The sequence below is a fragment of the Miscanthus floridulus genome, chromosome 12 (genome assembly GCF_019320115.1).
Source record: "Miscanthus floridulus cultivar M001 chromosome 12, ASM1932011v1, whole genome shotgun sequence".
Classification (NCBI taxonomy): Eukaryota; Viridiplantae; Streptophyta; class Magnoliopsida; order Poales; family Poaceae; genus Miscanthus; species Miscanthus floridulus.
In genome coordinates, this window is record NC_089591.1 from 67,542,201 (window position 1) to 67,612,335 (window position 70,135).

Consider the following 70,135-nt stretch of genomic DNA (forward strand, 5'->3'; position numbering starts at 1 on the left):
TAGAAGGGGCCAGCACCAACTCACTCACAATAGATGACCTCCTAGCTCAACATTGCGCTCTAGATTCATGAATGGATCTATGAGTTTCTCCTCCCCTCGCTCTCCTACCCTCTCTCACTTAGGAACCACTGCAGGCATGAATGCTCGTGGCAAGAAGGAAGAAGGAGGAGAGGCGGTAGTTGGGGAATAGGCAAAGGAAAGAGACGAAAGCCCTCTCCCTTCCCCTATTTAATGAGGAGGAGCAGGAGTTAGGGAATGGTGAAGGATTAGGGTGCAAAACCCTCTGCATTCCCCCATTCAATGTGGATGGGATGCAACGGGACGCGCCCTGACTAATGGGATGCACCCTACCCGATGAGACGGCGCCAGGTGTGATGGGACATGGCCTGGGCATGACCCATGACTACCACACACCGAGCAGTGGGAATCAAGGCACAACCGCACACAGACGGCCCTCCGCCTTCCCAAGCAAGACTTGGAAGGGCTCAACAATGGGATCTCCACCAAGGAGAGACCAACTGGGCCTCCTAGGCCAATCGGATAGCTCAGGCGAATGCCGAGAGGCAGGTAAGGAGTAGAGGGATGCCCCATGTGATCCATGCCAACTCCATCATGAACGATGGGCACGGATCCCTAGTCAGACATATCTGATAACTACTCCTCAAAGCCTGTCACTTGAGTCATCAAGGTAACTCTACCAATCCCTCTTACTTTATTTTACTTTTTGAATGCATAAACATTCATTCATCCATTCGCATACATGCATTTGCACATTCATCCATGCATGCATTCATTCATCCCATACATTTGGAGCATCGTATATGTAGTTGATGCATCACAACGCTCTGTGTTGCGTTACGATGCGGTAGTTGCCTCGTTCAACATGAGCAACTGACCGATCGGGGTTCAAAGGCTGGCCCACGAAGGGCTCAAGGCCACCTTGCGTCAAACAGAGCCAGGGGAGAAAACTGCAGATGAGCCCCGAGCGACCATCGCCCAGTCCATCCCAAAGCAGACAGGGTCATCTCAACCTTCCTTGTTCGATCCTAACCTCGAGCCATGCCCATAGAATCTCCATCGATGGGAGGCCAGTGGGCCATCTAGGTCGGTCTCATGGAATGACCCGAGCATCTGCTGGGGCGCTAGTTAAGGAGCAGTGGAATGCCACATGAGGGCTATGCTGACCCCGTCATGAACGATGGACCTAGATTCCACTTGGGCATGCTCGTTAGCGAGCTCACCGAGCGCGTCGCTCGAGCCATCGAGGCAAGCAACATTAGCTCAGCCCCTCCGGTTGCGAAAACCATGGATAGGGTAATGCACGAAACTAGACCAACCCCTACCAAAGCCCAACTAGGGCTCGGGGGCTTAGGTCGCCTAACACCGACTCAGGAAATCAACCGACTGCGTAGGTCACGAGCAGAACAAACATGGGCTAACACCTTGAACGATAGTTTGTGGCCCCAGAAAAAAGAGTACCAAGTTGCTCAGCCTCCAACCGACTCACCAGTCGGACGTAGGCTCAGGGGCTACACCCGCGGGTGTGCTCACGCGCACCCACTATCAAAATGAAGAATTCCCCCGCTAGCAAGATGAACCCCCAGACGATTCCACCTGAATCGCCTGGGGGCTTAGGGGCTACACCCACAGGTGCGCTCGCGCGCACCCACTTGTCAAAAGCAAAAAATTCCCCTGTTGGCAAGACAAAGAACCCCCTAAACAATTCCACCCGAATCACCCGGGGGCTTAGGGGCTACATCTACGGGTGCGCTCGCGTGCACCCGATGTCAAGACAAAAAAATCCCCTAGACGATTCTACCCTGATTCATCTAGGGGCTCAGGGGCTCCTGTTGGGTTCATAAATCTGGGGTCCCTCATGGACCTACTTCCTAGCAAAAGACTTAGCCCAACAAACAAACGTTACGAATGACTGCGCAACTCCTAGGCTGGCCCAAAAACCTAACGACAGGCTAGAAGGGCGATCCAGTCTCAAACTAGGAAGGCCTGGCCAAAGGATAACAGCGCTCACTTCTGACTTTAGCCTGCCTCTATGACTAGAAGGCCTAGCCAAGGAGGACCGACGCTCACCTTTGACTCTGGCCACCTCTTCGACTAGAAGGCCTAGCCGGCTCACCTCCAACTCTGGCGCTCACTTCCGACTCTGGCCTGCCTCTCCGATCGGAAGGCCTAGCCAAGGAGGAACGGACTCCGGCCCGCCTCTCCGACTAGGAAGGCCTGGCCAAGGAGGAACAGGACTCCAGCCCACCTCCCCGACCTAGAAGGCCTAGCTAGAGAAGAAACGACGCTCGCCTCCAACTCCGACTCGCTTCTTCGACTGAAAGTACATCGAACCTATGCTTACAAGCTCTTCTCCGACTAGGAGGTCGGAGCCGAATGGGGAACAACCGATCGGGACGCTCGCTCAGTGAAGACCCAGGAAATAGATAGAGCAAGTAAGGCAGGGCGCTCCAGTCAACCGCAATATCAGGGACTGTACCCTACAAACCTGTAGGACAGTACTGTCAGGCCATATTAGAAGGATGCACCGCAACCTTCCAAACATGTTAGAACACCAACATTGTTATGGGCGCTGGCATTTATCCTATAGTATGGTAGGCACCGACATCAGTCCGTACCAGAAGATCACGATGGAGCCTATCACATGCATTCGGACATCAATGGTGTTATGGGCGTCGACAAACTACCTTGTACTTGATGGTGTGGGCAACTAAGACTATGAAACACACACACTCTCTTCCTCTCGCACTCTCTCTCTTGTAAAGCCATCCCCTTCATCTATAAAAGGGGTTGCAGCTCTCTCCAATAACAGGATGATTCACACACGATCGGACAGACGATTCGACCACCAGGATCAGACAAATGATTCCAACAGAGCACACGCTCAAATACTTAGCGAACATAGGAGCTCCCATCTCTCTCAGCCCTTCGGTCCAGAGTCCAACCGGGCCTCTTGCACCCCCATCTTACTCCCTCTCATTTGTAACCCCACAACAAACTTTGAGCACTTGGGTTGAGGAATAAAGTTTCCGACCAACTTAGACTGGACATAGGCATGTTGTCCTGAACCAGTATAAACTCTGTGTCATTGAGTGTTAGGCCACATCCGATCACAACAGTATGGCAAAACTACAAATATTTATGTGTTGGTCACTTTCTGCACCAACAGTCTGTTTTTGTATTCTCACAAATAGAATGCCCAATTCCCATGACCCATATAACATGGCAAATTTTCCATGGCAGGGTGGTTACCCAAAATTTACCTTAGAATTAGAAACATGGCTGAACCAACAAGATGTTGTATTATAAATAGATGCAGCTTGGAGATCAGTCAGCTAGAAATGACAAGATCATGCTCTAAAGGCTACAAGGCGTAAAATAACTTCATACTTCAGAATAATACTTAACATAAGAAAATTGGGCGTTACTACCACCCGTGTGTGCAGGCATGGATAAATCTGCTCGCTCACCTCCTTCCTCCCGCACTGCACGCGTCTTCTTCTTCCTCCTCCACCTTCTTCCACGAGTACAGGAAGTTTAACGGAGGCGGGTGTTTTTGGTTTATGGAGGCGGGCATTGCAACTGCCTCCATTCGAAGGCCTCCGTTAATGGAGACCTACGAAGGTGGTTCCTTTGCCCACCTCGGTTAATCGATTAACGAAGGTAGGTGCCTTAGAATGTCCGCCTCGGTTAATCGATTAAAAAAACAAAAAAAATCCATGAGCCCGTCGGTGAGCCCGTTCCCAGCCCAGTAGCTGGATCTAGCCCTGCCGTCACCCGCCGTGCCACCGCCATCACTGGATCCTAGCAGGGATGGCCACCTCCTTGCTGGATTCGCATCGGTGGTGGCCAGATCTGCGTCGGGGGAGCTCGATCCACACCGGGGAAGGTCGATCCGCGTTGGGGGAGGTCGATCCACCCTGGAGGAGCAAGAGAGAGAGAAAGGGAGGAGCTCGATCCACGCCATAGGAGCTCGAAGGAGAGGGGTGCCGCTGTCGCCAGAAACACGCGTGAGGCCGCTGCCGCTGAGCCCACGCGTGAGGCCACCACTGCTGGCACGTCTGGAGAGAGAGGGAGGAGCCGGCGTGGCCCTAGGAAAGAGAGGGAGGAGCCGACGTGGCCCTAGGAGAGAGAGGGAAGGAGCCGACATGGCCCTGAGAGGGAGGAGTCGGGCGCGCCAAAGGGAGGGATGGTTGGGAGCTAAGAGAGAGAGATGGGATAAATGAGAATGAAACCCTAACCCTAACTCTCCGTATATATACAATGAACGCGATATTGGGCCAAGATGGGCTACCTACTGGGCCACTATTTTTGGAGGCGGGCCTTATAGTGTAACCGCCTCCGAAAATGGATTTACGGAGGCGGACGTCTTTAGACGTCCGCCTCCTGAAAATAGACTATTCTTGGAGGAGACAACTGCCTCCATAAATCCATTTATGGAGGCGGATTTTTTACTGCCTTTGTAAAGATTTTTTTTAAATAATAGTATTTTAGTTATTAATTACAAATATAGCATTTGGATAAAAAGGATTATAAGCATAGTAGTCTGGCCACTGGATAGCCGATAGGTGCCCTATAAGCAAATGGAGAGCCGACAGGGCCCTATCGGCCTCCCAGGAGCCGACTAGTCTCTGCACAGCGCGCACCGATAGGCTTATCGGCCCGTTGACGGCCGATAGGGCCCTATCATCCTTCAGCTGGCCGAGAGGCCTTGGACCCACAGTCTTATCGGCCCATAGAGGTCCGATAGGGCCTTGTCGGCCCATGGCTGGCCGATAGGTCTAAAATATCTATGGCCTTCTTCCTCTCTCGCGCGCACTCTCTCTCTCGTGCAGTCTCTCTTTATCTCGCGCGCGACTCCGCCGTCGCCGCCGCTGCGCCTGCTAGTCCTAGCTGTCGCGTCGCTGCTGCTCGCCAGGCAACGTCGGATCTGGCGCCGCCGCTGCCCCTCCCGCCCCCAACGCACGGGCCCACTACCATCCTGCTCGCACTGTAGGTGCTCGCCCTCGGCCTGGCCAAGTGCCGATAGGAATGGGATTTTTTAATTTAGATTTCCTTTTTAAGTAACTTTAGTTAGATTTTATTAGTTTTGGTTGTAGATTAGTTAGATTTGGTTAGGGTTAGATTAAATCGTATATTTAGTTTGTAGTTGTAGATTAGGGTTAGTTTACTTTTATTTAGTTTTTTAGTTAGTTTAGTTGGATTATGTTGTATATTTAGTTAGATTAGTTTTTAGGGTTAACCTGTGGCCATAATTTTAGGGTTAGTTTTAGTTGTAGATTAGTTTTAGGTAGGTTAGGGTTAGTTTTAGTTGTAGATTACTCTTTTTAGTTAGATTTTTAGGGTTATGGTTCGATTTATTTAGGGTTATGGTTTAGTTTCGGATAATTATTTTGGATTATGCCTAGTTTAGTTAGTAGTTTGCTGGTAGGGTTAGTTTTTTAGTTTATTTTGTTTAGTTAGAGTAGGTTCGCATGATACTTCTTTTAACTGACTGGATGCTTTGCACAATGCGACCAGGAATGTCGACCGATTTAGTCCCTTTCATAATATACCATGGCAACGGTGAAATCAGATATGGGGATAGCGGGGTAGACCTTAGCAAGTTTCAGGTGTTTGACACAGAACTGAATTCGCTGCTAGATTATAGCCTGGAAACAAGTTTTAGCCTAGCTACATGAATACTTGAGTGTTCCGCCCTCCTAGCATCGTTTCAGGATTAGTATGTTGGTGCCTAAATTGCGGGGAAATGGATGGAGGTGTGAGTTGTATGAGGTCAGTAACACGAAGAAGTGGCATTTTCTTGTGTCCAAGGCGTTGGAGCGTCGTTATTGCAACATCATGCTTGTTGAGTTCCTGGATGGTGGCATGCAGGGTGAGAGTAGCAACACAGGTGCAGCAAAGGACAATTTAGAGGCCACAAATGATGAGCATACCTATGTTTGCGATGATCAGACGGTTCAGAACTCGACAGAGGATGGATAAGCGGAAGAGTATGGTCCTTATATGGAAGCTGATCAGGGTGAGGAGGATGAAATAATCGTGGAACAAATAGAGTCTGACGATGCAGAGCACCATGCCTTTTGTGGATGAATTTGTGGGTCAGAGCTTTGACGACGAGGACCGATATCCCTGAGGATTGGGCTCACATAGCACTAGATTGCATGACGGTCGATGATGCTCATCATTCATTGTGGGCGTATTCAAGGATTGAGGTCAGACAAGGCCAGATGTTTCATGACAAGGTTCATCTGCAACACACAGTTCGACGGTGGGCTTTTTTTAAAAGAAGCAGTTCAAGGTGGTTATTTCTAACCCCACTGATATGGGACGTTAAATGTCTGACCGAAGGTTGTACTTGGCGTGTTCATGGTCATATGCCACGTACGGAGACCAACTTCATTACCACTATTGTTCAACCACACTAGTTGCTTGCTGCAGACAATGTTGATGAAGCATAAGAACATGACAGCGGAATTTGTGGCCAATGTAATGTATGGCGAGATAGTTGAAAAAGTTGGCATGTCTCCATTTTGGGTAATGCTTGCGATTCAGAACAGATATGGCTATGAGATGTCTTATGACATGGCTTGGAGAGCAAAACAGCTGGCCTTGGAGAAGAGGTTCGGTAATTACAAGGACTCATATCACCATCTGCCAACTCTTTTAGCAACCATTCAAGCCAGAAACCCTAGGACTGTAATTGATATTGATGATCGTGGACACCGTACGAGCAGTTCACGTACGAGCAGCAGGAGGAAGCAACGAAGAGGTTCGACAGCGAGAAGGCCGTGGACACCGTCGACGGCACTGGTCCACTGCCGGCGTGCTCGACGACGGCTCCCTGGTCGCGGTGCAGAGGATCGGCTACGAGACGCAGGGGAAGCTGAGGCTGAGTCCTGGACCGGATCGAGCTCCTATCCAAGATCTCTCACCCAAACATCGCCCGCGTCGTGGGCTTCTGCCTCGACTCCAGCAACCCACTGCTGCTGGTGCACGAGCACTTCGCCGGGGGCACGCTGGAGGAGCACCTGCGCCAGATGAAGTGCCGCGTCCTCAGCTGGTACCACCGGGTCAACATCACCATCGAGCTCGCCAGCGCCCTCACTGTACCTGCAGGCGCACGAGACTAGCCCGGACCTTCCTATACGACCTCAGCTCCAGCAAGATCTTCCTGGACACCGACTTCGCTGCCAAGATCGCCGGCTACAAGCTCACGAGGCTGGCGACGTACTACTCCGCGTCGTACGACCTAGGATGTCGTGTGCAACTTTCGGCCACCTCCTGATCGAGCTACTGACGGGGCTGAGGCAGTAGATCCCGCTCGACTCGGTTCGCGTCCCAAGGTGAGGGAAGGGAGGCTCCACGAGGTCATCGACCCGATGCTTCTAGTCGGGAAAGCAGCTCCCGGCCTCGCACGATGAGGTGAGGAAGGTGTTCAAGCTCGCCGTCCGGTGCCTGTCTAGCGCCGAGAACGGGCTCTGCATGCTCGCCGTCGCCAGAGAACTGATGCACATTCTAAGGGACAACAACGGGAGCAGCAGCAAGATCGAGATCTCCCTATGATAGACTTAGCGGATCACTAGACATAGATCTAGCGGGTACTATACAACCTTATATACGGGATGAAAACTTCCTAGAACATGATAGAGAGAGAGGAAGGGAGATGAGATGTCACCGACCATCCGTGTGCTTGGAGGACGAGCTCGATGTAGCCATGACGAAGGTGATACGGTCTGGGTCGGTGGAGTCACTGGTTACGGCGTTGAGGTCGGTCGCAGTGTAGTCATGGCGTAGAGGCGGCGGTGAAGACGTCAGTGGAGCTTCCCATCGCTTCAGCGCCTCCCTATTAGATCGGATTAGGGTTATGACTGTAGGTGGAAGAAAGATGGCTCAGGTGAACCTCGTGACGCAAGCCCCGGCCTCCCACCTCCTTTATGTTGCGCTGCGCGACGGGGGCCCACCAAACATGGAACGGTTGGACGCCCCCGATCAACGCGCGGATCAGGCCCTGACTCGGTCGTTGGACCGAGCCGGGAGAAGATCAACCTAACATTTTCCCCCTTGATCTCACCTTATGACTTAAACTTAAAATCTTTTTCTCTTTTTTTTCCATTCCATCACAGATTAGTGCATAGAGCGTGCCTCGTCACAACACTCAGTACAATTGGATTAACAGCTACAACACACCTCTCTGTTTCGAAACAGATTCTCAACTAGGCCCTTATTGTCCAGGAATCATAAGCTTTCCCTTAAACCCATACCGGCTAAGTGTTCTCTGAACACTGTTGGGTGGTAAGCCTCTTGTAAACGAATCTGCGAGCATCTTTTCTGTACTTATGTGCTTAAGACTAATTAGATGATCCCGGATTTTGTCTTTCACAACATAATACTCTATGTCAATATGTTTGGCAACACCACTTGATTTATTGTTGTGAGCATAACATATTGCTCGATTATTATCGCAGCACAACTTGAGTGGCTTATATATGTCATCTACCACTTTCAATCCGGACATAAATTTCTTCAGTCAATTTACCTGCCCCGTGGCATCATAACACGCTATAAACTTGACATACATCGTAGACAATGTAGTGACAGTCTGCTTCAAACTTTTTCACGATATAGCTCCTCCTGCGAGAGTAAATATATATCCTGACGTGGACTTTCTATCATCTCCCGCATAATCTGAATCTGTATAGCCCTCTATGTGTAGGGAATCAAATGTTCTGTATGTTAGCATGAGGCCTTTTGTGCCTTGCAAGTAACGCAAAACTTTTTTTATCAGTCTCTAGTGTTCTATTCCTAGATTACTTTGATATCTGCCAAGTAACCCGGATAACAAATGCTAAGTTAGGGCATGTACACACTTGATCATACTGTAAACTTTCGATAGCTGAAGCATATGGAACCACTTTCATTTGATCGATCTCATATTGGTTTCTGGGACATTGAAATTCCCCAAATCTATCGCCCTTTACTATGGGAGCAGGTGAAATCTTACAATTTTGCATACTATATTTCTTTAGAACCTTTTAAGTATGTCTTTTGTGATAATCTTAAAACCCCCTTTCTTCTATCTCGGTGAATTTCTATTCCTAGAACGAACGAAGTTTCACCGAGATCCTTCATATCAAAATTCGAGGACAATAACTTCTTTGTTTCTAGTAGTAGATTAACATCACTACTAGCGAGTAAGATGCCATCCACATACAAGATTAGGAAAATGTATTTTCCATTCTTGAACTTTGCATTAACACAATTGTTCTCTATATTTTCTTGAAACCCAAACTTAATTATTATACTATCAAACTTTAAATACCACTGTCTTGATGCTTGTTTTAATCCGTAAATGGATTTCTTAAGATGGCATCCCATACGTTCTTTTCCTTCCACAACAAAACCTTTTGGTTGTGCCATGTAAATATTTTTCTCCAAATCCCCATTTAGGAACTGTCGTCTTTATATCCATCTGATGTAATTCTAAATCGTAATGTGCTACAAGCGTCATTATAATTCTAAAAGAATCCTTACATAAGACTAGAGAAAATATCTCATTGTAATCTATGTCTTCTCTTTGCGTGAAGCCATTCGCCATAAGTCATGCTTTAAATCTTTCTACATTCCCTTTGGAGTCATATTTAGTTTTATAGACCCATTTACAGCTTACCGTCTTGGCTACTTTAGGAATTGTTTCAAAGTCCCAAACACCGTTGGTATTCATTGATCTCATTTCATCTTGCATGGCTTCAAGACACTTTGATGAGTGAGCGCTTCTCATGGCTTCTTCAAATGAGGTGGTATCAACCTCTATTTAAAATTCTTCACATTCATAGACTTTGTAGTCATCAGGAATAATTGGTTTTCTAACTCTTTTAGACCTTCTAGTGGCCTCATTAGTTGACGCTTGTTCTATATGAGGCTGTTGTTGCTCTTCCTCATGTGTGACAACGGGTTCTATAGGATCCTAAAGGATAGGTTTGTCATGTTCATTCATTGTCGCCACGGGAGAACTAACAATAGGTGCTGTTACTACAGTGTCTTGCACTATTGGTGCAGCAACAACAGGTAGCGTGAAGAATGGCTCCTAAACCATCAGAGTAGGCACATGTACCTACTTCTCCTCTAGGTTAATTTCTCGCGCTACCATGCTCTCCTTGATCAACTCTTCCTCTAAGAACACAACATGTCTTGTTTTTACCAACTTCGTATATCTGTCAGGACAATAGAAGCGATAACCTTTTGGCTTTTCTGGATAGTCAATGAAATGGCAACTAACTGTCTTAGAGTCTAGCTTTCCTATGTTTGGGTTAAAGACTTTAGCCTCAGCTAGGACAACCCCACACACATAAATAGTTAAGTGATGGTTTCTTTCCTATCCACAACTCATATGGTGTTTTGGGCACCGACTTGCTTGGCACTCGATTAAGAATATGAATGGTGGTTTTTAACTGCCTCCATCCATAAACTTATCGATAAAGTAGAGTAACTTATCATACTTCTCACCATATCCATTAAGGTACGGTTGTATCTTTTAGCTACTTCCATTCTGCTGAGGCTCGCCCGGTGCAGAGTATTGGGCAACTATGCCATTTTTCTGTAAGAATCTTGCAAAAGGTCCAGGAACTTGGGCATATGGGGTGTGTCGACCGTAGTACTCCCCCCATGGTCGGATCTTACTATCTTAATACTTAAATTGTGCTGATTTTCTACTTTAGTCTTAAATATCTTAAATTTATCCAATGCTTCTGATCTTTTCTTAATTGGATAAATATAGCCATAATGAGAATAATCATATATGAATGTTATAAATAAATCATAACCATCCACACTCTTCATAGGAAAAGGACCACAGATGTCTATGTGAATTATTTCTAAAATTCATACGCTTCGTTTGGTATCTTTCTTTATTTTCTTAACATACTTTTCTTTTATACAATCAATGCACTGTTCTAAATCTGAAAATTCTAATGGCGGAAGAATTGATTTCTTAATCAATCACTCTATTCTTCCCCTCGAAATATGGCCAAAACGACAGTGTCATAATTTCGATGATACATCTTGAACTCTCTTCTGCTTATTTCTTGTATTCATAGACGATGAGGCATTCTCATTCTCAGTGCTCACAACATTCACATTCTCAGAAAGTGATAACAAATAAAGCTTGTTTTGTCAGAAGGCAAGACCAACACACTTATTATTAAACATAATCTAACATTTGCCATTACCAAAATGGCAATCATATCCATGATCGTTTAGATGTGAAACACTTATCAAATTTCTACGCAAAGAGGGTACATAAAAGGACATCTGAAAGCTGAAGCACAAAACCATTATCTAATTCTAGAGAGAGATCTCCAATGGCTTCAACTTCAGCTTCAACTCCATTTGCTACTTTAATTCTTCTTTCTCCTCTTTATAGGGTCCTCCTCGTATAAAATCCCTATAATGAATTTACAACATGAATAGTTGCATATGAGTCAATCCACCAAGTAGATTTTGAATAACTTAAATACAAGGACTCATCTATGAATGTAATAATGTCCTCACCTCTCTTCAAAAAGCTCTTCAAGGAAATCTAGATAGTCCTTCTGATAATGTCCATACTTCTTGCACCATTTACATTGATCCTTGTCAACTTGGACATTGTTGTTCTTCTAATGGTGAACATTCTGAGGGGCTTTCCCTTGAGCTTTGGCATTCTTGTTAAAGTTCTTTTTATAGTCCTTCACATGGTTAGCAGAGTCACCTTGTGAGCTTTTAAGCCTCTCCTCTTCTTGCACACACAAGGCAATGAGCTTCCCAATGTCCCATTTATTGGGCTGCATGTTGTAATTAACAACAAAAGTTTCATACTCTTTAGACAAAGAAACAAAAACCAAATGAATCAGGAACTCATCTTTGAGCCCCAAATCTATTGGCTTGAGCTTGGATGTCGTGTTGCTCATCTTTAATATGTGCTCTCTTATCCCTCCACCAAAGTATTTCTTATTGAATAACTTCTTGATCAGGGCGCTTGCATAAGCCTTTGAAGAGCCAGTAAACTGACTCTCTACTTTCTTGAGATACTCGCTGGTGGTGTCACAATCTGGGATTGATTCCCTTATTGCATCAGAAATAGTGGACTTAGCCACCATCAAGCACTTGTGGTTTGAAATGTCCCACTTCTTATGATCAAGATCGTATTTCATTCTCACTTCTGCATGATCTTGTTGCCGAGCAGTGAAATCAGCATCAGTTTCATTCTCTGCCTCATCAGGATCCACTGGCTTAGTAGGACACGGTGAGGTAAGTGCTAGGTCATTCTCGGACAGCGCAAGTGCCAACTCATACTTCTCTTGCCATACGCGATAGTTGCCCCCTTCAAGAGGCAGAATGTGCGAGATGAATGCCATAGGGTTGAGTCCTGAAAACATCATTAGAGAAAGTGAGAAAACATGACATAATAATTGCAAGGCTTAATTTAACTGTTGGTCAAAATTAAAACATACAATGTGCTTCTACATTAACTCTACATCAACGTTGGGTAGAAATAGAACTAATGCATAGAACTCACAAATAAAAATTTATAATATTGCTATCATCAACTTTGGTCAGAAAATAGCAATATCATAAATAAAACATTCTTGTACATTAATTTTATATCACCAGTTGGACAAAAATGGAATTAATGCATGGAAAACAACTCATGAATAAACTTATAATCATAATATGACTACCCCTCCAATTAAAATTTTCCTTTTGTCCAATTTAATGTGGCAGAACCACCTAGAATAGCACTGCTTCCAGAGGCGCTCGTCTTCCATCAGACCCTAAGCACCCTGAAAAGCTGGCTACATCGGACGGTTCCGTCGAGCACACCCTAAGGGAGAACTCGAAGAATCCACATTTTTCCTCCAGGATCCAATAATGAGAACGAATTTACAATACTTAGTCCATTTCATATGACAAGAGTTCTCAGAAATATATTATTACAATACCAAGTTCAGAGTGCGAAATTTAAATAGCAAAATTAAAATAAACATCTAATGATAAGATATAAGGATCCATCTGTGCCCACCAGAAGAATCCTCCACACAACAGCTACTGCTCAAGCTGCACCTACAATAGGGTAGAACAAACCCTGAGTACACAATGTACTCGCAAGACTTACCCGACTAGTGAGAATAATTTCTCGACTCCAAAGGATATGCTAGGTTTTATGGTTTGCTGGGTTTCCTTTTTTGCAAAAAGCATTACTAGTAGTGAATCCTTATGTATGTTTTATTAGCAGTCATGATTAGTTCATTAGCTAACCATTCTATGTAAGCACTTGTTCTACTTTCAAGGAAGAGTTGAGCAATCAGATCCATTTCATCATCTTTCATCTTCCAGTTCTTACTACGGTGCTAGATCATAGACAAGTCGTACGTATTTCATGGCGATTCACGAATCAATGTAGCCTAGCTGGGTCCCCCAAAATACATGTCTTGGTTGTACCCTAGGCACAAGCAGGACCAACCCACCACTCTCCTATCAAGGGGTCTAGGTCCCCATCTGTTTACACCAAAAATTGGGAAGAAAAACACGAGAACTCGAAGCTTCCAAGATTATGTCATCAAGGAATCGATTGCATAAGGATCGATATCAGCTAATTCAGATGCGGAACTAGAATCGGCTCTCTTCGGATGACATCAGTAGATAACGTCAATGAGCTACGGTTGGCGTCTGGTGTAACACCCTCAGTGTTACATTATACGGTTTTGTTAAAACATTGTATGAGCATCACACTTATGTGCATATGTGTATAACATGAATTATAAATCAATGTTCGGCACTTGAAACATTTATGCAAAACAAGAAATCAATGTTACATTTCATGTCACATAATATGGTTTAGTAGTCTAACCGAATTTTTATCGAACAAAAATGTTAAAGAACATTTATGCGAACTTTGATAGAGTTGGTAGTACATGCTTCGTAGGCAGCAATGAAATAGGTGCGGTCGAGGACAAGGATAGCTAGCTAGTACATCCAGAAGGTCGGAATTGGGATTCGACGCGAAATCGTTCGAATCGACGTTATTCCGCGTAAGTTTTGAAAGGGGTCGACGAAGCCGCTTTTGGCAATTTTTGTAGAGCGATCGACTTAGGAACTAGCTCGATGTCACAACTTCAGTTGGTAGCTTGACGTACCCTCTTGCGAATCAAACAACTGGTTTGGCGTTTGGAGCATCAAGAACAAGTTTTTAAGCTGCTTTAAAATGCGTGCATGGCACGTGGGTTAGCTCTGGGCGCGGTCACCACCCTCTGCTTGGCCTAGCACAGCTGCTGGCTTGCCAGCATGTGCTGTCGCGCTGGCCACATCCCACTACCGCGCCAGTGCACGCGCATGGCCCTTGCGCTGCATGCCAAGGCCGCCTGCCACCGCGCGCTGACCGCGGCCACCATCGCTGCTCGGCTTGGCGCTACTGCTGGCTCGCCCAGCGCGCGCGCCGAAGCGCCGACCGCATCCTCACTGCCGCCATGATTGCACCTCACGCATGGAGTCCTAGCGCTGCTGCCTCGGCTGTTGGCTACCACTCGCTGACGTGCGTGGGTCACAGCACCGTGGCCGACGCGTTGCATCTGGGACGCCGACCAAGCCCTGCCGACCATGCCCTGCCCTGCTTTGGTTGGGAGTGCACCGGGTCCCGCACTACACGCCACACGTCGCCACGCCAACCCTGCTTCTGTTGACTCACCGTGGCGGCACGGGTGTGAGGCAACCACCTGCTCCCATCACCTCGGTGTCACTTTGCACTGTGTTTCCCTTGCCTAGGCGCTGCCCGCTGCGACGCCAGTGCCGAGCCTCGTCGGCTTGCAGCCGTGGCCATGCGGACAGCCGCCTAGACCATGTCCCGCTGTCCCCCATTGTTGTGTATGCTTGTTTGTTGCATTGACATCCGCAGCCGAGCCGAACCAAGCCGTGCCAAAGCTCCCCTACCTTAGCTGTCGCCATAGGCCGGTGGGACCCCCTTTCCTTCAATTCACCGTGACCTCAGTGCTATGCTCCAATTCAGTCACACCCTCGGCTCCGCTAGGTAGCTGGCTGTGCAACCATCCCCACCTTGCCAAGTGTACTGTTGCATAGAGCCGCAATTTGTAATCGCCGCCCTGTCGGGTCCATAAGACCGGACGGACGCTGCACCGTCGGCAAGTCAGCCATTCCGAGCACCCAGTAGCGATTCATTGCACCATCAGCCTAGTCGTACCCTCCTGAGCACCCCGTGCACCTTAGCCGTAGCTTCACAGCAGGCCAGCCATCACCGACATGGTCGTACCATCACCGGGCGTCGTCGCATCGTCGGTGCGCACGCGGCCAACTCAGCTCGGGCCTTCTCCAGCCAGACCGACACCTCAAGGGTCTCTGTGGGTAGTGCCTCTAGCTCGCTAGCTATTTGGTTTGCTCCGTTTTTGTTGTGGCTCACGGGAACACACCCGCCATCATAGGTCAAGGACCACCGCAGGGGAGGGAGCCCAGGACGACGCCCCTGTTTGCCGTATCGCTTCTAGCCGCTGCACGTTGTCGTGGAGATAATCATCGGTCCCTTAGCTAGGCCTTGGAGACTCGGGTGACGCCGGCGTGGCCACCCGATGCCTGCGCCATCGCGCCAGTGTGTGCACGGGTGCTGGGGGACGTCGCCACGGTAAAGAAGAAGAAGGGGGAGGGCGTATCTGTAAAAACATAGACTAGAGAAATAGTGCCTTAGAGCTCGCTGTAAATACCGAGTAGATTGGGGGCATTTTTGCTTGTTTACGTCGCACGCGCGTCTCTTCTGTCATGGGCCGTTGTCCGGCTAGGCCGCGCCCCCACGTGGGCCACGCTTCGCTGGCGCGCGCGCCGCGCCGTGGTGGGCCACGAGCTAGGATTCAGTTTCTTAATTTCCAGAAGAATAGAAATGCTTATTCAAATTAGTTTTCAAGCTGAACTTTAAGAATTTGTAGTAAATTGTGTAGTGATCCTAAAATAGTGAGACTAATTTTGTTAGGTTCACAAAAATACCGTCTATTCGTTAGTATAGTTTGATTGCAGTTACTTGTGGCAAGTATTGGGCCATAAATTCCAAACTAGTGGGCTAATATTAGGTAGATTAATAGTTGTAGGAATATTTGTCGAAGATTGGTGATAGTTATGGATATAAAAATTTTATAGTAGGCTCACTAGATTATTATGTACTTGCTATAAATTTTGTAGCCTTACAATGCGTTGTTAAATAAAGTAGCCATTACCCTTGCTTTATCGTATATAACGTAAATCAGCATTAGGAGTAAGAATATCTGTAGTTGCTATAATAATAATGAATGTCATATTTCAAACCTGTTATCAGATAGCTTAGCACCGTGGTCGGTAGCACTAGCTTAGTAGTTAAATCGATGTACTATTATTTTAAGAGTTGCTGTTGTTATATTTCTAAGCATTGCACCATCATTTCATGCATGTAGATCACAAGCTGGTAGACTTCGTGCTCGTCGGCGAACCGGAGTATGATGAGGTGATCGAGGAGTACGAGGAGGAGATCCTCATGTAGGAGGGAGCCCAGGAGCCTATTGGTGCTGACCTTACTGACCCATCGCCTGCCCAAGGCAAGCCCCGGTGCATAACTCCTATTTTTAATGATCACTGAATATATATATATATGATGTGCATTTATGTTACAGGCATTGCATGGAAACTACATGCATAAATATATCTACCCATAAGTCCTACTTGTATAGGTCGAGTAGCTGCTATGCTCAGGATATTGGTAGCAGTGAGTAACCTGCCATTACTCGCAAATAAGTAATAAAATATGATCACTCATGATAAAATAGTGAAAAGGAAAATGGTGACCGGGCAGGGATATGGATTGGGTACTGGTGGGTGTAAGGGGTTATGTCCTACGGCCAACAGGGCATAACTTGGTTACACTTTTTCCCTGTCCGTGTCGATTAAGGATCGGTCGTTGCATATGACTCTAGGCAAGTCATAGATTTATTGTCCTGAGCGCATACTTGGGTATGGGCGCAGGAAAGGCTTGTTGCTCTCTTGTCGTGGATCCAACTCTTTCTGGACTGACTGATTGGAGGCGGAGATGGTGGAGGTCCTTGCACCACAGTGAGTCCTGGGGCTCAGGAAGTGGGGGCTTGGAGTCTAAGTTTGGACGAGGACCTAGACACCTGGGACAGGAGAGTGATAGGTTAGTCCTGCTTGTGCCTAAGGTATAAGCGGGGCGTGTGTTTTTGGGGCACCCAGCTGGGCACATTGATTCGCGAATCACTGAGAAATCCAGTACGGCTTGTCTGCGGTTTAGCACCATAGTAAGAACTGAAAGTTGAAAGGAGAAGAAATAGAACTAATTACTCAATTCTTGCTGGAAAGTAGAACAGGTGCTTATATAGACTGGCTAGATGATAATATAATACGACTGATAATAATATATAAATAAGGACTCACTATTAGTATTGCTTTCTGCCAAAAGAAACCAGCAAACCATAAAGCTTATCATATTCCTTGGAGTCGGGAAATTATTCCCACTAGTCGGATAAGTCTTGCGAGTACATTGTGTACTCAGGGTTTATTTACCCCTATTGCGGGTGATGCTTGAAGAGTACCTTTGTGTGGAGGATCCTTCTGGTGGGCTCAGACGGAATCCTCGCCCCTTACTGCTAGATGTTATTTTTAAATTTCGCTGTTTGTCATTCCGCGCTCTGGTATTTGGTATAGTAATAATGCACTTTTTAAGAAACCCTGTTGTATGAAATGGACTGGTATTGTAACTCGTTCTCATTATTGGATCCTTGGGAAAAATGTGGACCTTTCGGGTTCTCCCTCTAGGTGTGCCCGACGGATACCGCCCGCTGTAGCTTGCTTTCGAGGTGCTTAGTGTCTGGTGGAAGACGAGCGCCTTCGTAAGTGTGCTATTTTGGGCGGTTCTGCCACATCAAAAAAACATGTCGGACTCTACAAAAAGGGAAAGATTAGGGTCCAAGTTATCTTAAGTTACGAATGTTTTCTCTTAGGCCAAAGATTGTAATGAGTCATACTTGAGTAGAATTCGTGCTTAGGTTCCGGGTATAAATATTGGACCTCGGCTATTGAAAAAGACATCCAATCAATCAATACCAATTACTTTTTTTGGCTTTACGCCACCCCTTAAGAGTAGGAGTATTGTAGATCTCGGCGAGTTCTTCAACAAGCAAGGCCGCATCGGTCCACCGACCTCCGGCTTGTCTGTAAGTACCATCATGGTGTATACTTCTATTTGTAAGGCTGCATCAGTCCGGCCGACCTCTTACAAGCTCTAGTGTAAGCTAGTTATCGACTCTTGTCTAGTTCAAGTATGGCTGCATCGGTTAAGTTCGACCTTCACTGCTCGAATTAGACCAAGGTTAAGTTATCGGCTTTACCTAAGGGTGGCATCCTTCGGATAGATTCATTAAGTTACCGATCTTGCTGATGTTCTTATTGTCATTAGTTTCAACAATATCAACCTGCCCGATCGAGATCGATCTAGATCGGCCTCACATCCTTTTAGTCCCTCGTTTATTTTGTTACATCACGATGGTTCTTACTTTAAACGACATATTGTGTTTCATCAGCTGTTCTACTTTGATCTTGGTCATGCATAGTACACGGTCAAGGCATGTCTAATCTTGAGAAGGTTTACTAGCTAGTTGAATCTGGTCTATAGCTTGCTATTATGGATGTAATGATCCGATCGATCCCCACTGTTAGTACTTTAGATTGGAGGATGCTAGCCAGTAGATTTGATTTCGACCAGGCGTGACCTTGACTGTTTGTTATGCCTGCATCGGTTAAATGGCCGATCGCCTGTACTTTAACGCTTACAGTGTGTCTTTATGATTCTATTAAATGTGAATAGGTCTGTTTATTTTAAAGGTTTGATATGTTGTCTTTATCACGGCTGCCATCGATCCGGTCGAACCCCACTGTTAAAGATAACAGGTTAGGTCTAATGAGTTTATAGATCTATCTATATTGAATAGTCAATTGTTCTCATGCTGTAATCCCTTTTCTACCTGAATCGGCTATTTCAGTCGATTCGCATGTGCTTTCACACATATAGCATGTCTTTCAGAAAACTATCGACGTATAGGTGGTTTTATGGATTCTTTGGCTTTAGTCTGTTGTTATCATCATAGCTACATTGATCTGGTCGAATCTCACTATTGATAGTAATAGATTAGATTCAGAGCATTTATAGATCCATTTGTACTAGATAGTCGATTTGTTCGCATGTTATATCCTTTCTCGCTAACTTATCGGCTCAATGCTTTACACCAGTTATATTTACCTAGCTGATGATTTTACTTATATCTCGGTGCATTGTATTCATTAGTGTAAAATCAATCATGACCCGCGAGCTTTACAATCCTTAACAGCCGATTTCTTCTCATATCGGCACACTTGGAACTGTCTGGGCAAAACCGATATGTTCCACCTTAAATTACTGATAAACTTTCTCTCCTTGACAATTGTAGGTCAAATTAACTAGCACGCCCTTGGGAGGAATTCGCAGGGTCGACTGGTCCTGCATTGAAGCCAAGTGGATCTCCAGTCTTGCTCCATCAAACAGACTCTTCTGGCTTGCTGCGTGTCGACACATTTTTGTGCCGACATGTGTTCTGACACGCCCGGTGGGACCCCACAATCGTTGTGGCAACTTACAACAACAGTGACATCCTTATGGTGCCTTATGAAGACCTACCTGATGAGGATAAAGATGTCATCAGTAAAGCTATAGAAGAATTTTAGAACAAGTATTTGTTGTCCTACACCAAGACACGTGACAATAAAGTTGTTCAGAAATTTCCACTACCAAGAGTTTTGATGCATGGATAGTCAGATATAGATGAAGCTGATGATAGGTGTTTCTTCATAGATGCCATAAACAAGTCTGTTCATGATGCCATGTTGAACCATAATGTAGCTTTCTTAAACACATTCCATAATACCATGAAAGAGGTGTTTCATGGATATCCAATTGATTAGGTTGGACCGACTTATTACAACATTCCACATCCATCGACTCAGGAGACTAATCAAGCCGGTACTAGCCATAAAGAAGCAGCACTAACTGATAATAATGATGTCCAGGCAATTCAGGGCTCATCTAAACAAGTTCAAGGTACCACTACTAATCAAATGCAAAATAACCCTAGATTATCAGTGTAGTATGTGCAACAGTTGCCGGGGCAAGTTTAGAATCAAATGGTTAATTTTGGCACATCAGGCCAAATACCATCAGTCGGCTCAAAAAATAGCGCCATCAGTTCAAAGGATTCATAGAGATACATATCCCAGCATTTACAACCAGAGACACCAAGCAGCAAATCAGCAAAGGACTCAATAGATAGAGATTCCACAAGGATATCATTATGGCACAGATTACAACACCCTTCATATAATTCCAAATCCGAGGGATCAAGGTACCCGAAATTTTAATCCGTAGATGGGACAACAATTGCAAAGAAATCTAGATTAAAATGCTGATGAGTTATTGCTCAGAGTGACCAAGATGATGAAGAATTAGTTCGGTTTGAAGCCAAAAGGGCAGACCTTCTCGTACAAACGTCCATATCTAGAGTGGTATGATTTGGTCACTCTTTCTATAAATTATAGGCTCCTAGAGTTTGCTAAGTTCATTGGCCAAGATAGAACGAGCATAATAGAACATGTCAGTCGGTATCTTACACAGTTGGGTGAAGCATCCATTGAAGAGGTCCATCGAGTTCATTTCTTCTCCTTGTCTCTGTCAGGACCAGCCTTCGCTTGATTTTCGTCATTACCAATCAATTCCATTACCAATTGGGCTGACCTAGAGAAGAAATTTTATACATATTTTTATACAGGGACAGGAGAAAAGAAAATTACCGATTTGACGACTATAAGACAGAGAACTAATGAATCAGGCGCTGAGTTTCTTCAGAGGTTCTGAGAGACCAGAAATTTGTGCTTCTCATTGAGCTTGAGTGATGATCAACTAGCTACTTTGGCTATTCAAGGAATGTTGCCAACATAAAGAGAGAAGTTGCTTGGGCAAGAGTTTAATAATTTAGGTCAGTTGGCTCAACGAGTGGCAGCGCTCAATAGTCAATTCCAAAATATGCGCAGAGATACCCGATTCCAGAAGAATACCGCAATTGTCGAAGCCTATAATCCATATTCAGTTGATGATAGTGATGAGGACGACGAAGAAGAAGAGGTTGCTGCGGTCGAATGGAATTGGGGCAAGAAGGCAGTAATGGTGCCAAATCCTTAGGGAAAAGGAGTTGAAGAGAGCTATGATTTCGATGTCACAAAATCGGACAAGCTCTTTGATTTCTTGCTTGAGAGGGGACAAATCAAGTTGGCTGCCAATCATGTTATGTTAACTCCTGATCAATTGAGGAATAAGAAGTTCTACAAATTTCATGACGCTACTTCTTATTCTACTAATGAGTGCAGAATTTTTCGGCAACAAATACAGAGGGCTATTCAGTAAGGGAAGCTCAAATTTGATACACCTCGGGAGATGAAAGTTGATGATAATCCTTTTCCAAGAGATCAGAATATGGTTGATGCTAGGTTGCTTAAAGGGAAAACTAAAGTCCTAACATCAACTAGGGCCAAAGAAGCCGGAACCATCAACCCAAAGATGCAAATATCAGCTAATGAATATAGAGAGATTAAAAGGCATTGTGACCAACAGAAGAGCTGATACAAGTAGGGAGAGACATCAAGGGACGAGGCAATAAGGCCACGTGTCACATCTCGGATTTTGTTGAATAAATGACAACGGTAGAAGGAAAAGGATTATCAGTGTTGGTTAGAAGAGAAAAAATACCAACGTTAATAGGAGAAAGAGAGGTACAAAAGAAAGCAAGTTGAATCTCATTGAAGTTGTCATTTATTCAGACATTGTTGGAATGAAGGTTTAAAATTGCCTACTAGAAATGATTGCCTAGAATGCAGTGAGCAATATTGGGAGTTTAGGCAATCCCAAGCCAATCGTCGGTCTATCCATACTCGAGATCAGTATCAGCATAATAATGTGGATCGGCGCTTAAAAAATAAAAGTGTTCATGATCGGCTTGGGAAGCGAGTTATTGATCAAAACTGGGCTGATTATGAAGAAGAAGATAACGAGGAAGAGTATGTTTGGCAGGAAGGGCAATGGTGTCCAGGAGGTTTGACAAGAAGCCAGAAAAGAAGGGTGCAACGCCTGAGGAGCAGAGAGCTAGAACAAGCTCAGGCATCTGATAGACCTCAAATGTGACGTGCTAAGCAAACAGCCAATAGGGGTCAACCATCGGCTAATATTCAAATGACTTTTCTATTGCCATCAGAATTTAGAGCTCCGGCGGATCAAGAAGTCTATTCAAATTTTGATGAATCAGAATATGAGGAGATAATTGCCAAGTTGACAGTTGTACAACAGGCTATATTTGACAAGTCAGTCAAGCATCGGCACTTAAAACCTTTATATGTAAAAGGTTTCATTGATGGGAAGCCGATGAGCAAAATATTGGTAGATGGAGGTGCTTCTGTCAATCTTATGCCTTATACTACTTTTTGTAAACTTGGTAAAGGACTAGGAGATTTAATTGAGACCGACATGATGCTTGAGGATTTTGGAGGTAATGCATCCAAGACCAGGGAGGCAATGAACGTCGAGTTGACAATCGAAAGTAAAACTGTTCTTACCACATTATTCGTGATTGATGAAAAAGGTTTATACAGTTTACTCCTTGGTCGTGATTGGATTCATATAAATTATTGTGTACCATCGACTATGCATCAATGCTTGACTCAGTGGCATGATGATGATGTTGAGCTGGTTCATGCTGATGATTCTGTAAGTATCGCAACAGCTGATCCAATATATTGGGAATTGGAAGACTTCGAATGTTTTTCCGACAAGCTATGGGAAGGAGGCTTCATTAAAATTAATGATGAAGGCCAACAGCCGATCCAAGCAGTCGGCTTTGAGAGTTTGTTTTAATGGATAACCTAATAGATGGTACGAATGGCAAACTAGGACATAGCTTTACGTCAGCCGATGAATTAGAGGAGACAGATATTGGTCCTAGAGATATGCCTAGGCCGACATGTGTGAATGCTAAGTTGGATCTTGAGTATAACCAAGAGTTGATAGATTTATTAAAGGAATTTGAAGATTGTTTTGTTTGGGAATACTATGAGATGTCTGGTCTAGATTGATCAATTGTTTGATCCTTGGTCTGAAGAGTTCTGGTGCAACCTATCAAGAAGCGATCAATGGAAAATGTCTAAAGGAACATTATCTTAGCGTTTGGATTGACACTTGACAGCCGATTCGTTCAGTCATCGGCTTTAATAGCTAGGACCAGAAGGGTGTCGCCTTTAGCTCAAAGTTACCCCAAAAAGGGGAAAAGCCGATACGAGATGTATCGCCTATAGAGCAAAAAACAAACACAGAGACAATCATGATGTATATAAAGACATTGCAGAAAGTACAATGAGATACAATCATAGAAAAAAATAGAAGATTTTATTCATTGATTAGTTTGTCCTAAGTACAAACTAATCAAAGACGTTGTTTATCATATCCTAAGCGGATGTGATGTCCACGATGGCCTCCGCCGCGTCGACGAAGTCTTCGATCAACTCCTCGTGCTCCTCGGGGCCATCGCCCATCGGAAAACCAGTCTCTATGGTATGGAGCTCGTACCCAGTCTAGACCTGCGCCGCGGTCAGTGCCACCGATGCGCCATGATGGACACCATGAAGGGCGATCTCCTGGACATAGGCCGGGATGTCATGGAGGCGGGCGTTCATGAGGGGGGCCCGGGCGTTGACGGCCGCCGTAGCCATGTTCGCCTCCAGTCGGAGGGACTCCAACTGCACCGTCAGGGCTGGCGATCACAGAAACAAAGGAGCTATCAAGATAAAGACAGTGAAAATTAGAAGAAAAGATTTCTTGGAAGTTCATCTTACCCACCACCATGGCGTCAGATTCGGCCAGCCGCGCCCGAGCAACGTTGGCCTCTTCCTCGACGGCAAGGGGGCGGCTTCAGAAGCCCCAAGATGGGTCTCAAGCTGACCATTCTCCCGAGTTGCCTCGGAATAACGGTCCTGGGCTGCCCTCCACTCCCGGAGGAAACGCCGGGCGTCGTCGCCGTTGTAGGAGTCGGAGGAGTCCGGCGACGAATCCGGTGCGGAGGCGGCATCAGATGCAGCATTGGAGGGCTCACCGGCCCTAGGAGGAAGTGGACGAAGGCTGTCATTCAAGACAAACCTATAAACAAGTTAGAGAAGTTCATCGTCGTGAGCAGAAGATATCGATCTCACCTCATACGGCGGAGGCGCTGGCTCATCGGCAGGTTCTCCTCCAGAACCTCCTCCGCCGCGCGCTTGCCCCGGTTGTCCTCGCTAGCCATAAGGTTGATTGGATCTAAGCAAAAGGGGGAAGAAAACCGCTACAGAGTTTGTGAAGGCAGAGAAGTGCAGAGAAATAGGAGCAGTTGTAAGTATAGATGTGTTCGGGGCTAGACCTCTCGGCTAGTATTTATAGCCACGAGGCGAGGTGGTAGATATCTCGGGACGTGCAAAAGGCAACGGCAATTAATAGAAGACAAAATGCCACCTCACTAATGCCGAAGAGAATGCAGCGTTGATAACTGAGGACAAAAGATTGAGGAGTTTTCTTAATGAAGGCTATGTTTTTAGACTTAATTGGATTAAGGTCAGAGATATAGAATCGGCCATTTTCAAATCGGCTCTTTAGCCGAGACAAGAAATACAATAGATCGACAGAAAGTATGGTTATCATTGGTTCTACATAAAATATATGTTGGTATGCAGATTACAAGTTTAGAACATCCTAAATTGCCGTCAATGCTTCTAGCCGGATAACATTGACTTTCTGCGATTTGTTGCTTGTCTTCTTCGGCTGATCCAGGAATATTCTCAAGGCTGTTGTAGATGGCCTTGCCTTCTCTGACCTTGGTCAATAGTTCCTGTTTCTTCTGCTTAATGACATTGGGTATTTGAGCCAGATTGGACTTATAGCGATCGATGGCAGCCTTCACGTTCTCCAGTTCCTTCTCAAGTTTTGCGCGCTTGGTTTCTAGTTGGTTCAGCTCTGGATCGATCCTGAGGGGGGAGTTCTTTAAATTATCGATCATCTGTGTTAGCTCTTTGGTCTCTTGTCTGTTGGAGTTCTTCTTGGCCAATAAAGCTTCACGATTGGACAGGCTCCTCTAAGCCTTTTTCACCTTTGGGGCTTGATCTTCAATGATAGATAAAGGTAACAAGACTTCGATAAGATCTGGGGATAAATTATCCTTAATTGCTAAGAAGACTCTTTACATTGAATCTGCATCTTTAACCAAATCGGCTATATTCTTCTCAAGCGTGGGTAATATAACCCTTATCCGATTTCTGGTCTCTTCTGATAAAGCTTCTTTAGAAGAGGTGGCCGATGAACTGATTTCATCTTCATCTAGATACTCTTCGAGATTGAAAGGGTATCTCTGAGCTGAAAAATTAAGTACCTATATAAGAAAATCTTGTTAGGATGATTGAATCAGTTGATAATAAGATAAATGGTGAAGTAAATATGATACTTTTTCTAGGATAGCTTCTACCTGAGAAGAAGGAACGACTGATGATGCACCAATGGTTTGACGGCCACTGGTCGACGAAGCACTCGAGCGGGTAGCAATGCAGGCGCAGGAGGTCGCGCCAGTTGCTCACCTTCTCCGTGCGCACGTTGAAGCTGGTGGACAGCCGGATCGCCTTCTTGGGGTCGTCGGAGTAGCACTTGAGCCGCTCCGACTCCGGCAGGTGGAAGAACTCCCGCGCCACGCGCAGCATCCCCTCCACGACCGCCGCCGGGATGCCGTGGTTCGTCACCTGTCCACGACCGCCGCCGGGATGCCGTGGTTCGTCACCTGTCCACGTACGCTAACCAGTGTCAGCCTGGTAGTTAGTTTGTTGCATAAGGTTCGTCACTTCGTCGTGGTCCGTTACGGTCAGTACGTACCATGAACAAGCCGTCCGATTCGCAGGCCCTGCCGATGGCCTCCACCACCTTAGGGCGCTCCGGCCCGTTGAGGCTCTTGAGGTCGATGAGCGGGATCCCGGCGCCGGACTCGTTGTCGACATTGGCGAGGTCCGGGCGGTCTCCGACAGGCCTGATGTGGCTCAATGGGACTTTCCCGATCTGTGCCACGAGATCGCTGAGGAGAGGCTTGGAAATGGCTGGGGCCATGTTATGTTACCGTGAGCTAATTAAGCTCGCTCTTGGGGCTGGACGAAGCTGGATTGTGCTGTGTGCTGGCAATTTTTACTAGCTACTAGTTGTGGTTTAGCTCGTGCAATGGCAAATTTGTGCTGGTGACATAGCATGCTCCGGTTTGCTGCTCTTTTTATAGGCATCCCGGTGGCTCCAGAGCACTAGATTGACTGAACAGCCGAACCACAATGGTTTGTCGGAGTCGCAATTGAGCTGTGGCTTAATTTCACAAGCGAAAACGACCGAGAGAACGACATGTCGACACGCCGGATCACCTTCATCCAGCTCGAAAAATGCCGCGTGATTAATCTTGGCAGCCTGGAGAACGAACCCAAGGTTTCCAGTCGGCTGCCGACCAGGACTTGTTGGTTGCCGCCGTTGCCGGCGCCGCCCGTGTTCTCCGTCTAGAGCACTCGCCGTGCCTACCCATGCCACCTGAGCCTCCAACCCGGCCGTGACGAGTGACGACGGGTCGCCATCGTGCCGCGAACGTCGGCGCGCAGTTAGACCTTGGCCGGGAGAGGATCAGCCCGACACGCATACCCGGCCCCGGAGGTCCGTCATCTGCCACGCATGGCATTACGAAAACGATGGAAATCTAGCCACACGAGACGTCTAGTATACACATGTAGGCTCCACGAGACCACGAGTTATCACCGTCGCCGTCCCGGAGCCACAGCACCGACACGCGCTCTACTAGGCGGTGCCCACCCGCATGGCCGCATGTGCCGCGGCGGATGCGCCACCGTACCGGACGATGGCCAACAACCTTCTTTCTGTGACCGGCCGTCGCGCGCGAATCATATGGTTGTTGATCGCCGAGAAAAATATCGGCGCGCGCCCCACGCATCGCACGCTACAGGCGCAAAACACGGAGCGGTAGGGGCCGGGCGCACGGCCCGTCGTTCTTCTTCCACGGTTCAGGACCTCACGTACATGGACTGTGGGGGAGCCACCGGCCGATTTAGTCGGCCGTGGCTTGCATGCCTCACGATCACGATTCGATCGATCTTTCGCGGCCCCGGTCGGGGTCCGGGGCTAGCCGCTAGCCTAGGCCTCGCTAGCACCCCCTGTGCAGTGCACGCAAGAAGAAAGCATCGCGTCTTGATTGGAGCTTGACGCGGCGAGAGGCCCGGCCCCATCAAATCTGCCGACGTGTGATGGAGGTTGCTCTCGGCCGATCGCCGGATCCAAGAGCTGAGTAGTGCGGCGCGCAATTTGGCATCTCCGTGAGATTGAGAAGACGACCGGGCTGGGAGATTGCTGAGTTGATGATGATGTTGGAGATGCTGACCTGCTGTCGTCAGTCCCAGTGACGTTTGCTCGATGACCTCATCCATGACAATATTTTTTCTTCTACATGGAGGCTACTAGTAGTAGGCAACCGGCTACGTGCGTGCAGGTAGGATACCAATTCCAACACTGACTGGGCGGCGTCCAATGCGGCGGTTTATACAAAGTACAACGACGGGTGGTGCCGTGCCGGCGTTGCAAAAAGCTTCCAATGGTTCCGTCCACCGGTTTGTTTATCGGCTGCGTTGCGGCGGCATTCCACGGTAGGCAGCCAGCATGTGCCGCCACTACCGTACGATGGCCAACAACCTTCTTTCTGTGTCCGGCCGGCGCGCGCGAATCATATGGTTGTTGATCGCCGAGAAAAATATCGGCGCGCGCCCCACGCATCGCACGCTACAGCCGCAAAACACAGAGCGGTAGGGGCCGGGCGCACGGCCCGTCGTTCTTCTTCCACGGTTCCGGACCTCACGTACATGGACTGTGGGGGAGCCGCCGGCCGATTCGGTCGGGCCGTGGCTTGCATGCCTCACGATCACGATTCGATCGATCTTTCGCGGCCCCGGTTGGGGTCCGGGGCTAGCCGCTAGCGTAGGCCTCGCTAGCACCCCCTGTGCAGTGCACGCAAGAAGAAAGCATCGCGTCTTGATTATAGCTTGACGCGGCGAGAGGCCCGGGCCCATCAAATCTGCCGACGTGTGATGGAGGTTGCTCTCGGCCGATCGCCGGATCCAAGAGCTGAGTAGTGCGGCGCGCAATTTGGCATCTCCGTGAGACTGAGAAGACGGTCGGGCCGGGAGATTGCTGAGTTGCTGATGATGTTGGAGATGCTGACCTGCTGTCGTCAGTCCCAGTGACGTTTGCTCAGATAGTGAGATGCCACAGGAAACAATGTTTTGCATAGTCTCTTTTTTTTTTCTTTTCCTGGTGCTCGTGGCCGGCGTTGTTGATGTTCACTGATCTATCGATCCTCCGGTCCTAAACCGGTCGAGGCTGCTGGCCGACTGGAGGCCCATGTTCCAGAACTCGTCGTAGTACTCCTGGTAAGTGAATGGGCGGTAGGCCAGAGGGTGGCCGTCGTCCACCAGCGCGTCGGCCGGCGCGATCACCGCGTCCGGGGACGGGCCGGAAAACGTCGGCACCGAGATCCGCTCGCTCTCGCTGTTGACGATCACGCGGTGGAGCACGCTCTTGTATCGGTCGTTGCTCAGTGCCTGCATCCAATACAATACAATAGGCGAATGAATTTGTTAGTTCAGCAAGTCCAGATTACGATCGTCATACACTGGCAACAAGAAAGACCAGCAGTTGCAACTTGCAAGTGAATTGAAGTGTTTTGTGTTATATTACCTGCATCTGGTCTCCGATGTTGATGACCAGCGCGTTGGGCACCGCGGGGTTGACGGCCACCCAGCGGCCGCCACGCTGCACCTGGAGGCCGGAGACGCCGTCCTGGAGCAGCAGCGTGATGGCATTGGGGTCCCTGTGGCCCGGCAGCCCGTAGGTGAGCTCCGGCTGCGGGCACGGCGGGTAGTAGTTCACCGCCATGTGCTGCGCGTGCCTCCCCATGGCCGCCGCCATGTGGCTCCGCTCCAGGCCCAGGCTCTCCGACATGGCCTCCAGCAGCCTCAGCGCCAGCGCCCTCGCTTCCGTCGCGTAGGTGCCCACCACTTCCCTGTCAAGCAACCACCACGTACGACTTGTCAATTTTGCCATGCTGCATGCGTCGAGCTGTATTTTTCGGTGAAGGAATAGCAACAACACGGTCGACTTTCTGTCATAGTCGTTCAATTGTTTGTCTTTTTCATTCCTGCTTTCAGGAATGGTCAACGTCGAGCATGCGGACAATTGCAAAAATAGGACTCTAAACATTGGTCGTTTGCAGATTTGACACTTAGACTTACATTCATAGACACGAATAGACCTATTTGTGATCTACCCGAGTGTCAACGTGATCAAAGAGTCGATCTTTGGAGTCCCAAATATCCAAATTTCTCCCGCCGCCCCGCTAACAAAGGAACAGGCGCGGCTTGCATGCCTCACGATCACGATTCGATCGATCTTTCGCGGCCCCGGTTGGGGTCCGGGGCTAGCCGCTAGCCTAGGCCTCGCGAGCACCCCCTGTGCAGTGCACGCAAGAAGAAAGCATCGCGTCTTGATTGGAGCTTGACGCGGCGAGAGGCCCGGCGCCATCAAATCTGCCGACGTGTGATGGAGGTTGCCAAGATTAATCACGCGGCATTTTTCGAGCAGGATGAAGGTGATCCGGCGTGTCGACGTGTCTTTCTGTCGGTCGTTTTCGCTTGTGAAATTAAGCCACAGCTCAATTAAGACTCCGACAAACAATTGCTCCTATAATATTGCTGAGACGCTTAGTGGAGCCACCGGGATGCCTATAAAAAGAGCAGCAAACCGGAGCATGCTATGTCACCAGCACAAATTCGCCATTGCACGAGCTAAACCACAACAACTAGTAGCTAGTAAAAATTGCCAGCACACAGCACAATCCAGCTTCGTCCAGCCCCAAGAGCGAGCTTAATTAGCTCACGGCGGTAACATAACATGGCCCCAGCCATTTCCAAGCCTCTCCTCAGCGATCTCGTGGCACAAATCGGGAAAGTCCCATTGAGCCACATCAGGCCTGTCGGAGACCGCCCGGACCTCGCCAATGTCGACAACGAGTCCGGCGCCGGGATCCCGCTCATCGACCTCAAGAAGCTCAACGGGCCGGAGCGCCCTAAGGTGGTGGAGGCCATCGGCAGGGCCTGCGAATCCGACGGCTTCTTCATGGTACGTACTGACCGTAACGGACCACGACGAAGTGACGAACCTTATGGAACAAACTAACAACCAGGCTGACACTGGTTAGCGTACGTGGACAGGTGACGAACCACGGCATCCCGGCGGCGGTCGTGGAGGGGATGCTGCACGTGGCGCGGGAGTTCTTCCACCTGCCGGAGTCGGAGCGGCTCAAGTGCTACTCCGACGACCCCAAGAAGGCGATCCGGCTGTCCACCAGCTTCAACGTGCGCACGGAGAAGGTGAGCAACTGGCGCGACTTCCTGCGCCTGCATTGCTACCCGCTCGAGAGCTTCGTCGACCAGTGGCCGTCAAACCCGCCGTCCTTCAGGTGACCATCCATTCTCAATCCGTCTCTGAATTTGTGTTTTCTCGATCTGCAGTGCAGCTAGCTGACTTTACGGCTTTCTGATTGTTCTCTGCACAATGGTGTCTTTGGTCCGTTCGTACCAAATCAACTAGATGACCTGTTAATTTGTCAAACTCAATCTTTTTCTTTTTTCTTTTCAACAAAAGGAAGGACTTGTCAAACTGAAACATGAAATGAGTGGGGGATACGGGGAACGGGGACGGGAGCCCCGACGGGGAGCAAGTCCTTCTATCAGGAATGCTATTAATTGTCATACACATGCCCTGGGATCATACTTCCATGTGGGCCAACGTATCACATATATTCCTTTGTATTAGACTGTCATGTGGGGCTAACTTTTGAGAAAGAGAAGAGCTACAAAAAGGATGAGGCAGTAGAGGAGAAGCGTCAAACAAATTATTCAGAAAAGAGTACTCGGGTCCTGGTATCTGAGATCTTATGCAATGGTCTGTTTCTACTCACGTCGTCGGCTTGATCTCACCTGCGGTTGTGACAGTTGGTATCAGAGACGGTCTTCCTCGGCGTGGTTGGTGGGCGGCGTCCGCTCCTGCACAGTTGTCGCTCTTCATCCAGACCTGGTGCGGCGGCGGCGGATTTCTCCGATCCGGCGCAGCGGCTCCATCTATCCGGCGCGGGTTTGCTGCAGACGACGCGTCGACATCTCCAGTCAACGAGTCACCTTCTACCTGCGGTATTCATTCTGCTCTTGGTGGTGCGGGTGACGGGTACCTTCTGTGGAGTCCGGTGGCGTGGCGCGGAACTCTGGCGTTGAGGTGACGGGCACTCTGAGTGGAATCCGGCGGCGTGAAGAGGGGATTCCGGCGTGTGACGGCGGTAGACCTCAGATCAGGTTCTCCAGCGGCGTGCGACAGCGTTTGTGTGGCGTCTAGCGGCGGTAGCATCGTGCGAGGCAAGCAGTGGTTGCAGCGCGCGGGCCGAGCGGCGGACGTGGCACGCGAGCTTCGGGGCGTCGTCACGCAGGCCAGTGGCGGAGGCGACGCGCGGCCAAGGAGCCACGAGGCAGCGGCGCACGGGAAGGCACTGGAGGTGGGGATTTCTCTTCAGGAACTCCAGCGAGTGGCAGCGTGGATTTCTGGATCTTCTTCAGCAACAAAGCACCTTCTCGAGGATTGGATTCATCTGCAGCCGCGCAGAGATGGTGGTGGGGCGCTCTGATCTGCTACAGTCACTAGGTGAGCTGATGTTGGGCAATGGTGGCATCGATTTGTTGCTACGGAAGCATGCTGACCACAGCATGTTCGATGAATTGTCTGTTCCGATGGTGATCTGGGATGAGGAAAAGCAACATATGTTCGACCATCCTGGTTTGCTGAAGCAGCTAGATCAAGGTGGTAATTACTTTGTTGGTGAGGAGGAGAAGCCGACTACTGAGCCACCCATATATGATGTTCTCACTCATGTCAGGGGGTCTTTCTGTCTCGTGGAGCTTGGTATTGAAGCAATGTATGAGTCTGATGAAATACATCTCGAGGATAACCATGCAACAATGCCTGAGTACGATCAGTTCATGGATCCAGTGACATCAAAGGGAGATTCACATATGCCTGTTATCTGTGATGATGAGTTGGTGCAAGGTGTTGGGTCAGAGGACAGTTTATTCGAGCTAATAGCTCATGGAGAGCGTTCAGTTTGCATGGACAGCAAACCAATTGCTGAGCCAATCTCCTGCAAGGCTTCGGTGGCAACAAAGGATGTTTTAGAGGAGTCTTTTGATGAAAGCCCTGTGTGGGCTGACGATCCACAGTATGATACTGAACCCATGGATGACATGAACTTGGATGTAGCTCATGTGGTAGAGCCACTCACCAAGGACTTTCAGGTACTTTCCAATGTCGAAGGCTCCTACCTTTGCCTAGAAAAGGCTATTGATGCTGCTAACAAGGTGCACAACCTCGCAGAGGAGATCATCGAGGTTGTTAGCATCGTCAACCGAAACAACTGTGACCTGGCACACTTTGGCGTGCTGGTTCTGCAGCATGATCCAATCGCTGTTGGACATCCCATGTTTGATGACATATGGCAAAGAAGAGGTTTCAGTCCTTGGAAATCTTGGAAGCTCTGGGCTCACTTGGTGTTTATTATGATGTTTCCATGGCATCATTATGGTTTCAACCCTTGGTCTGGTGTTCACGGAGTTTTGATGACGTCTACAGTGGAGATTGCTCAAGGGATAGATGACCAGATGCATTGCAAGCCGATTGATTTCAAGACATACTGTACTGTCTGAGTGTGATGCTCTCAGAGTGTTCAATGAGATGGCTTCTTCAGATGGGGTATGGAATAAGGTCCTGCCTGACATAGATGACCACAACAACTTATGGCATGAACTCGTTCAAGGTGGAGAGTGCATGGGCAGCAGGGAGACAATGATGGGGTGCCCTCTTCATTCACCATCACCCAGTGATTTGATATTGGGAGATGGGCACATTATGTTGCAACTGCCAGGATCTGCAATGTGTTCTACTCACCAGACATTTGCTGGAATGCCATGTCAAATGAGTGATTACTGGGTGCTACATACAATACCTCATACAGATGGGTTGATAACTGACAAAGATGGAGAGGAAAGAAAAGGTATGCCACTATTGCAGAGGGGATGGCCAGCTGTACTTATACCCAAGGTACCTGAGGAAATGCACTGTCAGGACTTTGTATGGGATGAGCACTTGTCATGGCAGCGCGGTGTCTGCAATCTCCAACATTTGAGGATGGTAAATAGTTGTGTAGTGCTTGACCAGCTGTCGGGTGGTTTCAGGCCCTGGACATTTTCAGCAACTGAATACTGATGAAAGGCCTCGAGATCTTGGTATTGTAATGAACAACCTGCATATATCTGTTGTTGTGTTGATGATAGTGCAGTCACCTACTGTGTGGAATGAGGAGCATCCACATGACCTCAGCTTACAGCAACCTACTGCGCTCAGGTGTGCACAGATAACACGAAGACCAAATTGACGCTTGAGCTTAATGACTTGCCATTAATTCTGGAGCTTGCTGTTCATGCTAATGATCTGGAGTTTACAGAAATGCTTATTGTGACCCCAGATGTTACGATGTCCGGACTTGCTAATCAGGAGACAGAAAACATACTTGCCCTATTTGGTGGTCCTTTGTTGTTCCTAGAACATGCAGTAATTCATACAGATCACTTACAAGGTCAACCAGGGAATCTGTGGGATGAAATCCACTAGCAACGGTCTTTCAAATTTAAGAAAATTTATGGAAGTTAACATTGTATTTCTTTCATAAAAAAATAATAATTCATCAATTTGTTTTTTATTTCTTTTCCTGTACATTCTACAAATTTTGCTTTTATGATAAGTACATTCTATAATATATTGATACTGTCAAGGTCATTGTGCAGGTGTACATTTTTGGATACATGTGCGCATAATACTGAGAATATTAAATTTTCGGTTTTCTCCTCACAAAAGGGAGGCACTGACATTAAGGTTGGTTCTACCACTATTCATGTGCCAAAATGTTGCAGGTATTGCACAGAACTGAACCTCTCTGTTCATGAACCCTTTGCCATCAACAGTTTTGCAATCATTTTTTATATGTTCCGTTTTTCTTCTATTTACTGAGTACTCAAATATTTATCAGTGTGCACCACCCAGCCATCCAGATGTTGTTTGCTGAGGTTACCTTTTCCAAATCCTTTTACTGCCCGCGTTCTTCGGTGCCTAGAGGTGTCATTGACCTTATTAAGAAATCAAGCTCAGATAAGTGTAGCAGTGCTGTGCCAACTGTATATAAAGCCGGTTGGGCTGATGCAAGAGATCATTCAACCAATTCACACAATGGAGATGCAATTTCTGAAGTAAGATCCCAGAAGGTCGTTCACCAGACTGACAGGATAAACTGGCGATCTTTGCCAGTGCTCATTGATGTGTCCATAACGAGTGAGACATTGACATCTAAACAACCACCTTCAGATGAAACTCAAGAAGCTGGCAGCATGGACACTGCAGGTATAGTTCGTAAGTCTGTGCAACTGAACTGTCAACATGACGGTTTAGGTAATTCATCATGCTTACAAGAGCCTGAAGAGCAGCACTTCAGCCTGAAGAATCTAAACGCATATGCACTTCCCACAGCTCAATCACTGACCCCTGGTGATGGCACCTCTTCCTCCACAAGTGCCCCTGCAGTTGACAATGCTGGCACAGTTGCTGATTTCATGCAGTGGCACTGTCGACCTGAGGGTGAAGTTAATGTACAGGCGCAATGAACAAGAAGAAAAGCAATGCAAAGTGAAGAATCTTGATACATATGCCCTTGCCACCACAGAAGCACAGACTCTTGGTGATGGCAACGGGATGCCTGCTCTCTGGTTGGATTCAGGTGCTGGGCACCATGCTGTGGGCGATGCCAGTGTTCTATGCAACCTTCAGGATTCACCTGCTGGGACGGCAGTCAGAATGGCAGATGGCTTCCGACTCCCCGTCACTGAGATTGGGGATATACGGACGGATATTTTCCAAATTCCAGACGTGTACCTTGTGCCTGGACTTCAAATGAATGTCATCAGTGTCCGTCAGCTTGCAAAATGCAAAATTTTCCCCACGTTCTATGAGAACCATGCAGATCTGTGCCGAGACGGAGAACAGGTCGGTGGAGCAATTGTTGACGACAATGCGTCCATCTATCGGCTGTACTACCTGGCAGCAGTCGGAAATGCTGGAGCTTCCACAAGCTAAATCCACTCCATATGTAGCACTCTTGGACCTGTTGTGGACCTTTGTACACAGGATTACATTTTTTGTGTTTTCTCATAGAAAAACTCGACTCATATTATAATTAGATAGCAATCATCTTTAGAGGAAGAGGGATATCATGTTTGTAGCGATACAATGCCTTGGCTTTTCATGGCTGGGAGTTTTCATGAATTCTTGGAGGGCTTTTGCCAGCAATACAATCGCCAGTGCAGTGCGACTGTGCGCCTTACTATTGCATCTGATTTTTACCTCTGCATTCTCGATCTTGTAGCATCGTTTTTTCCATTTCTGTTAGTGTCTGTTTTTCTAATCTCACAAACAGAATGCCCAATTCCCATGACCCATATAACATGGCAAATTTTCCATGGCAGGGTGGTCACCCAAAATTTACCTTAGCATTAGAAACATGGCTGAATCAACAAGATGCTGTATTATAAACAGATGCAGCTTGGAGATTAGTCAGCTAGAAATGACAAGATCATGCTCTAAAGGCTACAATGCGTAAAATAACTTCATACTTCAGAATAATACTTAACATAAGAAAATTGGGCGTTACTACCACCCGTGTGTGCAGGCGCGGATAAATTGGCCCGCTCACCTCCTTCCTCCCACACCGCATGCATCTTCTTCTTCCTCCTCCACCTTCTTCCACTAGTACAAGAAGTTTAATGGAGGCGAGCGTTTTTGGTTTATGGAGGCGGGCATTGCAACCGCCTCCATTCGAAGGCCTCCGTTAATGGAGACCTACAGAGGCGGTTGCTTTGCCCAGCTCGGTTAATCGATTAACGGAGGCGGGCGCCTTAGAACGTCCGCCTCGGTTAATCGATTAAAAAAACAAAAAAAAATCCACGAGCCCGCCGGCGAGCCTGTTGCCGAGCCCACCGTCGAGCCCGATCCCATCCCAGTAGCCGGATCTAGCCCCGCCGTCGCCCGTCGTGCCGCACGCAGGAGCAGGGACGCAGGCCACCGCCGTCGCCGGATCCGGGGCGAGGGACGGCCGCCTCCTCACTGGATCCGTGTCGGTGGTGGCCGGATCTGCGTCGGGGGAGCTCGACCCACGCCGGGGAAGGTCAATCCGCGCTAGGGAGGTTGATCCGCGCCGGAGGAGCAAGAGAGAGAGGGAGGAGCTCGATCCGCGCAGTAGGAGCTCGAAGGAGAGGGGTTCCGCTGCCGCCGGGCCTGCGCGTGAGGCTGCCGCCGCTGGGCCCGCGCGCGAGGCCGCTGCCGCTGCCACGTCTAGAGAGAGAGGGAGGAGCCGGCGTGGCCCTAGGAAAGAGAGGGAGGAGCCGGCGTGGCCCTGGGAGAGAGAGGGAAGGAGCCGGCGTGGCCCTGAGAGGGAGGAGTCGGGCGCGCCGAAGGGAGGGATGGTTGGGAGCTGAGAGAGAGATGGGATAAATGAGAATGAAACCCTAACCCTAACTCTCCGTATATATACAATGAACGCGATATGGGGCCGAGATGGGCTGCCTGCTGGGCCACTTTTTTTTGGAGGCGGGCCTTATAGTGTAACCGCCTCTGAAAATGGATTTACGGAGGCGGTCGTCTTCCGAAAATAGATTATTTTTGGAAGACGACCGCCTCCGTAAATCCATTTACGGAGGCAGTTATTTTTTAAACGCCTTTGTAAAGAATTTTTTTTAAATAATAGTATTTTAATTATTAATTGCAAATATAGCATTTGGATAAAAAGAATCATAAGCGTAGTAGTCTGGCCGCTGGATATTTTAGGTATGTCGACTAGCCGCGGGCCGACAGGATTCTATCGGCAACTGGAGAGCCAACAGGACCCTATCGGCCTCCCAGGAGCCGACTAGTCTCTGCACAGCGCGCACCGACAGGCTTATCAGCCCGCGGACGGCCGATCGGCCCTATCGGCCTTCGGCTGGCCGAGAGGCCTTGGACCCACAGTCTTATCGGCCCATGGAGGTCCGATAGGTTTCTGTCGGCCCGCAGCTGGCCGACAGGCCTAAAATATCTATGGCCTTCTTCCTCTCTCTCGCGCGCAATCTCTCTCTCGCGCGACTCCGCCGTCGCCGCCACTGCGCCATGCTCGCCCGGACCGTCGTGTCGCTGTTGCTGCTTGCTCGGCAACGCTAGATCCGGCGCCGCCGCTGCCGCTCCCGCCCCTAACGTGCGGGTCCGCTGCCGTCCTGCTCGCGCCGTAGGTGCTCGCCCTTGGCCGGCCAAGTGCCGATAGGTATGGGATTTTTTTTTAATTTAGATTTCCTTTTTAAGTAACTTTAGTTAGATTTTATTAGTTTTGCTTGTAGATTAGTTAGATTTGGTTAGGGTTAGATTAAATCATATATTTAGTTTGTAGTTGTAGATTAGGGTTAATTTTAGGGTTAGTTTACTTTGATTTAGTTTTTTAGTTAGTTTAGTTGGATTACGTTGTATATTTAGTTAGATTAGTTTTTAGGGTTAACCCGTGGCCATAATTTTAGGGTTAGTTTTAGTTGTAGATTAGTTTTAGATAGGTTAGGGTTAGTTTTAGTTGTAGATTACTCTTTTTAGTTAGATTTTTAGGGTTATGGTTTAGTTTCGGATAATTATTTTGGATTACGGCTAGTTTAGTTAGTAGTTTGCTGTTAGGGTTAGTTTTTTAGTTTATTTTGTTGAGTTAGAGTAGGTTCGCATGATACTTCTTTTAACTGACTGGATGCTTTGCACGATGCGACCAGGAATGTCGACCGATTTAGTCCCTTTCAGAATATACCATGGCAACAGTGAAATTAGATATGGAGACAACACTGGTAGACCTCAGCGAGTTTTAGGTGTTTGACACAGAACTGAATTCGCTGCTAGATTATAGCCGGAAACAAGTTTTAGCCTAGCTACATGAATACTTGGGTGTTCCGCCCTCCCAGCATCATTTCATGATTAGTATGTTGGTGCCTAAATTGCGGGAGAATGGATGGAGGTGGGAGTTGTATGAGGCCAGTAACACGAAGAAGTGGTGTCGGTGTTTCGTACAAGCACCGACAAGTAAATTTATAGTAATGCGCGTTAGGCCCGGATGGTGCGCTAAAAGACACAAGATTTATACTGGTTCGGGCCGAATGTCCCTACGTCCAGTCTGTTGCTGCTCGTGTTATTAGCACCGAAAAATAGTTCGTAGTACGGGGTACAAACGATCGAGAGAGGGACTGGTCCCAAGTCTCTGATGGAAGGGTCGAAAGGATGCCAAGAGCTTGGTAGCAGCTTGACTGTGTGTGTTGTGTGTTGTCCTAAAGTCGGTCCCCTTGTTGGAGGAAGCATATCCCCTTTTATAGATGAAGGGGACGACTTTACAAGTGGGAGGTCTAGAGTGTGTACGCTACCTAGCCTTGTTGTTCACGTCTACCAAGCCTTGTTGTCCATTCCGGTGGGTGCGAAAGGATGATAAGCGCCTACAATACTGTTGATGCCACTGTAGAATGTCAGGATGGCTACAGAGTATTGCCCCACGCAGGGTATGGACTCTGATACAGTGGTTTTGACTTATGAGCCTTGCCTAGCCTTGCTCCGCACGCCTTCTGGTTCCTATGAGTCTCTGTCGGAGGAACGCGGGGTCAGGGTCTGGAGTAGCGCTGTGGGCAAGGTCTTCCGATTGGAGAGGGCGTCCGAAGGCTGAAGCGAGCTCTCCGATCTGGTGGACCCGAGGGGCTAGGAAGCGGACACTGCTCCCCTGTGATCATAACGTGGTGACCGCATATCCGTCATTTGTGGAGGACGCGAGTCCTTTCCTGGACCGTTGTGGTTGTCACATATCTACGTCGGGTTCCGTGTCCTAGAGCCGAAGGCGGCGCCTACAACTCTACAGGGCGAAGAGCACGCACCCACAACACTTTTCAGACTCTGCTATGTCCGGGAGAGTCTAGAGCGCCCATCCCATCATTCCCTGGTAGTACTTTTCCTGCCGAGGCGTAGGGTATGGTCCTTGAAGCCGCGGTTGACCCCAAACGTCTTGTCCTACCCTGCACCTATCATCATGAGGGAACGGGGAGAGGTTGTCAGGCAAGACGAAACCAGTCCTTGGACATCGAGTGAGCGAGGTTTGTCCTCGGATGTCGGGCGAGGCGAAGTCCAGTCCTTATCTCCCCAGGCGAGACCGAGCCCATCCCTCGGGGGTCGAGCGAGGTGGAGTCAATCCCTAAGCTCTCGGGCGAGGCAGAGCTGGCCCTTATCCCTCGGACGAGACCGAGCCTGGCCCTCGGGGGTCAGGCGAGGCGAAGTCTATCCCTAAACCCTCGGGCGAGCTGGAGCTAGCCCAAAGGCGTCGGGCGAGGCAGGACTAAACTCCCGTCACTCGGGCAAGAAACGCAGCGATGCCCTTGTCTGTCTAGAAGTTTTTAATGTTCGATGGTTATTGGTTCCACCTCCTAGGGGTACCCTGGTGTTAGGTCCCCGATAGTAGCCCCCTGAGCCTCCGGGCGATTCGGATAGAATTGTTCAGGGGTGTTTTCAATTTTGTCAGAGTTAATTTGCTAGAGGGTGCGTGCGAGCGCACCCGATGGGTGTAGCCCCCAAGCCCCCAGGTGACTCGGATAGAATTATTTCAGGGGGTAGTACCGGACCCTTCGCGGGTAAGGCTGAAGAACTTGGTTTTTTGCCGACAGGATTTTTTTAAGGGAATCGTGGTATTCTGTTCGCGGGAATTTTACTCAGTTCTGGCCTGGCTAGGTCCTGACTACGGATCAAGGCCCTGATGACGCTTGCGTCTTTGACTTCTGGTTTCTCAGCGGGCCCATCCTTCATTGGGGCGGCCATTGAGTTGGTTTGGGCCGACCCCCGATCGTTATGGGCCCAGACGGATTAGAGAAGAGATTTTCCTGGTCCACGTCCCCTCTGTGGGAAAAGAGTCCGATCGCTTCGGGAAGGCGAACCGTCCAGCGCGATTTTGGTGGGAGAGGATAGGGATCGTGGGCGTGTGTCCTGTGACGTGATGCGATGGTGCACGTGGCAGGCCCAGGAGATCGAGGTGGACGGTTGTCCTTCTCGCATCTGTCGCCCCTATAAAACCACGGGGTTCGCCCCCAGGGTTCCGTATTTCGCCCCCTTGCCTTCGCGTCTAAAACCTCCGCCGCTAATCGCCCTAGCCTCATATGCCCGTGCTGCCGCCGCCATCAAACTCGCTACTGCCTTCTTCTCTGTGCTGCTCCTGTTGTCACAATGGACCCGGGGTACAAATCCAACATCTCCCTTCGGCGCCTGGAGGGCCTCGTCTGCCGAGGCCTCCTTTGCCGTTGACCGCCGCCAAGGAGTGGCGACTGCTCAGGTGAGGAGGAGCCACAGCCGCCTAAAGGGTACGTCGTGTCTTTTGCTCACTTCCACGAGCGGGGATTCGCCATGCCCGCCCATCCATTTTTCTAGGGATTGCTGGACTATTATCAGGTGGAACTACAGCACCTTACCCCCAACAGGATCTAGCACATTGCGGTGTTCGTCGCCCTTGTGTGAGGGGTTCTTGGGGATCGATCCCCACTTTGACCTGTGGCGGTATATCTTTGCTGTTAATCTGGTGAAGAGGGGGTCGGGCAGCAAGAGCTGCATGCACCGGTGGGGTGTGCCAGCATCCACCTCCGCAACAACCGAGGGAGGATGTACCCGCTAATGCGTTTGTCCACCTCCAACAAGGGGTGGCATTCACAATAGTTTTATATCAAGAACGACTGTCGCCGCCCCCTTGCTAGCTTTCACCAGGCGCTACATCTTGGAGGCCCCGGGGTCGTGGGGGTGGGGCGTCCCAAGCAAGGGGAAGAAGCAACTCAACAGCCTTCTCGCCGCCATCCAAACTCTAAAGCAGAGGGGCATGAAGGGGTCGGGGATCATCGGCTGCCTACCATGCGAGCAGGGTGGCGCCACTGATGGCGCATGCACTTCCCCTGTATTAGATGGTGCTCGAAGCGTCGTTTGAAGGGACTGGTGCTCGTCGACGAGGCGCTCCCTTTCTCTGAAGTGGCGCAGCAAATCAAGGAGGCGATGGAGCCCATGAAGGACTCTGCTGGCGTTGTCCTTGACTTTGTGTATCCAGTGCCGGGGCATCCCCCGATGCGACTAGAACCGGGGTTTGTTGACTTCATAAGTTTTCTTGCCTCTTGCTCCTTTCTTCTCTTGTAATTTCTGATCCTCTGATGTTAACCTTGGGATGGCGGGACCAACCGAGGGGACTACACTTCAAGGATAGCCCGACTCCATTGCCGAAGGACCCAACCCAGGCGGTAGCGAACCGCGCCATGGCTGGTTGGGACAAGAAGATGTGGGAGCTTGCAAAGAAGGCGATACAGAAGCCGCAAGCTAGAGATCGAGGAGAGGAGACAAGCAGTGAAGATGATGATGATGATGATGATGAGTCGGATGAGGAAGCAGCCGGCGTGGATTGGGGTGACCTGGTGAATGAGGACTCGTTGCCCACGTAGGGACCCTTCCCGTTCCACACGGAGGGAAGCGAGTCTGTGGGAATAGTGGAGCCGGGCCCTGCCCCTGGGTCTGGTGGGAGCCGGTGGATCCGCCGCTACCCTCAGGGTGCCGGCGGAGGATCGGTGGACGAGAGGGGTCGGATCCAAGACCATCCTAGTGGTGCTGGTGGAGGGGGGTGGCTCTGGTGCTACACCCCATGAGACGGTGGAGGGTAGCAGCTCTGACGCCGTGCCCTGAGAGATGATGGAGGGGAGCGGCTCTGGTGCTGCGCCCCATGAGACGGTGGAGGGGAGCAGGCTCCGACGCCATGCCCCGAGAGGTGATGGAGGGGAGCGGCTCTGGCGCCACACCTCATGAGACAAGGGAGACGAGCCCCCTACCTCGGAGCAGGGGGTAGGCTCGAAACGGTCCCGCCCGCATGAGTTGGAGCAGGGGTGTCACAGAACTGACCAATTTATAAGAGCACAAGTACAAAAACAATCGCCGAAACGATCAAATTCTCGAACTTGAGCCCATATAAACCCGGTAGTCAACCGAAATCTCGAAGGATTTCAAACCAACTTGCATACAACCAAGATCACAGTAATTCAACATAACATATCGCACAGTTACAACATTTCGAAGATGTTTGCAAATAGATTACATCATCACAGAGTCATCGTTATTACAAAACAAGTCTTGTAAAACATGCGGAAGCAAATAGTTTGACTTACACACCCGAGTTCAAATACAAATACTGGTTCACTGATCACAATCCCGCAAAAGCATTCAGATAAGAGAAATGGAGGTCATGCCCATGATCTAGTCTTCATCACCCACCGGGTGGAGACAATACTTACAGAATCCCTGATATAGAAGGTCATCTGCAACAAGAGGGAATATACCCTAAGTACGAGAATATACTTAGCTAGACTTACCCATCGAAAACCAAAACAAATGACACCAAGGATTATGCATAGCTTAATTTAGTGGATCTGGCTGACACTTTCTTTTTGCGAAAAAGCATAAGTAATAAGATCAACTCTTAACCTGAACTAGCAGTGACTTTTAGCCATTAACCTGTCATCTATATTAGCACCTGTACTAAGCAATCATTTTATTAGGGTGCAAACATTAATAACCATATCAGGTATACATTGTGGCAACCTTATCATCATCATCCATTTAACCATATCGTTAAACTTAATCGAATCTACATTGCCGCTGCTCAGTCAAGTTCTCACTATCCGGGAGAGACGACGATTCGAATAGATTCCTATCCAGCTAGAGGGGTATTCCTAAACATAAACCCTGCTTCCTCCGTCAGAGTCGCAAACAAGTCACCGTTGGTATAATTTAGGAGTCGCGAGTCCGAATAGTGCCGCAAAATCAGAGAACCACTCTGCCATAAGTGCTCGGTGACTTAACCCGCCCTTGGGCTTACGCCAGTGGTTCCCGGCACATCCTTACTTCCATCCAGATTGCGGACCCCTACTCACGTCCCTGGCATGAACCGAGCTACTAGGCTTCATGGTCAGGAACGACTTATCCGGCCAGCTAAGTGTTAGGCTACGTTCAACATGACATAAGGACGTACAGCGTATCGGTCCTTAAATGACTCAGACGGAGTCACTATGTCCAAACCTACATAAGACTCCGCCCGGTCTTAATTCATTATTAACATGGTTCTTTTCCACGATAGCAAATATAGCCAACCGTGATCCACCTCATCCTAAAGCTCGCAGGTGACAGGAAATCACCTGACTTCTACTGCACTAAGCATGGCTAAGCATTTAACCCGTTCCTGAACTTAAATAGGATTCCAGTGCGATATCTAGACAAGGAGGGATATATAATGCAGCAATTGGTTCCAACCAATTCCTATACTTAATGCATCATCAACGAATAAAAGATACTCAATGTATTTATAAAAACATGGGAGGCTTAATATGCTCCGGTGCTTGCCTTTCAGAAAAGAGGAAGGCTGGTGGTCAGGGCACTCGGGCAACTCCTCAGCGGCGGCTGCTTCGTCGGCTTCCTGCACCTCGGGCTCCTCCTCCTAGTTGGCTCCCTTGAACTCCAACAACGTCACTCCCTCCGGCACACCTATTGCATGAATGCGCAAGATAAATATCATGGATGCACATGGCGAATGTCAGGGATGCTCGGGGAATGCACATGTTCGCTGTAGTCTGCATATTCCAACTTAAGCCCTATTCAAATCACTTTACTTACTAAGTTTATATAACCTAATGTATAATTGCTCATCTTCAGTTAATGACCTAGCACCTGCACCTAAGCATATTCTCAAGTTAGGCTAACCCCTAAACAATCAACAAGAACATTGCAACAAGCATACACTCAAGCACCTGTATTTCGGTAAAATGGAGACTATAAAGCGGTACAGTAAACTGGCCATAACTGGAGATTTATAAATCCAAATGACATGCAACAAGACAATTTGGAAATCTTATGAAATTGTCTACAATTCATTTTCAGACCTCAAAGCATGATTCAAACCTTTACTAGGTCGAATTCTTCAATCAATAGAACTCTGTCTTCCCAAGGCAGAGAGTAGGCAAAACTAGAACCTAACTTTAAACAGCTGTAGTTCCTAAACTACTAGGGCCAAATGCCATCAAATTTTGACAGGAGCTAGATACACAAATTATCCACAACTTTTGTATTCATCACATTCACAGCAAACCAAAATATCATGGGGAACTTTCTAAAGTCCCCAGATCTATCTAGAGGGACATAATGCAAACAAATAATTATTAACTTATGATGTAAACACATAATTGGATAAAACTAACTCTACTCACTTATTACATATATCACAAGAACACCAGAAAGTAGGGTGTTCATCACCAAAACAATTCTTTTAATATCTTTCTTAATTTATTTAATTAATTAGAGGAAATGGTAAACATATATGAAAACTACTCCATTAAATCTACAAACATTACAGTAGATACTACATGCTCTAAGTAGAGTACCATAAAAATTTCACACCATTTGAGTAAGTATAACAGCCTACACAAAAATGATAAGGCATAATGGCTTAAAATGACATAATTAGGAAACCTTAGTGAAAAGTGTCAAGCAACAGATTTCATATTTTTCCTAGCATCCTTAAGGTACTAGGATACTACCAACAAAGTTTCATGGTCATAGGATTCCAAGATAATTTACAAAAATTCACACAAGTATCAATCAATGATAAAAGGAAAATCTATAACTCAAAAACCATACATGCAATGACTCTCAAATTTTAACCAGAGCTTCTACTAAGCAAGACTAGCTTACCCACAAAAGTTCATAATTTTTGGATCGAAGAAACTCAAGATACGATTTAAACAAGTTTGCATGCATTTAAAAACACATTTCAAGTTCCTATTTAATTCATCCAAAATTTCTACATCATGTGCTCATGTCATATTTTTCTTAAATACTAGACTTCACAGTGAGCCTACCAAAATTTGAATCACACCATTTGGATATACACATTTGGAGTTACAAAATTCATAAAACAGCATCAAAATCTGCATAAATGAGCTAGCTTTTGAATCAAACAGTCACTGACGCGTGGGACCTGCATGTCAGCCGGACCCACTGTTCAGCGATAGCTAAACAGGGGAGGCGGCGTTCGATGGCAGCGGCGGTGGTGTAGCTCACCGACGGCGAGTACTCCAGGTGACACCAAGGCCACCTACGTGCTCTACGTGATGAGGGGAACCAATTTGTGCAAGTGGCAAGATCTAAGGCCTAGCGGAGGTGGCTCGTCACCGGTGATGGCGGCACGGCAGAGCTCCGACGTGAGGTGCCGGACGACGACGAGCCATGGCTACCTCACCCGAGCTCGGTATGAGCTTCAGGAGGTCACTATGGTGCTACCCAAGCAAAGAGAAGAGGACGGGAAGGTTCCTAGCTACCCCGACCACGGCGGCCTCAACTCCGGCGAGGACACGCTCATGGCGGTGGTGGCGGGAATGGTCAATGCGCCCTTACCAAAGCTCAATCGGCTCAGCTAAGAGGTGGAGGAGGTAGAGGAGAACACGGTGGAGCTATGGTGAAGATGTAGTTCATGTTTTTTGCGGCGGCGAGCAAGCTAGGCGACGGCGAGGCTTGGTCGGCAATGGCAGAGCGGCTGAGCTCTGTCGCTGTGCGCGGTGGAGGCGAAGAAAATGAAAAATGGCCTAGTGAACTGGTCGGGCAGGCGCGCGGGAGGGTTCATGTCGTGGCCGGCCGTGCCAGGACGTCCGCGGCGTGTGGCAGCACGGTCAGACGGCTGGTGACGAGTGGCGCCACGCGTCGGTCATTTTCTGAAAACAGTCAGCACTGTAGCTCGCATGAAACTCCGATTCAGTGATCAATCAACCGACTAACAGGCACTTTTCAACTGCTACACATTTCCTAAACCGTGACGAATTAGTGGAAGCAATGTACATGAAAGTTGTAGAGCTATAATAGGGCTACAACAATGCTTTAGACATCATTAGCTAATTCACGATGGATCACAAGTTATATCAAGCCAAAGTCGAGTTCATGAAACTAAAACTACAACTAACACTTAGAAATATTTTCAAGTGTTGAATCAGCTTTCAATTCTGACTTGTGGGCCATTTTTGAGCATGTTGTGCACACTTTCATGACTTGGCTTCTAAACAAAGTTTGTTCCTTATAAAATTTTCTACAACTTTGCTTTAGGTTGCTCAGACATGCAAACATCCTAAGCTACACTTTTTAAACAGTCAAACAAAAGGGTTTAGGTGTCAAAACAAGTCAAACCACTTTTTGAAATCCTATTTAGGCAACATGATCAATATGAACAATGTCCCAAATGACATTCTAGGTGTCACTAAGTTGTTTAAGAGAATTTTTAGTCACACCACACATTGGTCACACAAGAATCAAGCATTGTATGTACTGAAACAATGAAAAACACCTGAAATGTTACACTTGTTTCATAGTCATGTTTCACATGATTCATGATCTTGTTGCATGGTATTAACTAGCTTTGTTTCACTAAAGTGAATTGCACATGTTGCACTTAAGTGCTGCACACTATTCATTTCATAAAGACAACACACATGAAATATAACGATACATTGCAATGTTTCAAAAACATGTTTCAGGCAACACAAGCTCATGAATGGATGAATGATGCTCATATTCATGAAATGCAAGTGCAAATGTGGAAGGCAAACACCTAGGGTGTTACAAGGGGTCCGGGGGTTTGTCCCCGAAATGTACCCGCCGCCCGAAAGCGTTAGAGTACGTCATCGACTCCCCTCGTTGTTCCCTTTATTTTTCTGTTCCGATCTTACGCTTCTTCCACTTTTGTAGATTCTTGCGACGGGGCCACCCTCTGGGGCCGGCGCCCAAGAAGAGCTTTGCCCTTCAGACGGGATGACTGGTGCTGCCTGACGTCACCCATGTTTTGGGCAGGAGCATCGCGGCCTCGTTGGCTGGTCCGACGGTGCCCGCGGTGGCGCCCGCGCCCTTGGTGGTTGCTGAACAGGCGACCGTGACCGTGTCAGGCCAGGAGTAGCCGGACGTAGCCATGGTCGTGTCTGAGGGGGTGGCACAGTCCGCACCTCCGATGGCCACAGAGATGGCGCCCGACGCGGATCGAGCGGAGTTGGATGCGGCCACAGTGGCGTCTGAGGGAGCGGCGGAGTCCACGCCATCGGAGGTCCAGACGGGGGAGGCCACGATTGCGTCAGGCCCGGCGGGGTCGGATGTGGCCGTGGTGTCCTCCTGAGGTGGGCCGGACGGGGGAGGATATGGCCGGTGGGTCTCCGGGCATCTTGGCGATGGTGGGAAGGACTCGCTGGCCATTGCCCCTAGTCCTGTTGTCGGGGGGCAGCCATTCCCCCGCGCGAAGCGAGCTGACGCTCCATTGGATGGATGCTCGGGATCCATCGTCGGCTCTGTTCTCGCTTGATGATGTTGCTGAGAGTGTGGAGCGGGAGAACCTTGACATTAGGTTCTCGGCCGTGATCAATGCCTTGAACCAGGCCAATGGAGCCCGACGCAAAATCATCGTTCCTTCTAGCCGGGTATTCGCCTTGTTCTCCTCCTTTTTGTATCCTTGTGTTTTTGTGTTTTTGATACCGGTCTTCTTTTTAGAATCTTGCTGCCCATAGCCAGAACAAATCCCAGTTTCTCCACGAGCGAAAGGGGGAGTGGGACCACCTCATCGAGGAGGCTCGGCTATGAGGAGATGTGAGCGCGCAGCTTGCTGTCGTCCAGCGGTGGGAGGCCAAGGCGCGTCGTGACATGGAGGAGTTCCATGTGATGTTTGAGGATTTGTTGGCGAGGATGAAGCTAGATGAGGAGGAGATCGCTAGGCTTCGAAAGGAGCAAGATGAGCTGCTGCAAAAGAATGCCATGGCTAGTGAGCGGGCCAGCGAGCTCCTAGCAGAGCTGCAGACAGAGCGGGACCTCAAGCTGAAGGCTGAGGAGAGGTCCACGACGTTGTAGGAGAAGGCGAACCAGGATGCCGTGGTGGTCGATCGTGCCATCCGAGAGCACGACGAAGCATGTCGGGAGGCCGAGGCACGCCGGGCGGATCTTGGAGTCAAGGTGGCCCAACGGCTGGATGCTGAGGAAGTTTCTATCGGTCTACGCGCCGATCTCGCCGAGGCGCGGGGGCTTCTTCAAGTTGAAGGTGATGAATATGATCGCCTGTCTTCCACTATCCTGGCGGTCTATGATGACTTGCAGGTGACACAAGAGGAGGGGCTGATTCCCTCCTGGTCCATGCTGCTGGTATCACGGTGTGCGTGGGCCAGCTTGAGGAGAGCGCCTTTTGCCTTGGGATCACCCAAGCCTTCACTGTCGCCCATTCCCATTATGCTCAGGAGATCAACCTGGGGGTGATGAGCCAAGGCTTCGTGCCTGTCTATGAAGACGCTGAGCTAGATGAGATGGAGAAGGCGGTGGCTCCCCTTGCGTGGAACCTGGTGGACAAGCTAAAAGAAGAGGTTCCCCCTTCGTGGAAGTAGTTAGTGGAATTGGTTTGATAAACACTTATTTGTAACATGTGAACAAGTGTCAGTGCTTTTGTGTCCTGGAAATGGTTCCATAAGTCTCATTTTGTTTGTTTAATCTTACCTTCTTCTCTTTTTTGTGATGAAAAGATCTCGACAATCGATCCTTCCATTTGTTAAGACCGTAGGGCTCGAAGTTTTGTGGAGGAAATTTTAAGTGTGCTGGTGAGCAAAATTACCGTAGCTGTCGGGGCATGGGCTCACGTGGGTGACCCGGGTTCAATCCCTGGCAACAACGCCATCTTGCCAGTCTATTACCCTGAATCTTGCCGCCAGTCTTGATGCGAGGAGGAGATCTAATGTAATGTTTTTTCAAAAAGAGAAAGGAGGTACCCATACCTTTATCAGCCCCTGAGTGAGATCCGACCCCTTGCGGTTGCTAGGGTCAGATGTTACTGGAGACCGGAGTGAGGGAGGCGAACTTACATTTGTATTTACTCGTACCTCTTACCTAGGACTTTGATGATCGCTGCGTGATCGTGCGTTATGAGCTTGCTAATAGGGATGTTCGAACAGAATCCGATCCCGTTTGCTTCGTGGTGGGGTCGGCAAAGCCCTCGGGGGGTGTTCCGTTACTCCTTTGCCTGCCTTCCAATAGATTCCCCCTCAATGGGGTTTCTATGGGCTCGGCTAGAGGCTAGATTGAACAAGAAGGTTGAGATGACCCTATTCGCCTTAACGCGGGTCAGGCAAAGGCCGTTGAGGCTCATCTATGTTTTCTCCCCTAGCTCTTGTTTGACGCGAGGCGACCCCAGACCCTTTGCTAGTCAGCCTTCGAACCTCGGTCTCTCGATCTTGGATCGAGCGGCTCGAGCCCCTGAGCCTTTTAGGGTCTTGTTAGGGGTCGGCCGTGTTTTCGCGTGCTACCCATCCTCGGTTTCCACGACCGGAGGGGCTGAGTTGACGACACTTGCCTTGATGGCTTGGGTGTCGCACTCAATGAGCTCGCTAACGGGTATGTTCAGTGTGGAATCCGGATCCATCATTCGTTGACGGGGTCGGTAGAGCCCTCATGTGGCATTCCACTACTTCTTAACCCACCTCCCGGTAGATGCCTGAGCCATTTGCTAGGCTTAGGTGGCCCATTGGCCTCTCCTCATCGAAGATTCTGTGGGTCTGGCTCAAGGTTAGAATCGAACAAGAAAGGTCGAAATATCCCTATCCATTTCTGGACGGGGTCGGGCAAGGCCGCTAGGGCTCATTTTGGTTTTCCTCCCCTAGCTCTGTTTGACACGAGGCGGCCTCGAGCCCTTTGTAGGCTGGCCTTTGAACCTCGGTCAGGCGTCGCTCATGTTGAATGAAGTGACTACCGCTTCGTGACGCGACACGAAGCGTTAGGATGCAAGAATTTGCATATGCAACATTTGGACGTATCAATTTAACATATAGCTTAATCGAAATGAAAGCGGGGGTCGGTAACATTACCTTGGTGGTATGAGCCATGGGAAGCTCCTACTAGACGTGTCCAAGCCAGGTTCGGGTCTGATGTTTTTGATGAGGCCAACGTAACCTGCATAAGTATCGCTACTTTTGTTTTTGCGATTGATTTTTAAACGTTATGCCAGCTTCCCCCCCTAAAGGGGGCTCTGCAGGTGGACCCCTCCAAACTCCTTTCAGGAAGGCGGGAGCCAAGGCTAGTAATGTGAGGAACTGTGAATGTGATTATGCTGGTGAACAAAAAGCACCGTAGCCGTCGGGGCGTAGGGTCTGTTGGTTTGCCCAGTTGTTTTCACATTTTGTTCCCATATGTCGTGCTTCCGGTTTTTTAAACGTAAGGAGGGGTCAGGCTAAGAGGGTGTTTTTAGACAAACATGCACCCTTGGTAGCCCCTGAGCAATGTCCGTGCCTCTGCCGTTGCTGGGGTCGGAAGCTCGGTAAAGAATTCAACACTCAAAGTAAGTAAACAGGGGTGCTTATCTTTCAATTAGTCGTTTGTTGCTGGTTTTGCCTGGGCCGCCCGATCGACCCGGGAGGCCTACTGGGCTCCCCTGGAGGGAGGTTCCATCATTGGGTCATTCCATGGTCCTGCCTGGGGAAGTGGAGAGTCACCTGTAGGTGAGCGTGCCCCGGTTCTCGTGTCCGGGGAGCATTAGTGGTGGGTCATGCTCGGGTGACGTTCTCGCTTACCAGGCGGCGTCCCATCGACCAGAGCAGCGTCCCGTTGTTTCCAGCGCATCCCTTCGGATTTCTGTCAGTATTGATTTCGCATTTGCATTGAATAAGGGAAGGCAGAAAGTTTTTTGTTTGAACCTTTCGTCTTTCCTTAGCTGCTAAGCCCCCTCTTTAAATAGGGGGGAAAAGAATTCTTGCCCCACCTCCCCACCAGCCTCTAGAGCCGCCACCTCTTCTCCTTTCTTCTCTCCGAATGCGTCGGCTCCTAAGTAAGAGAGGGTAATGTCAGGGAGAGAAGAACTCACAAGTCCACCCATGATTCTGGAGCGCGATGTCGAGCTAGAGGTCATCCAACATAGATGAGATGGCGTGGTTCACCTATGCTGAGGAGGGGTCGCTGCTGCCGAAGGAGAAAGGGCACCGGAGGGCGATGAGCGTTGTCGACTTTGCCGTTGTTGGTTGCGGCCTTCCCTCAATGGGAGGCGCTTCTCGCCTCATTGCCGTAGTTAGGGTTGTGGCTGATGATGATGGCGTAGTACTGGGGCGTCCTAGCGGAGGGACACCACAGTCGCTGGCGTGGTGCTCGTTGTTGCAGATGACGGCACTTTCGAAGATCTGACGGAGCGGTGGGACGTCATCGATGGAGAGCATGGCATGGCGGCCGCAGTAGACGAACTGGTCCATGTACATGCCCGGACATCACCGATGGAGGGCTTGGCGCGGTGGCAATAGTAGATGAACTAGTCCGTGTACATGCCCGGACGTCGCCGATGGAGAGCTTGGCGCGGCGACCACAGTAGTACTCGTAGTAAAGCTAAGCAGAGACTGTAATTGAATAAGTTTTGGGGGAGCCCCCGAGTGAATAGTCCTTTAAATTTTAGGAGTACCCTAGTCCTTTGTGTGATGAAATCACTTTATAAGTGGTGAATTTGTGCAATAATGAAACAAGTTTTCATGTTTTGTTATGGAAACAATAACAATTTTTTAGTTTCCTCTTTTTGTGAAGAGGTTTCGATGCTTTCCCATGGCCCAAGTCGTAAAAAACTAGGAATGCGGGTGGATTGGTTCTGATCATGTTGGTGAGCAAAGAGGTTGTAGCCGTTAGGGCATGGGTCTCTTGCGGTCCTACCAGTTGTACTCAGAACTTATTCCTGAAATCTTAGTTTTTAGGACTTGTTATGAGAAGAACCAAAAAACTTAGATGAAGATTTGCAAAGACAACAGCTGGAAGTGTGTGCAGAATGTGCATGTATTATTTGTATCAGCCCCCGAGTGAGGTCCGGCCCCTAGTGATTTGCAGGGGTTGGATGTCACTAAAGATCGAGGATTTGTAAGGACAAAAACTGATAAGAAAAAACATGCGTTTATTTAAGGGTAAAAATGACGTAGCTGCTCAATGTTCCAGGCGTTGGTGAAGACCTCGCCGTCGATGGTTTTCAACCTATAGGTGCCCGGGCGAAGTACTTCCGCGATGACGTATGGCCCCTCCTAGGGCGGGGAGAGCTTGTGGTGGTCCTTGTTGCTCTGCACAAGGTGGAGGACGAGGTCCCCGACGTTGAAGGCTCAGTCCCACACCCATCGACCTTGGTACCATCGCAACGCCTGCTGGTACTTAGCCGAACAGAGGAGGGCGATGTCACGGGCTTCATCTAGCTGGTCCATGGCATCTTGGTGGGATGCCTCGGCCCCCTGTTCATCGTATGCTCTGATTCTTGGTGCTCCATAGTCAAGGTCCGTTGGAAGAACGGCCTTAGAACCATAGACCATGAAGAAGGGTGTGTAGCCGGTGGCCCGGCTAGGAGTTGTCCTTAGGCTCCAGAGCATAGCCAGAAGCTCAGCGAGCCAGTGCGCGTCGAACTTGTTCAACCGGTTGAAAATTCTAGGCTTAAGGCCTTGCAGGAGCATGACGTTTGTGCGCTCGACCTACCCAGTTCATCCAGGGGTGCACGACGGCTACCCAATCAATCCAGATGTGTTGTTAATCGCAGAATCGAATGAATTTCCTACCGGTGAACTACGTGCCATTGTCTGTGATGATGGAGTTTGGTACTCTGAAGCGATGGATGATGTCAGGTAAGAATAGCACAGCTTGCTCAAATTTGATCGTGGAGATTGGTCGAGCTTCGATCCATTTTGTAAACTTATCTATGGTGATAAGTAGATGGGTGAAGCCCTCGGGTGCCTTTTTGAGTGGCCCAACCAGGTCGAGCCCCTAGACCATGAAGGGCCACATGATGGGGATCATCTGGAGTGCCTAGGCTGGAAGGTGAATCTGCCGAGCGTAGTACTGACACCCTTCGCAGGTGCGTACAATTTGCTCGGCGTTAGTTACTGTGGTGGGCCAGTAGAAGCCCTGTCAGAATGTGTTTCCAACCAAGGTCCTTGGTGCAGGCATGGTGATCGTAGACTCCACCGTGGATATCAGCTCAGCAGAAGTTTTCCCTATTTGCCAGGGATACAGAGCTGTAGGATCTCGGTATGGCTCCGTTTGTAGAGTTAGCCTTCTACAAGAACGAAGGACTTGGCGCGACGTGCGAGTCGTCGGGCTTCCGTCTTGTCTGCTGGTAGTGTGTCAGTAGAGGAGGTAGTCGAGGTAAAGCGTTCTCCAGTCGTTGGGAGGGTCAGACTCTGCTGCTGGGTCCTCTTCAAGCTCCATGACCTCGAGGTCGGGCGAAGCAGTCGGCGGGTCAGCCCCTGGGGCCGGATCAGATGGGCCATCGTTGGCACGTTCCGATCCCTCATAGTGCACCGAGGGCTTGTGTTGATCGCTGGTGAAGACACCTATTGGCACTAGTTCTTGGCCGGATGCTGCTTTTGCGAGCGCATTGGCTGCTTCGTTGAGACGCTTTGGGATGTGATTGAGCTCGAGGCCATCGAATCTGTCCTCTAGCCGTCGGACTTCTTGGCAGTATGCCTCCATCTTGGCGTTGTGGCAGCTCGACTCCTTCATGACCTGGTTGACGACCAGCTAGGAGTCGCCCCTGATGTCGAGGCATCGGATGCCCAGCTCGATGGCGATTCATAGGCCATTGATGAGCGCTTCGTATTCTACAATATTGTTTGATGAGGGAAAATGGAGCTGAACCATGTACCTCATGTGGACCCCGAGGGGTGATACAAAGACTAGCCCTGTACCGGCGTCCTTTTTCATCAGTGATCCGTCAAAGTACATTGTCCAATACTCTTGATCGATGACTCCTGGTGGCATCTAGACTTTGGTCCACTCCGCGATAAAGTTGGCCAGCACCTAGGATTTGATCACCATTCGGGAGGCATAAGTAATGCCCTAATCCATCAGCTCAAGTGCCCACTTTGTGGTTCTTCCTATAGCGTCCTGGCTATGGACGACCTCACCGAGGGGGGATGACGTCATGACTATCACAGGGTGTGACTCGAAGTAGTGGCGTAGCTTCCTTTTGGTGATGAGGATGGTGTAGAGGAGTTTCTGGATTTGGGAGTAGTGGGTTTTGGTGTTGGATAATACCTCGCTGATGAAATATACAGGGCGCTGCACCTTGAAGGCATGCCCCTCTTCTTCCCGCTCTACTACCAAGGCGGCACAAACCACTTGCGCGGTGGCCGCTATGTATAGGAGGAGGGATTCTCCATTGCTTGGAGGGACTAGGACCGAGGGTTTAGTTAGAAATTGCTTAACCATGTCAAGCACCTCCTAAGCCTCAGCTATCCACTCGAAGCGGTCAGGACTTCTTTAGGAGTCAATAAAGGGGGAGTCCTCATTCACCGAGGCACGAAATGAATCGGCTGAGGGCGGACAAGGCACCCTATGATCCGCTGAACCCCCTTTATGTTTTGGATCGGGCCCATCCTTGTGATGGCTGATATCTTCTCTGGGTTGGCTTCGATGCCGCGCTCGGAGACAATGAAGCCGAGCAGCATGCCCCTCGGAACCCCAAAAACACATTTTTCAGGATTGAGTTTGATGTCGTTTGCCTGGAGTTTCGCAAAGGTTCATTCAAGGTCAGCGACAAGGTGGTCAGCCCATTTGGACTTAATTACGATGTCGTCGATGTAGGCCTCAACGGTCCGCCCGATGAGGTCCCCGAAGCAGTTGAGCATACAATGCTGGTAAGTTGCCCCTACGTTCTTTAGACCAAATGGCATTGAAATGTAGCAGAACGATCCGAAGGGGGTGATAAAAGATGTCGCGAGCTGGTCGGACTCTTTCATCGCGATCTGGTGGTAGCCGGAGTATGCGTCAAGGAAGCATAGGGTTTCAGCACCCTGAGGTGGAATCGACTATTTGGTCTATTCGTGGCAAAGGAAATGGGTCCTTCGGGCATGCCTTGTTGAGGCCCATGTAATCGACACACATCCTCCATTTCCCGCTTTTCTTTCGCACAAGAACAGGATTTGCTAATCACTCTGGGTGGTGACTTCCCTGATGAACCCAGCAGCCAATAGTTTTGCTATCTCTTCACCGATGGCCCTGCGTTTTTCCACGTCGAAGCGGCGCAGGCAGTTGCTTCATCGGCTTGGAGCCTAGGAGGATTTTCAGGGTATGCTCGGTGACCTCCCTCGGGATACCTGGCATATCCAAGGGTTTCCATGCAAAGATGTCTTTATTATCGCGGAGGAAGTTGATGAGCGTGATTTCCTATTTGGAGGAGAACACGGTTCCGATGCGGACTTTTTTGCGCTCGGAGCTGCTGGGGTCCACGAGGACCTCCTTGGACCCTTCCGCCGATTCGAACGATCCGAATGACCTCTTTGCGTCGGGTGTTTCTTCAACGACCTCCTCCCTAAGGGTGGCGAGCTCTTCGGAGGAGACGACTGCTGAGGCATGGCCGTAGCATTCGACTTCGCACTCGTAGGCGCGATGAAAGGAGGTGCCGATGGTGATGACCCCGCGGGGACCCGGCATCTTCATCTTGAGGTATGTATAGTTGGGGATAGCCATGAACTTCATGTAACATGGACGTCCGAGGATGGCGTGGAAGGTTCCGGGGAACCCTACCATGCCGAAGGTTAGGGTCTCAGTCCTGTAATTGGACTGGTCCCCGAAAGTGATGGGCAGATCGATCTGCCCTAGCGGTACGGCCTGTCTGCCAGGTACGACGCCATGGAAGGGCGCTCGGATGGGGCGGAGGTTCGTTTGGTCGATGCCCATCTCATCGAGTGTCTTGGTGTACATGATGTTGACGCCGCTGCCTCCGTCCATCAGTACTTTCGTGAGTCGCTTTGGGCCGATGATCGGATCGACAACCAGTGGGTACCTTCTCGGGTGTGGGATGGTATCCGGATGGTCGGTCTGGTCGAAGGTTATGGTGGATTCTGACCACCGGAGAAAGGCGGGTGTGGCCGGTACGGCCGTATAGACCTCGTGGCGTGCGACCTTCTAGCGGTGTTTGGAGTCATAGGCCACTGATCCTCCAAAAATCATGAGGGCATCGTTCGGCGTCAGGAAGGCATCGTCCTTCTCCTCTATGTCATCTGTGGTAGGGGCAGGTTCCTTCCCCTGGTCCCCTTTGTTGAGGCCCCCAGACAAGTATTTGCACATGAGGCCGCAATCCTTGTATAGATGCTTGGCTAGGAAAGCATGGTTTGGGCATGGCCCCTCGAGCATTTTCTCAAAGTGGTTCGGAGCACCCTCCGCAGGCTTCCGACCACCCTTGCGGTCGGCGGCGACCACGAGCGAGCTGTCTCGCTGTTGCTTCTTGTTTTTTCTTTTGGCGGGACAGTTGGAGGAACCCTTGCTGGCATCCTCGTCTCGCCTCGCCTTGCCGTTGGAGCGGTCGAAGATGGCTCCAACGGCCTCCTCCACTGAGGCGTGGCTGGTGGCAATGTCCAGGAGCTCCTTGGTAGTCCGCGGGCCCCTTCGCCCTAGCTTGTGAACCAAAGACTCACAGGTTGTCCCGATAGGAAAGCTCCTATCACATCGGCGTCGGCGACGTTAGGGAGCTCGTTGCACTGTTGGGAGAAGCACCGGATGTACCCGCGGAGGGTTTCATCGGCCTTCTGGCGGCAGTTCTTGAGGTCCCATGGGTTTCCGGGGCATTTGTACGTGTCCTAGAAGTTCCCCATGAAGATCTCCGTCAGATCCGCCCAACTTTGAATGGCATTGGACGGTAGGTGCTCCAACCATGCACGTGTCGAATCGACAAAGAATAGTGGGAGATTGCGAATAATGAAATCGTCATCACTCGCACCACCGGCCTAACATGCAAGCCGATAGTCTTCGAGCCAAAGCCCGGGGTTTGTTTCCCTAGAATATTTAGGGATGTTGGTTGGCGGTCGGTACCTTAGTGGGAACGCAGCGTTGAGGATGTGTCGGCCGAAGGCCTGAGGGCCTGGCAGGCTAGGGCTCGGGATTCGGTCCTCACCGCTGTCAGAGCGTCCGCCACATCGAGGATGGTAGCCACGGTGGGCCGCCTCTCCTGCGTCACCGGGGGCGCGCCTGTGGGCATCGATGGTGCTACGCATGTCACAGTCGTGGCCGAGACGTTGATGTACCGTTACGGCGGAGGGTTGCCTGCCGCCTGGCGGTGTCAAGTGATCGGACGCGTCCTTGGTGGGGCACACCGAGGGTGTGCGCTGGCTGGCGTCGGGCTCGCGTCATCGGGACAACGAGCTTTCTGCCTGCTGCGCCGCTGCACGCTCGAGCAATGTGCGAATTTCTTGATGGGCGCGGCGATCCTCGGACGTCGCGGCCTCTGGAAGGCCATGTAGCAAGGCTATCGCTGCGGCGATGTTTTGGCTCACCCGAGCGAAGTGAGGAAGGGTCCCGTCATCGGTGAGGATCCTTTGGTGTACGGTGCAGGCCGTGGCATGGGCGTGCCCACCGCTTTTGCGGCGTTCGATCTCACGATTGATGTCCACGTACTCCTAGACGAGCCCTTGTCTAGCCTCATCGATCTCCAGCTTGTGGGCTCTCAGTTGCTCCATCCTTAACCGAGATGGGGCTGCTGCCTCCCCCCGGACCTGCCGTCAGGGTTGCTTGTCGGGGTAGCCTCTTCCCTAGAGATGCTTTTGACGTGCCCCTCAGGGGTTTGCGCCATGAAGCATTCCCGGGAAGGGTGATGGCTCCCCCTACTAGAGTCAGAGCTAGAGAACGATCTTGGCTCCTCCATGAGGAGCCTATGGAGAGTCTCCGTATCATGTTCAATTGTCCCCATGGAACTCGCTGTCCGTGGGAGGCTGAACCATGCATAGTGCCAGAAGGTGGCCAACGGTCACCGCGGCATTGTGGAGACCGAATGGAAACGCTATTAGGGCGCTCTGTATAGGGCCTTCCGGAGAGAGGGTGATGCAGCGCGGGGCCTCCCTAGATAACTGGGGTCCAAGGGAGTCGCCAGGCTAGCCCTCAAGCCTCCAGTGGCTGAGGCTGATGGAAGGGAGAGACTGCACGGCCGTGTGGGCCAGCGCCAGCTCTCCTCCTAGTGTGACAATGAAATCTAGGTCACCGAAACGCACATGTGTGCCTGGGACCCAGCTGATTACGTGGGTGGCCATCCGAGGCCTGATTTGGAACGCGCAAAGGCCCCTACCTGGCACGCCAACTGTCGGTGTTTCGTACAAGCACCAGCAAGTAAATTTATAGTAATGCACGTTAGGCCCAGATGGTGCGCTAAAGGACACAAGATTTATACTGGTTCGGGTCGAATGTCCCTACGTCTAGTCTGTTGCTGCTCATATTATTAGCACCAAAAAATAGTTCATAGTAGGGGGTACAAACGATCGAGAGAGGGACTGGTCCCAAGTCTCTGATGGAAGGGTTGAAAGGATGCCAAGAGCTTGGTAGCAGCTTGACTGTGTGTGTTGTGTGTTGTTCAAAGTCGGTCCCCTTGTTGGAGGAAGCGGATCCCCTTATATAGATGAAGGGGACGGCTTTACAAGTGAGAGGTCTAGGGTGTGTATGCTACCTAGCTTTGTTGTTCACGTCTACCAAGCCTTGTTGTCCATTCCGGTGGGTGCGAAAGGATGATAAGCGCCTACAATACTGTCGATGCCACTATAGAATGTTAGGATGGCTATAGAGTATTTCCCCGTGTAGGGTATGGACTCTGATACAGTGGTTTTGACTTATGAGCCTTGCCCAGCCTTGCTCCGCACGCCTTCTGGTTCCTATGAGTCTCTGTCGGAGGAACGTAGGGTCGGGGTCTAGAGTAGCACTATGGGCAAGGTCTTCCGATTGGAGAGGGCGTCCAAAGGATGAAGCGAGCTCTCCGATCTGGTGGACCCGAGGGGCCGAGAAGCAGACGCCACTCCCCTGTGATCATAACATGGTGACCGCATATCCGTCATTTGTGGAGGACGCGAGTCCTTTCCTGGACCGTAGTGGTTGTCGCATATCTACGTCGAGTTCCGTGTCCCAGAGCCGAAGGCGGCGCCTACAACTCTATAGGGTGAAGAGCACGCACCCGCAACACTTTTCAGACTCTACTATGTCCAGGAGGGTCTAGAGCGCCCATCCCGTCGTTCCCTGGTAGTACTTTTCCTACCGAGGCGCAGGGTATGGTCCTTGAAGCCGTGGTTGACCCGAATGTCTTGTCCTACCCTGCACCTACCATCATGAGGGAACGGGGAGAGATTGTCAGGCAAGACGAAACCAGTCCTTGGACATCGAGTGAGGCGAGGTTCGTCCTCGGATGTTAGGCGAGGTGGAGTCCAGTCCTTATCCCCTGGGCGAGACCGAGCCCATCCCTCGGGGGTCGGGCGAGGCGGAGTCAATCCCTAAGCTCTCGAGCGAGGTGGAGCTGGCCCTTATCCCTCGGGCGAGACCGAGCCTGGCCCTCGGGGGTCGGGCGAGGCGGAGTCTATCCCTAAACCCTTGGGCGAGGTGGAGCTGGCCCAAAGACATCGGGCGAGGTGGAACCAAACTCCCGTCACTCGGGCAAGAAACGTAGCGGTGCCCTTGTCCGTCCAGAAGTTTTTAACGTTTGATGGTTATTGGTTCCACCTCCTAGGGTACCCTGGTGTTAGGTCCCCAACAAGTGGCATTTTCTCATGTCTAAGGCATTGGAGCGTCGTTATTGCAACATCATGCTTGTTGAGTTCCTGGATGGTGGCATGCAGGGTGAGAGTAGCAACATAGGTGCAGCAGAGGACAATTTAGAGGCCGCAAATGCTGAGCATACCTATGTTTGCGATGATCAGGCGATTCAGAACTCGATAGAGGATGGAGAAGCGGAAGAGTATGGTCCTTATATGGAAGCTGACCAAGCTGAGGAGGACAAAGTAATTGTGGAACAGATAGAGTCTGACGATGCAGAGCACCATACCTTTGTGGATGAATTTGCGGGTTGGAGCTTTGACGACGAGATCGATATCCCTGAGGATTGGGCTCACATAGCACCATATTGCATGACGGTCAATGATGCTCATCATTCATCATGGGAGTATTCAAGGATCAAGGTCAGACAAGGCCAGATGTTTCATGACAAGGTTCATCTGCAGCACATAGTTTGGCGGTGGGCTTTTTCTGAAAAGAAGTAGTTCAAGGTGGTTATTTCTAACCCCACGATGTGGGACGTTAAGTGTGTGACCGAAGGTTGTACTTGGCATGTTCATGGTCATATGCCACATACGGAGACCAACTTCATCACCACTATTGTTCAACCACATAGTTGCTTGCTGCAGACAACGTTGATGAAGCATAAGAACATGATAGCGGAATTCGTGGCCAATGTAATGTATGGCGAGATAGTTGAAAAAGTTGGCATGTCTCCATTTCGGATAATGCTTGCTATTCAGAACAGATATGGCTATGAGATGTCTTATGACATGTCTTGGAGAGCAAAACGGCTGGCCTTCGAGAAGAGGTTCGGTAATTACAAGGACTCATATCACCACCTGCCAACTCTTCTGCAACCATTCAAGCCAGAAACCCTAGGACTATAATTGATATTGATGACTACATCAACAGGGAAGGAGACCGTGTCCTGAAATGAGCTTTTTGGTCTCTGGGGTGCATGATACAGGCCTTCAAGCATTGCCGACCTCTGCTCTGTGTGGATGGCACTTTCTTGACTGGACAGTATAGAGGTATGTTGCTAATAGCCATAGGGGTTGACGGCAATAACCAGGTTGTGCCTATTGCTTTCGCCCTAGTTGAATCAGAGAATAGCGACAGCTGGTTGTGGTTCCTAAAGTTGATTAAACGAGCTCTCATGGAAGATAGGGAGAATGCTTGTGTCCTGCATGATTGTAATGTAGGTTTATTGAATGCAGTGGATAAATTGAAGAACGGTAGGGATCCAGAGGTCCAATGGCCAGATATACAAGTCGCTGGTGCATGAGGCATCTAGGTAGTAATTTCTACAAGCAGTTCAAGAGCAAGCTCCTGATGGACCTGTTCAAAAGGCTATGCAAGCAGAACCAGAGAAAGAATTCGATTTCCTTTGGCAAAGGTTAGACGAGCTGACCACAAGCCACATGAATGAAGTGCATCATCAACCTGTTGTGGCATGAGAGGAGGAGCCGCAAGGCCTTACTCCCGATCCTAATGAGGCTAGAAGCAAGACTCACCGACGTAAGGGGGGTAGGTCTTTAAAGTGCTTCTCATATTGGATTAAAGAGGAGCCCGTCAAGAAGTGGTCGTTGTTGCATGATACCTATGGTGCACGCTACGACATAATGACAACAAATCTAGCTGAGGTTTACAACTGGGTGCTCAAAGTTACACGTTCGCTTCCTTTGGTTGCAATTGTGGAGGGTATCCTGAGGGGCACAATGTTGTATCTGCGAGAGCGTTGTTAAGCGGCAGCGGCTGTCATTCAGAATCCACAGATGACATATTCTTGGAAGATTTCTGCAAAGAGAAGAGTGCCAAAGGGTCCCTGCATAGGGTGTTTCCTGTTGGCAACCAGGACCTTGTGTACGAAGTCATGCTATGTGACAAGGGCGGACTTGGCACTGGTCCAAGCGATATAACTATGGAGTGTCAGTTATGGCCAGAGGTTAACAAGTGTGAGTGCACATGCAACAAGCCCAAGTTCTACCATATTCCATGCTCCCATGTGCTTGCTGCATGTGGAAAAGCCAACATTCCTATGACTTTTGTGTCTGATTATTTCAAAAAGGAAGCAGTATTTAACACATGGTGTGGTGAGCTTCGAGGTTGGAGGGCCGTTGCTGATTTCACTAAGGCAGTTAATGACTCGGACCGTTATTGGTCTCCTAATGCAGAACAAAGGGTGGACACAAAGGGACGTTGCAAGAGTCGACGTATTAGGAATGACATGGATGCTTCCGAGGCTTCAGACAAGCATCCCTTCTGCCTCGCTTATGGTGGAAATCATCTCAAGAAAAATTATGATGTGTATCCCACAAATAGGCTACCAGATGGAACGGAAGTGCGGCATATTCCAAAACGCAACTCGAGGCAGGCCACTCAACAAGGCCCTAGCGCGTAGCATTGTATGTACTGTTATGAGTTTCCAACTAAATTCGCATTACTTATTCATATGTTATTGTATTTTGAAACATGACTTGGTTTTGTAGGATGGCGGGCATGGAGCTCATCGACCCCGTTGTCAACCAGAGGCATCGCTCCAACTTGCAGGATGGGCAGCTTCCACCAGCCCTCCATCTTCGTACCCACGACAAGTTGTGGATACTTGACCAGCACTGGGTTCCACGGTATGTGTATTTTGTACCTTGTACGTTTGTGCCTTTCATGTTGAAATTCGGTAATTAATATTCTTTCTTTAAAACAGGCTATGTGCTGCTGGTTTACTTCCATTCGCACGCCTAGTTGAGTGACACTGGCACAGGAGTTCGCGTTTTTCGATCGACCGTGCACTCCTCTCTGCTTGGGTTGACCGCTGGAGACCGGAGACGCACACGTTCCACCTACCTATAGGTGAGGTCACCGTGACTGACATCGCCATGTTGTTCGGTCTACCTCTTGCCGGTGCCCCTGTTGGCCCTATAGTAGTGCCAGTGGATTGGGAGGAGCAAGTCTTGCACCGTTTTCAGGGCGTGTTGCAGCCGGGGGACGGAGAGGATGAGCAGTTCGGCTTCCACGGCCGCCACGGCCCTTTGAAGGCGTGGTTGTCTCAGTTCTGTGCCGAGAGGCTCACGGAGGACGAGGACAAGTGGAGGGTCCAGCGACACTTGGAGGCTTACCTGCTGTGGCTGTTCGGCTGGGTAGTCTTCACCAGTTCTCACCACGACACCGTCGACAAGCACTTCGTCCACTACGCGGTGCAGATAGCGTACTCACCACTTGAGGCGATTCCGCAGTACAGTTGGGGATCAGCGGTGCTTGCGGCTACGTACCGGGCTTTGTGCGACGCTTGCACTCGCAGGACTAGGACAAGTATGTTGGCTGGTTGTCCGTTGTTGGTGATGTTATGGTCGTTCGAGCGGTTCGATATCGGGAGGCCGACCCTTGCCTCGTACGAGCCGTACGAGGATCTCCACTACGCTGTCGACGAGGTTGGTGTGCCCAACGAGCTCGATGCCCCGACGATGGGCGCACTCTGGGTGTCTCGCGACGTAAGTATTTTATCTATACTATTTGCTCACTTATGTTCCAATTCTACTTTCATTGTTGACCAAGTTTGTTCTTTGCAGCCGAGGTGGGCAACAGGCACGGGTAGAGGCACGTACAATGCGTACGTCGCTGCGTTGGACCAGCTCACACCTGACAGGGTTCGGTGGACCCTGTACACAGGCATGAACATACACTCCCGTGCTCCGCGTGGCTTGTCGGAGATGTGCTACTGTGACCAGGAGCTGTGGTGCACGAGGAAACGGCTGTTGTTGGACACCTTCATCGATACGCAGCAGGGGTCTTGTGTTACCCAATGTTTAAAATCAGAATGAAAAAGGCAACAGTGAAGCCGTTGCAAATCTTTCATCAAGCACACAACAGATCTCAAAGTAAAAAGATATAAAAGGATATTGCAGTACTAGCAAGTGGCAAACATGTTTGTTAATTCTACATGTAAGAGAAATACATGGTAAAATGTGGATGCAGTGCAGGACAGGACATATTCCAGAAAATACTTCACACATCCTACTCCGATAGCACAGATGTGCCAACGCTTTATCCAACGCAATATGTGACATTTACCATGCCTGAGATTAATGATTGATGGCACAGTAAAACAAACTGAAGACTAACTCTCACCACATAGCATAACTTTTTGTATGAGGCAGCTGAATACATGGTATTCAGGATTATACAATGCCAAGCGTAAACAGTCATCTAGAGCAAAGGGAATTAGATTATCAGTCACGAGAATTTAACTTATACTAGTCAGCTCCTAAGATAATGAACGCCGATACAAACCAAACCGTATGTTTGCAAAGGGGTTCCCTAACACTGACAAATATGAATACAGGTGAACAAGCAACTAATATTGATACAGCATAGCAGTGCAACATACCAGCATCTGTATTTTCTTATTTATTTTATTTTCTCAGATACTGGATGAACACACCATCCGAGCAAGAAAGCAAATATAGCAGCAGACGTTTCTGAGATTGAGGACGGCGTCTGGTGCTGCACCTTCTCCCATCGCTGGACGTCTCTCGGATAAGCTAGCGCCATGGCAAAAACCCCAGATTTCTTCCGGTTTCTGATGACACCAATAGAAAGGCCTCAGCTTTGAGGGACCCTGAGGTAGCCGAGATGGTAGAAGCCGTCCTCTTCCCTGAGTCGCCCCTCCCCGACGAGCGCACCGGTGCTCTGTTCCTTGACGCTACAAGAGTCGCTGCCGAAGGTGATGACGAGGCCCTGCCGCGCGAGCTGGCGCACGGAGATGACGGCAGTGCACCCGTTCTTGAGTTGACGGGCGTGATGGACTTGGGGCACCATGAACCGCGGCCTTCGTACGCAGCCCACGGCGAGGACCGGCAGGATTCCGCCGACGCGCGTGCGCACAATGGTCCCTTCGTCGGGTGGCTTTGGATCGGAGAGCAGATCCGCGCGGGCCGTGGCGTGCACGGCGGCGCCGGAGTCGAGGACGAAGTCATCGCTGCTGTCTTCAGGCGCTGAGCACTCGGTCGACGATTCCCGATCGGCGGAGCGTGGCGGAGTCCCTTGCGGTTCGCTTGGATGCACATCAACGGAGAATCAAGTCAGGTCATTGCACGGTGAGCCCCAATTGGGTAAAAAAAAATCAGGGAGGTGAGCGGTGCGGCGGAAGTACCTGGAGGGAGAAGGATCTGCAGCGGCGTCGATCCTCGGCGGTGCCGTGGACAAATCAGGCATGAGGTTGTCGGGTCGAGGAGGCGCGGCGGGGCAAGACGGAGGCGGCGGCGGCATCTCTCCTAGCTAGCGGCCCCTTTCTCGCTTCTTCTTCTTGGATGGATGGACTTGGAGGTGAGATGGACGTGGGGGCAATCCAGTAATTTGCCGCGATTACCCAGCTGAAGCCGTCACTGCATCCCGTGCCCACTGATTGCGTCGTCACCTTGCATTAAAGATGGCAACGGGGAATTTCCCGTCGAGGATGGCTCTCCATTAAGGATGACAACGGGGTGTACTTATCGGGTATCGTCGAAACATTCTCTTTTCTGCTACGGAGAATTCATCCCGTTTCTGTTTCCGTTAACTGTCTCGAATATAGATTCTTGTCCATCCCCGTACACGTTGGGCATCGGTCGGGTAACAAATACCCGACGGGTACTGCATACCCGATAAACAAGGACACTTGAGGTCGCAGCTTTACAATCGGAGACGTTTCTTTTTCACCCGGGTATAAGTGTCGGAGTATGCCGAGGAGAAGGAGCGAGGTTGCGAGGAGGACGAGCAAAGGTGGCAGAGAGACCGAACTGAGAAAGCGAGGGGCACGAGCGCTCGTGAGGCAGGCGTGCTTGTGCTGCTGGTGGAGATGGTGAGAAAAAATTAAACTAGGGTTCCTATAACACATAAACTATATATATGATTGTTCAGATTTGGGCCAAAATACCTATGTTGAGCTTCTTTGGGCCTAATACTCACATGACAGCTCAAATAGTCGGGTTCCCCAACAGGTAACGGGGACGGGTAAACAGGGAACGTTCCCGTATCCGCTGTACCCGTCGAGGATGGATTTTTGTTCATTTAGATATCCGCGGGTAAAGATATGATCCCATTCTCGTCCCCTAATGAATCAAATATCCGTCGGGTATCGGGAGCCGTTGCCATCTTTACTCCCCATCCCGTCCCTACGGGGACCAAAATTCTCAGTCCCCGTTAACACCATCAGGGCTTGAGTTCGCCCCATCCCCGTCCCCGAGCGGGGATCACATCCCCGACACAGCCATAGCCCATGGAAGAGTATAGCCAAGAAAAGTGCAGGAGCAGAACAAATTGAACACCATAAAATTCCAATAGCTTCCAACACAAAAGCGAAACCATTCCAACACGTCTTACATACATAATCGAACTCACAAATGGATCTAGCAGCACACAAATCTAGACGGTAGGAGCATCGTTATACATACATCATTGCTCTTACAGATGGATCTAGTAACACACTCAACAGACCATGTGTTAGCAGCAGGTACAGCAAGGGATTAAAGAAATGGAGCAAGGAATCGGAAGAGCATAGTGGAGACACATCCCTATTGCTTGCTGGTTTTTGGCCGGATTTGAGCCACCAACTTCCGTAGTTCTCTCCTTGGAACGTGCAGCATAGCAAGAGCAGGCTCCAGCTCGGTGGCAAGCCCGGCGGCTCCGACTATCAGATTCCATGCTCTGCCATGCCCCGGCGCGCACAACGGCCAAGCAGTAAGGGGCCACGGAGGTGTGCCGTGTGTGGAAGGTAGAGTGGAGTGGAGGGGAGAGGCGAGGCAAGAGACGGAGCAGCGGAGGCTGGCGCCGCTGTGTTGGCGGCTACTACCGGGAGGAATGAACGAAGGGATAGGATTAGGGTTAGTCACGATATATATATCAAGTCGTCTGGGCCTTTAGACGGGCCTTCTCTTCTGGGTCGCGCCTGTTCCTTTGTTAGCGGGGCGGGGATATGGGGAACGGGGACGGGGGACGTGCTAGCATCCCCGTCCCGTCAGCCCCGACGAGGAGCAAGTTTCTACCGTTTAAATTCCCGTGGAGATGAATTTATTACCATCCCCGTCCTCTAGTAGGGGAATTCTCCACGGGGATTCGGGGATCGGGTTCCGTTGTCATCTTTAATCAAAATGCCAACTTGACTGGTGTGTGCTGCGGGCCAAATAAATTTTTAGTGAAATTGACGTTAATGTTTTTGTGCTTGTACGGTACCAACGCTGTTGAACTTGACAACTCTAGCTGCCGACCCCAACGCTCTAGAAAACATGATATTCGTTTTGTTGAGATTTGAAAGCAAAAGTATATCTGTATATGTCATATACGTCATATTCGCTTAACTGATAAGATATAACTGAAAGTACTATTGATTAATTTATTATGAGAAAAAAAATACTATTCATTGACTGAAAAAGTATGACCCAGGGAAGCAGACGTGTGAAGTTGAAATGGAAGCGGCTCCGGTGGGTGATGACTGATGGTTGGGTGACCTGCGCGGAAATAAATACTTGGTGACCACCAGTGGGCCACTGGCCGGCGGCCGCATTTTCCCCGTTCTCACCAGAAGCATGTCGACTGGGCCACCGGATGATTCTAACCCAACTACGAGAGGGAAGGAATAGTGATGGCAACAAAGCCCAGTTCTCTGGTGGGTTTTGAAAACGAACCAACTCCAGCCCATTTTATAATGGGGCAGACAGAACAGAAGACATTCGCATGGAAGAGGAAGACAGACTAGGTGCCCAGCCCACAATTAAAATAACAGAGAATGTGTGTAACTGGGCCTCAGGCATTAGAGCCCGAGAGATTCCGAGCGTACGAATCACACAAACTCCTACGTCTTATTTATACCCAACAATACCATCTGAGCTAGCTTATATAGATACAGCTTAACATTTTGTTTACGTGGAAGAAAGAGAAAAAGGTGAGAAGGGAAGAAATGACTCTTGATTCCACACTAAGTGTCGGTGCAGAATAGTGAATATTTGTAGTTTTGCTGGACGTTGTGATCGGAGGTGGCCTAGCACTCAATGACACAGGATTTATACTGGTTCAGACAACGTGCCCTACGTCCAGTCGGTGACTTTATTCCTGAGCCCAGGTGCTCGAAGTTTGCATTGGGGTTACAAACGAGAAAGAGAAAGAAGGGGTGTACAAGAGATCCGGTCGGAAGGGCCGAGACTGACAGGAACTTCGCTACGAGCTAAGTGTTCAAGTGGTTGTTTGAGGTCCAAACCTGGCGGTTCCGTGGTTGTGAGCTATCGATCTAAGGAACTCTGATAAAAAATTGGTCTCTTTTGTTGGAGGAAGCGCATCCCCTTTTATAGATGAAGGGGATGACTTTACAAGTGAGAGGGTGAGGGTACATATGCTGCCGAGCCTTGTTGCCCACGCCTACCGAGCCTTGTTACCCACACCGGCGGGTACAAGATAGTGGTAGGCGCCTACAACACTGTTGTTGTCACTGTAGAATGTCAGATGCACACGGGAGGTCGTGCTGCCTTTTTCAGGAATGGTGGACGTCGGTACCTGCAAATACTGTTTGATGCCTAGAGTCATGTGATGAGTTTCGCTATGTTCACCCGGTACGGTAAATCCTGGTGCCCATACCGCTATCGACGCCCAGAGGCACATGGGGGCCCTTACCGTACGGGAGTTTTAGCGGCCCCTACAATACTGTTTGTGTTAGGGTGGCTGCAGAGTACTGTTTCGTGCAGGGTATGGTCCCTGGTACAGTGGTTTTGACTTGTGAGCCTTGCCTTGCCTTTCTCCGCACGTCTTCTGGTTCCTACCAAGCGGGCGTCCCCGGTCGGATGGCTCCAGTCGGCTTTGAGTGCGCCGGTCGGAGAAGCGCGGTGAGCAGGGTTCTACGATCCCTGGTCGGAGACGCGGGATCGGAGCCAAAAGTAGTGTTTTTGGGCCAGGCCTTCCGATCGGAGAGGCCGTTCGGTCGAAGAGGTGGACTGAAGCAGCCAGCGAGAGGGCGATGTTCCTCTTCGTCCAGACCTTTCGGTCGGTGACTGGGCCGCCCTTCCGGCCTGTTGTTTTTAGACTCTTGGGCCGAGCCTTGGCGTGGAAGCTGGTCCCCGAGGGACTCTCGGGTTTATGAACCCGACAAGAGCCCCCGAGCCCCCGGATTTTGTTGCTAACCGACAGTGATGTTTACGACAACACTGCCGGTTTTCTAATAACCGGCAGTGATGTCACGCTCGCAATTTATTATTTTATAATTAATTTTAATTTATATTTTTTCGTGGAATCGGGTTTCGCTTTATATACGCTACGTAGACGATAGGTACATCAATATTAAACATTACCAATGTTACGGTTACAATTCAAATGTTCTTATCCACATCTCGATCCCTCAAAATAAAAAAGAAATGTTCTTGGACTTCATACATGCTTCTCGGACTTCTTACACTAATCTAACGAGCCGCTCTGGACCATACTGGTCCTTGTACCTCACGGATTGTGCAATGGAAAATACTCCATCTTTTTCTAATACCTCGGCTAAGATGAATTTTGCGAGCTTCGATTATAGTGCGACGATCTTCATGTCTAACAGGATTTGGTGGTTATATTTCTTGCGCTATCGTTAAAAAAGATGATATCCAAAGAGGAACATTAAATCATTTTGTTGAATTATTAACAGACATAAATGAAATGGGAATTATACACACCAACTTATCGGCTTCTTCCGATTTCCCGCCGATGTAGCGAAGCATTGCCCACATTACATAAAACCCGCATTCATTGTTTCCCGCCGGCTGTGACAGGTACTTCCCCTCCATTTCGACAACCTTGAATGGGACCGGCGTCCCACCAATATGTCTTCTTCGGACACTGAGCAACATTAAGGGGAGAAACATTAGAAAGCGGTATGTGTGATTAGAAAATAATATGTTATTAGGATCGCTTACTAATTCAGCACTACCACCAGTGCATCCAGATCATGAAATGGTTTTTTCTTCAAGTCCCACACCTCAATCAGATTTTTGGCAAGATTGACACAAATGAAGACGAAATAGTTGCTACAATCATAGAATCCTAATTATCGAATAATCTTAACGAAAAAAGAAGCATAAAATTAAAAGCTGAGACCACATACTCGCAGTTGTAGGC

General features: G+C 49.3%; 5 protein-coding genes across 7 annotated transcripts; 1 reads left to right on the forward strand and 4 right to left on the reverse strand.

Moving 5' to 3' along the window:
* Positions 1-11,675: 11,675 nt before the first annotated feature.
* On the reverse strand, positions 11,676-12,413 carry LOC136496043 (uncharacterized). The gene has a single exon (XM_066491784.1). The coding sequence runs from the start codon at positions 12,411-12,413 to the stop codon at positions 11,676-11,678; it is 738 nt and encodes a 245-aa protein (XP_066347881.1).
* A 12,340-nt stretch (positions 12,414-24,753) lies between these two features.
* LOC136497402 (protein DMR6-LIKE OXYGENASE 1-like) lies at positions 24,754-26,395 on the reverse strand. 2 transcript variants are annotated; one of them, XM_066493188.1, is made up of 3 exons: positions 26,048-26,395; positions 25,759-25,968; positions 24,754-25,556 (listed from the first exon to the last, which is right to left on the reverse strand). In XM_066493188.1, exons 1-3 carry the CDS (start codon positions 26,273-26,275, stop codon positions 25,368-25,370), a joined length of 627 nt encoding a protein of 208 aa, XP_066349285.1. In that variant the 5' UTR covers positions 26,276-26,395; the 3' UTR covers positions 24,754-25,367. The 2 variants fall into 2 exon arrangements, with proteins under 2 accessions (XP_066349285.1, XP_066349286.1); XM_066493189.1 differs by having other exon boundaries at positions 25,650-25,968.
* A 2,130-nt stretch (positions 26,396-28,525) lies between these two features.
* On the reverse strand, positions 28,526-29,405 carry LOC136497755 (protein DMR6-LIKE OXYGENASE 1-like). The gene is made up of 2 exons (XM_066493601.1): positions 28,943-29,405; positions 28,526-28,806 (listed from the first exon to the last, which is right to left on the reverse strand). Exons 1-2 carry the CDS (start codon positions 29,306-29,308, stop codon positions 28,546-28,548), a joined length of 627 nt encoding a protein of 208 aa, XP_066349698.1. The 5' UTR covers positions 29,309-29,405; the 3' UTR covers positions 28,526-28,545.
* Positions 29,406-30,013: 608 nt separating this feature from the next.
* On the forward strand, positions 30,014-35,674 carry LOC136497754 (uncharacterized). 2 transcript variants are annotated; one of them, XM_066493599.1, is made up of 5 exons: positions 30,014-30,382; positions 30,475-30,722; positions 31,258-31,452; positions 34,147-34,272; positions 34,389-35,674. In XM_066493599.1, exons 1-5 carry the CDS (start codon positions 30,155-30,157, stop codon positions 35,014-35,016), a joined length of 1,425 nt encoding a protein of 474 aa, XP_066349696.1. In that variant the 5' UTR covers positions 30,014-30,154; the 3' UTR covers positions 35,017-35,674. The 2 variants fall into 2 exon arrangements, with proteins under 2 accessions (XP_066349696.1, XP_066349697.1); XM_066493600.1 differs by lacking the exon at positions 31,258-31,452 and having other exon boundaries at positions 30,015-30,382.
* Positions 35,675-64,226: 28,552 nt separating this feature from the next.
* LOC136498099 (uncharacterized) lies at positions 64,227-65,405 on the reverse strand. Its single transcript, XM_066494040.1, has 2 exons — positions 65,172-65,405; positions 64,227-65,072 (listed from the first exon to the last, which is right to left on the reverse strand). The coding sequence occupies exons 1-2, from the start codon at positions 65,285-65,287 to the stop codon at positions 64,622-64,624; spliced, it is 567 nt and encodes a 188-aa protein (XP_066350137.1). The 5' UTR covers positions 65,288-65,405; the 3' UTR covers positions 64,227-64,621.
* Between the last annotated feature and the right edge of the window lie 4,730 nt (positions 65,406-70,135).

What these genes read in the sequence shown, in the direction of transcription:
- LOC136497754 (XM_066493599.1), top strand. Translation starts at nt 30,155, where the DNA reads ATGGCCCCAGCCATTTCCAAGCCTCTCCTCAGCGATCTCGTGGCACAA. An exon ending in CGAGTCACCTTCTACCTGCG is followed by an intron (nt 31,453 to 34,146) that starts GTATTCATTCTG and finishes GTCATTGTGCAG; the next exon opens with GTGTACATTTTTGGATACAT. An exon ending in CATGTGCCAAAATGTTGCAG is followed by an intron (nt 34,273 to 34,388) that starts GTATTGCACAGA and finishes AATATTTATCAG; the next exon opens with TGTGCACCACCCAGCCATCC.
- LOC136498099 (XM_066494040.1), bottom strand. Translation starts at nt 65,287, where the DNA reads ATGCCGCCGCCGCCTCCGTCTTGCCCCGCCGCGCCTCCTCGACCCGAC. An exon ending in GCAGATCCTTCTCCCTCCAG is followed by an intron (nt 65,073 to 65,171) that starts GTACTTCCGCCG and finishes TGTGCATCCAAG; the next exon opens with CGAACCGCAAGGGACTCCGC.
- LOC136496043 (XM_066491784.1), bottom strand. Translation starts at nt 12,413, where the DNA reads ATGGCATTCATCTCGCACATTCTGCCTCTTGAAGGGGGCAACTATCGC.
- LOC136497755 (XM_066493601.1), bottom strand. Translation starts at nt 29,308, where the DNA reads ATGGCAAAATTGACAAGTCGTACGTGGTGGTTGCTTGACAGGGAAGTG. An exon ending in ACATCGGAGACCAGATGCAG is followed by an intron (nt 28,807 to 28,942) that starts GTAATATAACAC and finishes TATTGGATGCAG; the next exon opens with GCACTGAGCAACGACCGATA.
- LOC136497402 (XM_066493188.1), bottom strand. Translation starts at nt 26,275, where the DNA reads ATGGCCCCAGCCATTTCCAAGCCTCTCCTCAGCGATCTCGTGGCACAG. An exon ending in AATCGGACGGCTTGTTCATG is followed by an intron (nt 25,969 to 26,047) that starts GTACGTACTGAC and finishes GACACTGGTTAG; the next exon opens with CGTACGTGGACAGGTGACGA. An exon ending in TCAACGTGCGCACGGAGAAG is followed by an intron (nt 25,557 to 25,758) that starts GTGAGCAACTGG and finishes TTTCTTATATAG; the next exon opens with GTACTTAATTTTTCAGCTCA.